The 72,089-nt window shown below is 38.0% G+C and overlaps 1 protein-coding gene across 1 annotated transcript; it reads left to right on the top strand.

The window, feature by feature from the left end:
- The first annotated feature begins 29,552 nt into the window (after positions 1-29,552).
- Positions 29,553-57,873, top strand: LOC145130650 (uncharacterized). The gene is made up of 5 exons (XM_079065421.1): positions 29,553-30,167; positions 44,159-44,336; positions 44,407-44,558; positions 57,008-57,149; positions 57,521-57,873. The coding sequence occupies exons 1-5, from the start codon at positions 29,553-29,555 to the stop codon at positions 57,871-57,873; spliced, it is 1,440 nt and encodes a 479-aa protein (XP_078921547.1).
- The last annotated feature ends 14,216 nt before the right edge of the window (positions 57,874-72,089 follow it).

The raw sequence follows: 72,089 nt of genomic DNA, 5'->3' as shown, positions 1-72,089 counted from the left end.
AGCACCCACTTCTTGACTGTGTTAGCTGTTTGTTGTAGAATATGTTTTTGAGGTGAGTATTCTTACTATACTATGTAGGTTGCTAGACTATGTTTGTGACTCTAGCATGAAAGACCATGAGAGTACCATGCAGTCATACAGAAGACTATAGGAGGACAATAGCATTGAAGACTATGAGAGGTCTACATCAGTGAATGATTGTAAGACTATGGGAGGACCACAACATTCACTTGTTATGTATGTTAAGTATGTGAAACATCCCAAAATACTAGTAAACTTTTCATTTTTCAAAACACCCCAAAGTGATACAACTAGTTGTTTGCAAAACTGACCATTGTAAGAAGTATTCTCAAACATCAAACTGGATCAAATAAAAAGTGAGGTACAATCTTTAGGGATTATTGTGTGATCATGTCAAGCCGTTCCCTTTGGAACCAGAAGTACCTAAAACATTTAAACCACAAAACCATGAGCACAAAGCTTAGTGAGTTCCCTAAAATACCATTGGTACGAACTATATCTACTAGTTTTTAATTTATAAATCAGACAAATATTAACTAACAAAAACACAATAGGCAGTGTACCGAATCGAGCAATAGAATAGTTCAAGTAAGTTGGGTATCAAACATAAGGAACAAGAACGATTAAGAGCTAAAATATCTACTAAATTTAACTAATTTAAACAAAGCAAACATGGGTTTGTTCTGATTTTGCAACTTCAGAAAACTTAAAAGCAATTAACAAAGTAAAGTAAACTTAGGAAAAGCAAAAAATGGTTTTTAAGACAAGATTTAAAGAAGATTTTCATTTATATATGATCCACATATTCTCTATGATTGATTTTATAGATAGTGCAATGGATTTAAGTTTCGTTGCTTATCGATTCCTATTATGACTAGAATTATGTTCAAAGTTCTAATCCTTTGATTTAGTGAGATTATTTATCCAGTGATCAAGTGGACAAATAGTCAAACAAATCAGTATTGAGTTCGACTTAAGCATGACTTAAAATTATGAATGATACTAATTGTAATAAATATTAATTCTATATATAAATGTTCATCATATATTATCAACCACATTAATTTACCAACTTTTCTATTTAACCCTAGGTTTTTTCATCAAAAAACTAGTCCTAAAATTTCATTAGTCACAAAAATCAGAAGATTCAAGCATATTAAGATAGATAGTTCATCTAATCCTAATAAAACTCAGAAACAAACAAAAAAGTAGATTATATTAACACAATAGGTACTTTATCAAACATGCATAATGAATAAGCAACTAACATAAATCCATAATCTTTTAAATCAACACATATCAAATAGGATTGTGACATCCCCAAATTCACAACCAGAAAAGACCGATTTGTTTATGCTTTGTTTTATAAAATCAGAGTAATCCTTTGATTAAAAGAGTTGCGGAATTCCTTCCCAAAACAAAATATGATAAGATTTATCAAAACATTTCTCAAGGAGAGCGTATTTTCATTAAATAATAAAACCTCGGGATGTCATATTTCGATACATACCAAAAGCATAAACAGTACAATTCGACCTTACAGCAGTTATTTACAACTACTGGTCTATTATCCAAAATCTCTCGTCAAGTCCACCAACTTATACTCTTGTGTCATACCTGTAATACAAAGAAAACTGAGTGGGTCAGGCTTGGGAGCCTGGTGAGCATATAGGGTTTTCAACCCACAATAATACAATTATTATAGTTAATCATCAAACAATCAACCAAATTACCCATCCCCATTATCTTCTTTATTTCTTAAGGTTTTACCCTAAGAATCAACTACACTTCATTCATTCATTCCTAAGGGTTGACCTAAGGAATTGGCATAAAGTGCATTGCTACATGAGGCGCGGCTGCCAGGTTTATGACATTCTCTTTTAGGCGCATCTGTCGACGTTATCCTTTAAGCACATCTGCTAGTATTATGACATTCTCTATTTGGCGCATCTGCCGACATTATCCTATAAGTGCATCTGCCAGGATTATCCTATAAGCGTATATGCTAGTATTATGACATTCTATATTTGGCGCTTCTGCCGACCTTATCGTATAAGCGCATCTGCCAGGATTACGACATTCACTATTAGGCGCATCTGCCAACATTATCCTTTAATCATCTTTCATACCTCATCATTTATCTACCCATGTTTTCCCCATCATATTCGTAGATATAAAATACATATACAGTTTAACTTATTTAAAACCTGTACCAAACATTGCACTCAACACCCATCTCAAATAAACAAACAACTTATTAACACATATCATGTATTTTATAGCCAAAGCTTCATATTCAACACCCATCTCAGATAAACAAACAATTTATTAACACATAGTATGTATTTCATAGCAAATACTTCATATTTATGTGTTGGAAGAAAGTAACTACACACTCACTTGATCAGAAGATCATCGGACAGCACTACGGCTCTAAGAGTAGTGTTCTTCGGTGAAACCAGGATGCTTTCTTGAAAACTGGGCTTCTCGCAAGCAGAGCTTCGGCTCGGAAACTCTTTTCTTCTCGGGATCTTCGGGCTTCGGGACTCGCTTCGGGTCTCGGGATGATATCGGGGCTTCGGGGGGTTAATATAGGGCTTAGAGAGAGTACCGGGAGTGAGAGAGAAGGGATAGAGCAACCAAAATCGGCTGCCCCTTGAATTCTATTTATAGGGCCAACATTATGTATTCACCTCGTGAGATTTAAGTGTTCACGTCATGAGCACAGTAGGTCACTGCGTTCGTCATTCGTCCACTTGCTCTGGAGGACGTCGAGTCTGTTCTCACGTCGTGAGCACTGTGCTCACCTCGTGAGTTCTGACACAGCCTCGAATATTGTGTTCCGAACTTCAGAAATTCATATCTTTCGCATACGAGCTCCGTTTTCGATGTTCTTTGTATCCACACGTAGGTGAGATCATGCTCTACAACTCTCGTTTAGACTCCGTTGGCTAATTTTGATTTATTTTTATTATATTATTTTTAGTAGGCCGGGACAGGAAAACTCCGTTATAAATCCATAACTTCTTCATCCGACGTCCGTTTTCGTCTGTCTTTTTACCGTTTCACTACTATTGACGAGATCTTCGATTCTCGTTTAGATTGTTTCGGCTAGAAATCACTCGATCTCAAAATCGAACTTCGGGCTGCATATTGCTAAGCTGAAACTTAGAAAAATCATAACTTCCTCATACGAAGTCAGATTTAGACGTTCTTTTTATGCACGCTCTCGGTTTAACGTATTCTACGACTTTCGTTTAGATCGCTAAATCCAAATATCGCTTTATCATAAATTCACTATTTACGTCGCGCTGTGTCGTGTCGGTTCTGTGGCGAAACTTCGACAAGTTATAACTTCTTCGTTATAACTCGGATTTTGGCGTTCTTTATATGTACAGAATCCTTGTAACATATACTACAACTTAGTTAAGATTAATCCTTCTAAATTATCTTCCATAAAAAAGTCATTTTTGATGCTTATCGTCTCTAAATTGACTAGCCTGGATCTACGGGCGTTACAAGGATCATCTACTCTAAACAAAAGTCTGGGTTTTTAACCCATAATTACTACAAATAAACAGGTAAAAACGATATCTACTTTGAAGGTCATAATGAAAATAAACAACCAAGTGTTTAGAAGTAATTTTGCCTTAGATCTCTTCAAAATCAAGCTTTTAGTCGAAATCTGGTCTCCAAAGCCTCCAAGGGATGTCTCTGCTCTTCAAAAGTCAGAAGTAGGTTGATGCATAAGCTAGGGTAAGAGTATAAACGATCAATATATAGTTGCCTAAAAATGTCCCCCACACCGTAGATAATAGATCTCCACATCGTGGCTTCTACTTCCATTTCGTAGACTCCAAGCCTACTTTCTGATCACGCATAATCACATCTCCACGATGTGTCAACCAAATACCCATGCCATGCGCACTTTAGATTCCATAGCTTTTGACTTTAGTTGACTCGATCCATCCATCCTGCTTCCATCTCCGCATTTTTCTTCCTTTTAATCTTGAGCATGTTTTCGCTACTACAAAATAGAATTTAAAAATTTTAAGTACCTCTTGTCCTAAATTAGACACATATATTGCTAAAAACACTAAGATGTTGTGCAAAATATATGAATAAATATAGCAATATAAACCACAGACCATACATAACATAACAGTTCTATTTCAATACAGGTGAATGGTATGGGCCAAAACAGAGTCTTACAATCACTTCTTGCCATGGGCGAAACCATAGTCTTTACTTATAAAAGTGTTAGTTGCCAGATCCTAGTCTTCCATGCCATTGGCAGGTGTTTTAAATCCTAGTCTTCCATGAAAATGCCAGTGGTCAAACCCTCGTCTTTCAAACAAATGCCAGGGGCCAAACCCTGGTTTTTCATGCAATAGTCACAAAGACCACTATCATCCTACATAGTATAGTGAGAAGACTCACTTTACAAACATGGTCGACAGTTAACCATCTCACACAACTAAAAAATGGGTGCTACACACCTCCTACGGAATCATACAAGGTAAACCCTTAATCTACATTCTAAAACTATCAATTTGACAAAAAGTCAAACCCGGTCAAAAGTTAACGGTCATAGTCATGACCTGGCCATCCTTTGGCCATGTTGTGGCACCTTCTCTGAAAAACAGTCGTGGCCAGTAAAATCGCAACGTCGTGCATGCATGCCACCACATTATGGCAGCTGCACAATGAACAACTTAATGGATTAATCTCTTAATCTGTTAAGCCATAGGCTCATACATTTCAGGAGGCTTCTTGGGACCCTACAGGTCTATAAAAATCCTCGCATTGATAAAATGCGTATCCAATGCATATTATTTTCTCAATTAGGTCAAAAATGGAATAAATAGGGTCAAGATCCATGCATGAGTTTAAAGTCACATAACTTTTCAGATCTAGAACACCTAACCCTCTTGGGACTACAAGGATCAAAAAAGTTGCAAACTTTATTGAATTCAACCACTCAAAACACCAACAAAATGAAGAAACTCCAATAATACTTAGTTCTAAAGATATCTATCCAACATCATCTAAAAAATAGAACTTACAAAGGTCTAGAAGATGATCTTAATGGTGGTGGGGAGTTGCTTGCTTGATTCTTGAATTGGAACCTTCATCTTCTTCTTCTTCCTTCCAAATGCACTAAAACACCAAAATAAGCTTAAAAATGAAGGATATGGGATTAGGGTTTGCTTCAAGGCTTTTGTTGGTGATGGAGGATGAGGTAGAGGAAACTCTAGCTATCACTTCCCTTAAATAGGGTCTTAAGCCCAAAGATTTATGATTTACCCAAAATTAGTCCCCACGTCGTGGCACATACATTCCCATCTCATGGAGGCAAAAAGAAATGGGCATTTCATGCAGCCTTGCCACGTAGTGGTGATTCCTCCACCATGTCGTGGCCAGCTAAAAACTCGTAATTTACTTAAAGATTTGTATCTGAAAATCCGAAAGTTACAATATGGTATGTGGTATTTTGGGGAACTCACTAAGCTTTTTGCTTATTGTTTTATATTTAAATGTTTCAGGTACTTCTGGTTCCAAAGGAAAGGGCCCGATATGATTGCAACCAATCCAAAGGAGATTCCACACTTATGAATTTTTTATTTCTCTAATGTTATTTTGAAACACATTTTGATACTCTAACTGTCTTTAGGAAGTAATAGAAGAATGATTTGGTAGATTTAAAAATGAAAATTTTACCTTGTATTATGGGATGTTACATAAACCTACAAAGTTCTCATAAACCCTTTTGGTCAATATTTGACTAAAAATCAAATCTCTCTAAATTTTGGGTCCCTACAACTTTAGTCTTTGGTTTATCAATATTTATGGTATTTGTTTGTTTTATATCGATTTTGGGGTTTCGTCTCGAGTATGATGATTGTCATTATCATTACTTTAAATGAGTTTACATTGGGTATTTTCAATAGACAATTCCATTAATGGTTAACTTATTTTGACTTGTGCTCTGGTTGAAAACCTATAAGTTGCTTATAAGATAATAAAGATATTTGAAATCTGAATGTGTGATGTTACATTTGAACTTTGTGATGTTAAATCGATTTCAACCACGCTTTAAAAAAAATCTACCTTTTTTTATTTACGACCTAATTCTGCAAAAAAAACATTTTTATGTATTTTTAAACATATTGGGACCTTATTTTCTGCATAAATTGAAACACAAATACTCTATGAATAAAATCAAATGATTTTATAAATATTTTTAAAACTAGCCTTACAAGGGGTGTTTCATATTGCATCCTATAGAAAAACCGAAGAGACATAAAGTTATTTGCAAAATCCATAATATATGTAACATTCACTTTCAGGTATGATTCTTTTGGGTTTAATTTCTTTTAATCCAAGTTTGTGGGATGTTGGATTGGTTACGAAGTGGAGACAAAATGACCACGACGTGGTGGCTACGTTCAAAAAGCATGCATCCGTTAACCACCACGATGTGGTAGGGCCATTTCCATGACGTGGTGGCAACTGGGGTTTAAAACCCTAGATTATGAGATTAGTGCCCTATTTAAAGGTACTCACTCCTAGGGATGCCTCATTTGGTAGCCTCTATCTTCTTAAGTCGACCCCCACCCAAAACCTAGCCTCTTTGTATGTGTTTTGAGTGTGTGAATCCATGCTTGTGAAGATTGAAGGAAGAAGGAGTCCATTTTGTGGTTTGTGAGCTTGGTTCCAGCTTCGATCTAACATCTTTATCACATTCCTGACCTTCTGGAGGTATAAAGTCTCAACCTTGCTTATTAGTTCTTTAGATCCTTTTTAGGTCATTTTATGAGTGTTTTGGTCTCAATCTTCTTTTCCACGGAGTTTGAATGAACTACAATGCATTTTAGTGCATTATTTGGCTTATAGACCATGGTGTTGGTTGGAAAGTGGTCTTGCATGACTTAGTTTGGTGTCCATGCATTTGGTACAACCATTAAGAGCTTATGATTAGAAAGATTGACTTATTGGGATGTCTTAATGGATAAAGTTGGAAACTTTATCCATCAAGACCCTAAGGAGATTAAGATCTGAGCTTGGGATCTCTTGGGTTTGAGGGTTAAGAGCTTAATCAATTAAGTTGTCCCTGAGTAGCTGCCACGACATGGTGACATGCCTACCATGACGTGGTGGCTAGTCTAGTCGTGACTGTTTTTTCGTGAAGCTACCACGATGTGGCCAATGGATGGCCACAATATGGAGGTCAGCTGGTTGACTTTGACTGTTGACTTTTTGACCTGGCTTACTTTTGGTCAAATTGCTAGATTTAGAGTGTAGCACTGGTTTCTCGTTTCTACAAGTTGTGATATATCTATTTCAAGTGTGAGGTGAGTCTTCTCACTATACTATGTAGGTTGGTAAACTGTATTTGTCAATTTAGCATGAAAGACCATGGGAGGACCATGACATTGTATGAAAGACCATGGGAGGACCATGCCACTTGTATGAATACCATGGGAGGACCATTGCACCCTTAAGGAAGACTATGAGAGGATCATATCAACAAAGACTAGAGGAGGAAAACAAGAATGAGTGATTGTATGATTGTCGGAGAACCACAACATTCACATATTTGTATGTCATATATGGTATAAGGTATTTTGGGGAACTCACAAATCTTTGTGCTTACAGTTTTATGTTTAAATGTTTTAGATACTTCTGGTTCGAAAGGGAAGGGCCTGTCTTGATCGCACTGCATTCCCAGAGATTTTCTGCATTATCTTTTTTGACTGATATTTGATGTTTTGAGAATACATTACACTCATATTATCTTCTGGGACGTTATAATATCATTTCATATCAACTCCTAATATCTTTTCATTAATATGAAAGTTTAACCATCTAGACCCGATGATTTAACATTGCCACACAACCAAACAACTTGCTTTACATCTTCCACCATGGATTCATTCTCCAACTTTTCAAGTTAACCAAAGGAAAAGATTTTGAACTTTAGACTTTTGTTCAAAATCCGAACACCATTTATCTTCTAATACTTCTCTTTAAAGAAGTCAAACAACACCTATTCAATCCTACACGGGCCAATCACCCACTCCCTTCCACTTTCACCCCTTGAGTCGACAGTTACCAACACGTTTTATTAATAATTACATGATAAATTTCAGAGTTTGTATCTCCTTCGGTTGCTTATTTAATCTTTACTTTATGAGACATATCACTATTTTCCATCTTTTCAATATTATATAATTGTTTCACGATATTCCTATGTACTAACTCATTCTTATGAGAATTAGCACCCAAATCAATAACCTTCTCCATGTTGGTGATTTTAGTGTCACATGATCATTCTAGTGTAATAGAATTACAAATCACCTATAGAGTTCGAGTCTGGATTTTAGACAAGGTAGTAATTGCAAAGTGTATTCTTGTATAAATCGATTTTGATCTCCATTTGACCAAATGATAAGGATCAAAGGGGATGCACCCCCCTGGTGATGTCCCAGGGGTAGAGCCCCTAACAAGGTCTAAGGGGCAGCGCCCCTAATGAGGTCCAAGGGGCAACGCAACTGGCCAGACTTTAATTAAGGGATAAAATATGCATTTAATTAAGAGATAAAATCAACACTTACTAAGGAATATATTATTTTTGGAATACATTTCCCATAAATATTCTTGAAACTTCTTTTAGTTAATTAAAAGATAAAATCAACATTTAATATTAATTGATCTTATCTTTAGTAATCGGAAGAATTTGAGAGGCTATAAAACCCTAATTTGTGGTCTCATATAGTCATATATGTACCTTTGTTTGAGATTGCTCAGTGAAAGATTATTCCTATAATATGGATTTCGTGTAACCCAGACATATAATCAAAATATCATATTCAGAAAGTGGTCACAGGATCTTTCAAACAAATCCAAACGATTCATCAATTTTAGTGACATTCTCATCATCCAAACCCTAACACTCCACCCCTTCCAACTTCTTTTGTAACTCTCGCTTCGTCCCTGTTTTTTCGTGTTTTTTTTTTTTTGCTGATTTTCAAAACTTATGGGCAAATTCCACAAAAGCCACTTAGTTTTCACAAAAATTCAATTTTGACACTCCATTATTTTTATCAATTTGTTACAATTCCGACCACTTAAATGGTCAAATATGTTTCCAGCCTGCGTGGTCAGAATTACAACAAATTGGTAAATGAAGTGTCAAATTTGAGATAAAAAATAACGCAATGTCAAAATCGAATTTTTATGAAAACTTAGTGACTTCTAAGGAAATTTCTGTATTTTGATTTATTTTGAAGTGTTATACATTATATTTTTGATTGAAAGATAACGAGTTTACATTATTTGATAAAAAACAAACATAATAAAATTCTTTTGCTAGTGCCCATTGATCTCTCTGTTTGGGTAGGTTTATTTCGTATTTGATAATGTCTGAAACAACGTCCATGTGAGTGTTTGTCTTAGATAAATCCCAAGCATTGAGGTTACTAGTTTGATATTGTTGGAAATATGGCTTGCCATTTTGTGAGGGTCTGTATAAATTCATCTTTTATGTTGTCTTTAAGCTATTAGTCAAAGCTAAATTTAGGCATTGAAGCTTATCAATTTAAAAGGGGGTTCTGAGGTTTATCTGTTTCAATAGTAACAATCTACGTTTTATATGACTTTTAATGTCATTTGATAAGAAAGCATTAAAACCCATATCCATATGATTAGAAATCCACACGCCAAAGCTAAGAAACGACAAATTTACTTTTGCCAAATTAGTAAATGAAAGAAGTGAGCAATTTCTTTTCCTAATTTTGTTAAAAATCAACCAAAGTACAAACACAAAGTTATGAAAGGACCATGAAAGAATCGATCTCCTATGACTTCATCTTCTTTGTTTTAAATCATAACCACATAACTTTTTGACGTGAAACATACAAGATGTTTACAAGGATTCTATACCATAAACATTTATATACCTATTCACTTAAAGGTATTGCACACATGTTATTCACATTATACTTTCTTTGCTTATGGGTATAGACTTATAGTCTATTTTGGATTTAAGCTTATAAACCCAATATAACAGTTGGCCTACAAATTAAAGTCTAATATATATGATTAGACAAAACATGCAAAAGTTTCAAAAAAGATATACGTTTTGGTAGCTTCTTTAAAAACAAAAAATATATGCTAATCTTTAATATTATCGGATATACCATACAGATTAGAAAACCCTTAGCTGGATTAGATTAATTGGGAATTTTTTTATATACAATTATAAATTTAAATAAAGTAAAAAATAAAAATAAATATCTAAATTAAAATGATATAAACCCACTTATGATCACAAAAATTGAATACATAAGTCAATGAATGGCACTAGAAAATATTCCGATATAACCTTTTGGCTTAGAAGTGACCAAAGGCAAAGTGTATTCACTGCGATAACATTATCTTTTGATTAATGGGCCACCTAATTTAATATACTTAGTGGGAATTGTATCAAGATGTTCAATGGTGTATGTCAATCGTACGGAAATTCAAAATTTTGATGTGAATGTTGAAATCTTCATTTTAATCTAAAAATCATAATACCTTGAACATGTTGAGATTCAAATGAAAGACGATACCAATTATATTAGGATCATTCTGAAGAAAGATCGGTGTATAGAATATAGATAATAAGATCCCAAATAAAATCGCAAGATTTTGCCCGAAATCGACCTCATCTTTTTAGTTATTCTGTAGTCAACTCTCTTGTCTTATAAACTCTAAAGATGCATCTCTTCTGCCCAGAAACTACATGCAAAACATCAAATTTTCACCTCCTTATAAATTCGGATCTTAAGAAGCCTAACAAAGCCTCCAAATCCACTCATTCATCTTGAATGAAGCATAATATCGAGACATGTAGGTTAGTACGATGATCCTGTTCATTATTCTATTTAAAGACGTTTTCTTCCCGATTGTTGCAATTTGTAAGGAAAAGTCATAATAGTTTACCGAAAAAATCCAAAACTAAAACTTGTTTACGAAAAAGTACCAATTGCCAGTGAAAATGACTATTTGACCTATTTTTCCCGGTTTAATTACTTACCCGGTTTCATTAAAGTCACATTATTTTACCTTAATTTACAAATAAATCCCAAAATAAAATTAAGTAATTATTTTGTCATTTTCTCCATTTAACATACATTTTATCAGGTTCATTTACATCTAGTCATTAAATTAAATTAGCTGATAATATGAATGTAATAATTCATTTCAAAATACATATCTAAAACATATAATCATATTATATTAATATAAAATAATGATTAATTCAAAATTTATGAGTCAATTAGAGGCAAATTTTGAGGCTTAATATCCAAAAAAAAACATCACTTAGATTAGGCAGTAAAATCGAGTAAATGAGAGGTCTTCATCAGTTAAACACTTAGGCATTATAAGTAGCACGAAAAATTGAGTGGAATCCCCACAGAAATTTCGATAATCGATTGAGAATCAAGGGAGAAATAGGGTGTGGAAGTTCTTGAAGGTTTTCGGAAATTTCTCGAAATTAAGGGTGCGTGTAGCGTGACAAGCTTTGGTTAAGAAATAACGTCAATAAGGTGAGTTTCATGTGAATTTTGTGGTTGCTTGCGTGAAAGTTGATTCTAATTTATTTGCAATTACATGTTACCGTTGTTATTACTATGAATATTTAAGTGGATTTTATGAACTATTTCATGTAAAAGTGTGAAAAGGGTGGGTGACATATGTATACGGAACGGGTGTATTAACTACGAGGTCTTATTGTTAGTTGTCGTATAGGGTGTGAGTACACGTGGAAGAGCTTACACTCTAATTAATTAGTCGCAAGCATATTTTTTGTGTTCAGCAGAGGGACTTGTTCCCTGGAAATGATAGTAGTTCCCTAATGTGTCACTAAGGGTGGAAGAAATGAAAAAAATATGTTTGATAAACTGTTGCATTTGTTTTTATTTTATTGACGTCAATATGCATGAAAACCACGAACTCACTAGGCCTTAGGCTTACCCATTAGAATCTTTAAATGCACGCAAGCCAGAAAATAACGTAGCAAGTGGCAGCAGGAAGGGAAAGGATAAAGCTCAGACTTGAAGAACACAAAAAGTTTTGAGGAGGACGTAATGCACCAAGTGCTTATTTAAATTTCTATTTGCTTCCGCTATTATTATTAATAATGTCATTAGTATTTGGATTCCTGGATTTTAGAGGTTTTTGAGACCATGTTAAGATAATATTTGTATTTGAAATTTGGGGCGTTACAAGGTTGTATCAGAGCGATGTTTAAGCAGATTAGTCGTTGCATCAACTCCTAAGCTTAAATGGGAGGAGTGGTAAAACACCTAATCTGGACTCCGTCTCTCATTTGTAGGTACTATGGATCGTGGAAAGGCAATCGCCGATAGTGGGGTGTCAGATGAGGGTACAAGTGGGTTACTTCCTCACGAGAAGTTGGAGGTCGAGTTACAGATCTCAGATTTGGAAGGCAGTATAGAACCAACGACTCCACCCAGCCTCTCTGAGCGAGATGAAGAAGATGAAGATGAGAACTCTAAGGAGAAACCCGATGAAGATCCTGATCAGGAACCCGACGAAGACCTTGATGAGGAACTCGAAGAAAACCCCGAGGGAGATCACGTTGAGTACCATGTGGAACAAAGATATGAAACATTCCATATGCCCTATGTGGAGTATACGCCCAACTAGTCTTGGTTTCTATTTGGAGCCGCTTTATAAAAAAGAAATGCCCCAGACACATCGCGAGATTCACAATTTAAAAAGGAAGACTGAAGAGATAGATGGGCATAGGTCAAGGCTCGTACAAGAGAACCAAATACGGGTTGAGGCTGCTGAAAAAAGTAAGCGCAAGATACGAAGGCTAGAAAAGAAAGTGATGGAGCTAAGGAAACCCACTATCTCTAAGTTGTCGGAAGGATTCGTGGTCCGGGAAAAGCGGGCCAAGGTCGCGGCATACGGGTTCCTAGATAGGGTGGTTGGAAGAGACCCACCTCAGGCCGAGGTGTTGGTCATCCAAAGTGGTCCTGGAGATTGAAAATCCAAGAAGATAAGGAAGTACTTGAATGAGGGAAATTGAATCTTGAAATATGATGAAGTTGTGTTTAAAAGGTAGAAAGAGGGAGTTTGATAAGTTTTTTTTTTAATTTTTCTTGATTGTTGGCTTAAGTTGTTTGATGTGAACAAGACATATGTCTCTTTCTGAAATTTTGATAATTTGGAATAAAATTTATGTTTGTTATACTTATTGTATTATAAACATAAATATGTAGTTAATATGTCTTAACGAAGATCTGGGAGGTTCATTAGGGTCACCTTAGAGGAAGAACGTATCCCAATTGGAGTGTAACATCCCAAAAGTTCAAGGTAAAAATTTTGTTTTAATTATAATCAAAACACTCATTTATCTTTTATATAAACATTTAGAAGCAATTCAAGATAAAACAATTATCATAGTACAATCCCAAAATCACGAGTTCCGAAAAACACGGGTGTATGCACTGCGATCAAGTCGGACCCTTCCCTTTCGAACAAGAAGTACCTGAAAACCATTAACCATAAACTGTAAGCACAAAGCTTAGTGAGTTCACCAAAATACCACATACCATACATATCAACATATACTGGGCCCCGCCCGTCATCGGGCCCGGCTCGGCATCAGACCTCGTTCGGCATTGGGCCCCGTCTGGCATCAAGCCCCGCCCGGCATCGAGCCCTGCTCGGGATACAGATCTATCACTCATTGGGCCCCGCCCAGTATACATATAAAACATATTAACATATATACACATAACACATTCAATAGTTGTTGCATTAGTGTCTAAGCCCATAACTATAATCGGTATGTACTTGACCCGACTTGGCATGGTCCATTTGGGTTGCACTTCACCGGAACAATTTATATGGATAGTCTTTTGAGAATAGTATGTTTATGATTTATATTAATATATTATAAGTTCTAATATATTAATATGGAATCATATTATTCAATTAGTATTGATCAAGAATTAATTTAGAATTAATTTAGTGATAAAAAAGGAACTTACTAAATATGGACTCTTTTATATATATATATGGAATGGGCCAAGTTCATTTAGGTTGGACTAAGCTTTCATGGATAGTCCATGGAGTGTTTAACCCATGGATCCTATGGAAATGAAAGGTCATGGGTATTAGGGTTTACATGAATGTAACCCTAATCCTCCATACTATATAAAGAGGTCTTTGGCACAAGAAATGGCACTAGTGTGTGAGGATACAATAGTGGGTCAATTTCTAGTATGCTTACTATTCTCTCAAGTTTCCAAGGTGTTTTGGTGATTTGTGATTCCACTTGAGGCTTCCACACTATTGGGGCTAAGCTCTTAAAGTTCAAGACTTCAAGCTACATCAAAAGGTATGTCATCTAACTAGGCTTTTGTAGTATAGTTGCTTCATATCATGCTAGTTAGGATGAAACCTTGGAATATTGAATATTTGCATGTATAATAGAGAAAACATAGATCCAAGGTTTATAGGGTTGCATGTACACCATAGGAGTGTTAGAATGCTCAAAACATTTCAGTGGTATTAGAGCCTAGGCTTGTTTTCATTTATACTTGATGCAACTTATTTTTCAAAACCAAGAATCTGCCCAGACTGAAAACTCGATGAGTTTTGGCCAAAAACTCGACGAGTTCACGAGTTAAAGCATGAACTCGACGAGCTCCTTAGAGAACTCGACGAGTTGGTCTTCCAGTTTGCAGATTTTCGATGTTTTTGGCTGAAATTGGACTAGAATCATTACCTTAAATTGTTTTGGTCTTATAAAACCTGTTTTTGATGTGGTAATGATTATGGTAATCCAATTGCAAGGTTATTATCAAAATTTCAAGTTTTTATGTGTGTTTATATAATTCTTGAAGTTGTTGATATGATTGTTCATACACTTATGAGTTATGGTAGATCATAGGAATTATTTGCAAATTGGTTGTTAGTTAATTCTTGATCTAAATGTATTTTAATGGAGTCCATAATTTTTCCTCAAGTTATGGATTACCAAAAGCCATTTCTTTTAAAGTTTCATTAAAATGCAAAGGTTACAAAATTGAAGAGTCTTTTTGTTTTATGAACTCCATAACTTGTCCTCAAGTCATGGATGTTCAAGAGTCTCTTCATTAAAGTTTTTTAAAACTTTAATTAAACTCATAAGTTATGAAAATCCAAAAGTTTTTGAATAGTTCAAAAACTTGCCCTCAAGTTTTTGGAATTTGTAAAGTCTCATACACACTTTACTTCCAAACCCTAGAGTTTTAAAAGTTAAAATTTAACCCTTATGCTTTATAGTATTATAAGTTAATTATATATATATATATATATATATATATATATATATATATATATATATATATGTATGTATAAGAGCAAGTCAGTCTTACCGTTAGCAGGCCTCATTCACGAAGCCGGTCTATAAGAGGGGTATCAGGTTGTTGCCTATAAAATGGCAGCTTAATGGGTGTCCACTCTCACCCACCACTTCGTTGACTGGTGGAGGGTTGTTAGTCGAACGGGTAGGACAAGGACTATAATTTTCATTATAAGTATAATGATAAGTATAAAGTAACTAAACCTTTTATAAATTCCAAATCTTAGTTACTTTAGGAAAATGTGAATTTGGTGCTAACCCATGAAATTACACTTTGCACTTTGCTTAAGTCGTTAGTGGAGCGTGTGTGGTTAACCGGCACACTAACCTGGATTTAACAAGGTAGGAAAAGGGTAACTTAATGTTTATCATAGGATCGGTGGAGCGCGTGTGGTTAATCGGCACATCGATTAAGTGATAAATATTAAGGGTACCAAGTATATTTGCATGGTTATTCACACCTTGTTTTGTGATCCTCGGCATCCCAGTCACAAAACTTGAGAGGGCACAATCAAGATTGAAACATGCCATTGAAAAGTTCAATGAATCTCAAAAGATCTAGGAGTTTCAAAGCCAATTAAAAACCTAATAATTTATTTCGTTTTCCATGGTGGAAATTGGTGAATCGTCATTCACCTACCTTTAAATATTTTGTAGCTTGGATTACGGCATCCCTCTTCCAAGTTATAAAAGTATTGTGTTGGGTCCTAGCCTTAATATTTCATATTGGGTGTTATATTAAGGACTTAAATCAACTAACTTGAATATCTCCCATTGTAGATGTCTGGTTCAGACAACTATGATCCTCCCAAATCCCTAGGAACAAGATTTCCTAATGAAGATGATGTCCCATGGTTGGTTCATGGAAATCATACTTCTCTTCCTTCACCTCCTCCAATTATTCTCCCAAACCCACAAATTCTTGAAAAGTTCAAGATCACTCAAGCCCTATTGGCAAGCAAAGTCTATGTGTGCTCACATCTTGGAGATAAAGTCACATATTGACAAGCCGGGAGAGTTGGGTGTCAAGGTCTAAAGGAACTTGGTTGTTGATTAGGTTCTTCAATCACTTTCTAAGTCACATAGTGAGTTCCTATAGGACTACTATATGACAGGCCATGACATGACCCTTAATGATCTTACCTATTTGCTTGATGTTGCTGAATCAGCAATGATTTGAAGCACTGGTAAATCAAATTTGATTGGAAGATCAACTTCCCAAACTTCTATGGAAATTAACAATGGTGACATTGGAAATCTAGAAAAGCTTTCTCTTCCCAATGAAAAGGGATCGGCCATAGTCAACTCGGTTGACCAAATGGTAAAGAGAAAGGTTGAGTCTGAGATAGTCCCGTGTACCATGACTAAAGATTCCATAAGTTTCTATTTCCAAAAGAAGGGGCATTGGTTGAGAAGCTACCCTATTTACCTGAAAGTTCACTAGGACGGTAAAAGTCAAAGTTTAACTCTACTTCGGGTAAAGTCCACTATCTAACTTTGTTAAGTTCCTATTTGGAGATTCTTATTACATGATGTGACTGGGTCACATGTTGAAGTTTTAAGAATCAAAGAAAATAGATGAAGCTTAAAGAAGAGTAAGCGGATTCTGATCGTGAAGATAGATTTCGATCGCATGGTTCGGTGATCAGAATTTTTGAGCTGCTGCTTAAGAGTTGTGATAGATTGCTTAGGAATAGATAACAACATAGTTTTCATATGCATTTGCATTGTAAGGATAAGTTTTTCCGTAAGTTTTAAATAAAAGAAAAGTTTCATTTTTATTTATTTTAAATATCCTTACAGTGTTGGAAAATGGATTTGATTCTTTCGTTTGTGGTAGTGTCATAATTTACCAAATAAGGAAAGATTCTCATCAACCAAGTTTCAGTTGGATAGAAACTTGGAATTATGCAAGTTGTATTGTATGGTGAATGAGAATTTTCATCTTTGGAAAATTAAGACTAGTTCCTTGTTTACATGTATATGTGAGTCAAGTGAAGGACTAAGGGATCGAGTACACATTCTTGTGCACTGGTCAAGTCCACCACAAAGATCGATAAAATTATTCGTCATGATTTACTGAAGTTCAGTAAATATGGTTATACTTACAAGTTTAAGTATAGTTCTGAAACATTGGAAAAGTTTTAATGTATGGCAGAACGAATGAGTAGAATCAAATTTGGCAGAAAGATAAAAGTTTCTCAAATATGAAAAGATGGGAGAGTACTTTAGTATCATGTTTTATGATCATCTTAATGATTATGAAACCATAGCATAATTGATTCTCTAAGGAAATCTTAGTGCATTTGTTTGACTAAGAAGAGGAAACGTGAATTGTTGAATTGGTTAAATCAAAAGATGAATCATACTTCGTTCCAAAAATTGAGTCTTAGAGTAATACTCCAAGATTGTAAATTGAGTGACATAATCTTAAGAAGTTTTATAACACTTGTCAAATGTAAGAGTAAAATGTGTTCTACTCTTGTACATTTGAAATTAGTAAGTTGTAATGTTTTGGATAAAACAGAGACCAACTAAGGCCAATTATGTGAAGTGTTTGTCTTGATAAGAATCTGCACTAACTCCTGAATATTTGCTTTGTCAAGGAATGGTTCTTGGCAAGAGAGTCTTATATGTCAAGAGGACAGTGGGAGTCTAAAAGATCTTGAAAGAGTCTAATCAAGAATAAAACTTGTAGTTTATCACTAGCACACGACTTGAGGTTTATAACCTTTCGTGCTGACATATTCCTATTTCTGTGCCCATTCTAGTTAAAGTTGGTTTTGCATATGAGTTCTAAGAGTTCTCAATTGATTGCATAACAACTTGGAAGCAATGGCAGGCCCTTGTGCTGCCAGGTGGCAAGACGTTAAGACTGCACAAGTTCAGTCCATATGGATTTGTCACTAACCGTTTCTTGTGATTATGGTTTTGACAAATTCACATGGAAAGGAACACATACACCATAAAATCTAAGTGTCATAAGGTTTCTCTCCGATTCATGAAAATGATGGTGAGAAAACGCTTTCACTAAGAGGTTTTAAGTAGATATCAATTGTGATATTTGCATTCTCAAAGTCGTTAGTGGAGCCTGTATGGTTAACCGGCACACTAACATGGACTTGTGAGAAATGGCAAAGGTCTAAAAAATTGAGACTATGATTACGGCATCCCTTTTCATAGTTCTAAATTTGTTTAGGCACACAAGTGAGCTATCTAAGGAAAGGTGTATGATTTTGATAAATTTTTATCAAAGCATCTCGTATCAGAAATCTAAACTTTGGTAAGAAAGTCAATAAACTATTGATTTCTAGAAGTCCAGCTGATTTCTGAGTACATGTCAAAGCTAGTGGGAGGATAAGTGTTATGCTAATAATCATCATGCAAGTGGGAGTATGATAATTATAATAAGTGTTGCAAGTTAGCAATGTTAATTATAGAAAACAAAAGTTTCAACTGGGAAAAAGTTGTTTTGCTATAATTAAGGGAGAGGAAATTATACTTCATTTCAAATCTAAAAGATTAGATCGTGACATTTTAATCATCTTTAGTCAATGATATATATATATATATATATATATATATATATATATATATATATATATGTATATATATATATATATATGAATTTTATGTTGAAATGGCTCAACTTGAGGAAATTCTATATATATTGCGTTCTCAAAATTTGATTATGATTACGGCATCCCTCTTCATAGTCGAATTTTGAAAACATGGTAAATAAAAAATATTGTAGCAAAAGACTGGTCTAGAATCATGTCTTTATGTGAGACATCATGAATCGTGTCCCATATGCTTTGGGTATAGGATCGATTGCATGTGCTATAATATTTATCCTTTCTAAATTTTCCAAAGTGCCTGGGGGCATTAAGAGGGGAAAAGGTCTAGAATTGGATATGACTAAAATGATTAAGAAATTGTCGAGGACAATTTAAGGTTTACCAAAGATTGGTTGCTTAGGGACAGTTGGAAGTATAGTGTTAATTTTGGAAGGACCATATTGACATATTCTGAAAAGAGGCAACTCTTGTTCAGAAGTGATAGTCAAAATGGGAATGTGGAAATGTTCCCATAGGTGCAAGTTATTAATTAGATATGTGTAAGATTAGGAAACTTAATGCAAAAAGGATGTTCAAAGCATTGTACTTTGAATTTGAGACTTCGTTTCCATGGAATGATCTCCATTGGAGTACTCTGTAATGTCTGTTGACAAGTCTTTGTGACTTTGTGCATAGTCATTACGAGAGGATCAATGCATATAAGTTTAGAATCTAACAGATTTCGGTAAATGGCAGGAATTTGGAATTCTTGCATTTGTGGTAAGGATTTGGGATTGTGAAATGAGAATCATTGGAATTATGTTCAATCGATCTATTTCACAAAGTAAAGATCATAGACAAACTTAGTGTGCATACGTGGTGTATGGCATAACTAATGTTTGGACAAACATAGTGTGCGTACTTGGTGTATGGCATGACTAGTGTTTAGAAAACATAGTGTACATGCTTGGAGCATGGGACAACTATTGTTTTAATTCAAGTACTAAAGTTGATAATTGGAAACAGTATGCAATGAATAATGTGTAATTAATATGGTGATAAATAAAAGGTGTTCTATTTATATTCATAATTCCTAAGACCATATTGGATTCGATTATTCTTGTGTTTCACTTTGCATGTTTTGACTTCCAGAATAACTAGGTCATTCTTCCTGAATGACTAAGTTATTCAACCCATCCACAGTCGATAATACGTTGGAAGTAGGTATTAAGGCAAGACTGTCATGAAGTTGGTTTGTAGATATCTAAGGTATTGGACATAGCAAGAGTTGCTACAACATTCATGAGTGCTCATAAGTTCTGAGTATTGAATTAAACCCACGCTCATTTGACTCATTTCATGGATTTTATCACGAGTGATCATGAGACGATAATATCTTATATTCTTCAAACCTAGAGATATAAGTTGTTGCCTATGAGTTGGTTATACATTGATTGTACGAAAACGCATTAGTAACTCAATGTTATAAAACGTGCCTTTGTGTATGATTCAACAAGTAGTAGGACAAGCATATGAGTCGAAGTTTATCCATTCCTTTTACCCTTGATGGGATAAAAGCGATATTTGTGGGCCCCTCGATGATTTAGTGATGACACCCCTAAGTGCTTGGCCAAGCCTGGACTGATTTGATTTGTTTAATTAGTCGGTAGTCATAAATCGGAAATCAGGAAACAACAAATGGACAGAGATAATGATTACAATCCATGTCTCAGTCCATATGATATCTAGAATGGAGGAATATATGATCTCTTATCTAATGGACAAGTCATTGACTAAGGTCAAAGTTCGACAACGGCTTTAATAGTTTTAGACTTATCCAAGTGGGAGACTGTTGGATTAGTGTCTAATCCCATAACTATAATTGGTATGTACTTGACCCGACTTGGCATGGTCCATTTCGGTTGCACTTCCCCGGAACAATTTATATGGATAGTCTTTTGAGAATAGTATGTTTATGATTTATATTAATATATTATAAGTTCTAATATATTAATATGGAATCATGTTATTTAATTAGTATTGATCAAGAATTAATTTAGAATTAATTTAGTGATCAAAAAGGAACTAATTAAATATGGACTCTTTTATATATATATATATATATATATATATATATATATATATATATATATATATATATATATATATATATATATATATGGAATGGGCCAAGTTCATTTAGGTTGGCCTAAGCTTTCATGGATAGTCCATGGAGTGTTTAACCCATGGATCCTATGGAAATGAAAGGTCATGGGTATTAGGGTTTACATGAATGTAACCCTAATCCTCCATACTATATAAAGAGGTCTTTGGCACAAGAAATGGCACTAGTGTGTGAGGATACAAGAGTGAGTCAATTTCTAGTGTGCTTATTATTCTCTCAAGTTTCCAAGGTGTTTTGGTGATTTGTTATTCCACTTGAGGCTTCCACACTATTGGGGCTAAGCTCTTAAAGTTCAAGACTTCAAGCTACATCAAAAGGTATGTCATCTAACTAGGCTTTTGTAGTATAGTTGCTTCATATCATGCTAGTTAGGATGAAACCTTGGAATATTGAATATTTTCATGTATAATAGAGAAAACATAGATCCAAGGATTATAGGGTTGCATGTACACCACAGGAGTGTTAGAATGCTCAAAACCTTTCATAATCACCAAGATACATAGCATACAGAATGGTCATCGCGCCCCGCCCGGCATCGGGCTCCACCCGATAAACATGCAAACACATAACATATGCGAGAGTCATGAAGACATCTCGCATCCTAAACATAACCAAAAAGGGCCGAAATTTGTGCCTTAGACCCGTTAAACCCAGTGAGGAAACTCACCTCAAATCATGATAACCGAATACTCAAGCCGCTCCTACCGGAATCCGAGCACTGACAACATCAAGTAACATTTCATCAATAATTGGTTCTCAACCCAACCATAATTCTAGTCTAAACCAAACCTTCATGGTAAAAGTCCATTTTTCCCTTTTTCCTTACTTGCCAAGAATCCAAAGACCACAAGCATCATAAGCCCGAACCATGAAATGACACCACAAAGCCCAATAAGGACCAAATATCCAACCTAAAAGGCTCAAAATAACCAATGGTCAACCCTGATCAAACTTATGGTCAACGATCCATGGACAACAAGTCAACAAAACAAGGAAAGTCAAACAGGCCGAGTACGCCCCGCGTACTCAGCTGGTACGCCCAGCGTACACCCTTTGGGGCCAATACGCACAGCGTACCAGATGGGTATGCCCAACGTACTCCCCTGAACCCCATTCTTCTCCATTAAGCACTTAACCACTTAAGTCCTTGCTCAAAATTCCTATATCTGATTCCTATGGATGACTTATCATGTAAAGTTGGCAACTTTACTTGCATGCATGGCTTAATAGGGCTCTAGAGCTTAATGAAGGGTCTTAACACATGCATGAGTCCAAATAAACCATAAGGATCACATTTTTATACCTTTGGGACACCTAAAACGTCTAGATCTACAAGATTAAGTCTCAGAAACAACCTTATCTCACAAGGACCAACCAAAAGAGGCTAAAATGACTATAAACAAACCCAAAAGAAGATCTATACAATGAGTAGACAAGATAGGGACTTTATACCTCCAAAGTCACGAAATGAAGATGCTAACACTAGATCTCTAAGCTCTTCTCCAAGAAATGCATCTTCAACCTTCTTCTTCTCTTACACAAACCACCATAAACACTCTTACAAGCTCCAAAACACACTCAAGGCACTCTAGGGTTTCAATGTATGCTAAAGGGGATGGGGGCTAACCTAAAATGTCCAGAGGAAGGATATAATGTTGCTTATATTGGGGTAAAACCCCAAAATTAGGGTTTGGTGATGAAGGGAGTACGCCCCGCGTACCCCTTAGTACGCCCAGCGTACTCTTGGACCTCCCACGACCAAGTTACTTGGTACTTTCCGCGTACACATCTAGTACGCCCCGCGTACTAAATGATCCTCTAAAACCCTAAAACTGCATTCGACCATAACTCCTTCGTTCTAAGTCTGTTTCCGACGAACTTTATATCCACGAAAAGGTGACGAGAAGCCCTACACTTCTATTAACTCGCCATCACCTTAAAACTTCTCGATCAAAAACCCAAAATTCATAAAGGCCTAAACTCCAAATTATGATTATACCCTTGGGCTCTAAAACACAAACGAACACACTGATCACTTAGACTATAACACCCACATCCAAAAAGGGCCAAATAATTTCTTCCCCAAAGCCCTATGCCTTATGATAACTGATGATCAGGCCATAGCCCCAAATAATGAAGCGATTCGAAACCGAGTGTTATAACTCTCCCCCACTTAAATTTAATTCTGTCCTCAAAATCATTCCTTACCATCCCCAACATGCCTGATAGCCCGAAGGGCATAACCACAACCTTGAGCATATAACGGCCTTCCCAAGGCAACCGAACCCAACCCAAGTAGAACTTTTCAACCTGAAGAAGATGAATCCATAATCCCATGTAGAAAACAAACCCTACTTTACCTAAAATCTGAAATCTTGAATTTGTCTGACTCCCGACAGACCGCCCATACTGTACCACTACCAGGCCCAAACGTCATTGAATTCCAAACTTTAAACAGAACGCTTCCAACCCTTGATTGACTTGATGCTTCTAATGGAACCAAAATCATCGACCATTATTGCTGAAAAAACACTTATACTTGACAGAAGGCTCAGATAATCCTTCGAGTAAAAGACTCGTTCCTGCAACGGTTAGACTCAGACGAGAGCTACGCAATAGCGTCATATCATTTACTTTGAGATTATTCAATCCAAGTTGCAAGTGACTAAGCACATTCTTCGAAAATCATGCGACTCCACACACGAATCCCAAATCACAATACTGCCTTGACTTATCTCGATGCCCCCTAGCTGCTTTCCAAAAGTAGCCGAGACCTCCCTGGTCCCAACTTGCCTGCCAACTAACTGAAACACCGGATTCCCGGCCAATTGCTGATTCGAAAGGCACACACGGGCGCCCCACGCGGCTTAATGAAGGCCTCATCTGGAAATAATTGCCCAAGCTATCTTGCCACTTATGGATCCAATCGATCATAACATTCCGACAAACCTGACGCCACCAAATCCAATGGTAAAAGTGAATGCTACATGACCAACTGTAGTCTTATATCACAACCGGCCTCCAACGACCTACCACTTCCTGATTCCATTCATGTTGTGGCCTTCCCACAGTCTTACAAACTAACCCATCCTGGTCTAACTCATATAAATAAATCCATGACCAATCATGGATTTGCCGCACCCACACCCCTGCACAGGGACCGGTGAATGCTACAGCCACCACCGTAGTCTTACAACACTCATATCTCGCCATGGCCACTACCCATGGTCTTACCACTCATCTGTCAATCCATCCATACTCATCCTGAGTCGAACATGCACCAGAATATGTGCCCAAACCGGGCTTGGGTCATGCTTGGAACCCCAAATACTGGGTCCATCAAAACCTGCTATCCATCACCGAGAAGGTGCAACCAACTGCTAGAAGTTTCCTGAACTCCCAACTCACGCAGTCCTCAATCCAGACGGCCACCTGAGTCGTCTTCCCTCCCAACGGGGAATGTGAAACTCATCCAAGTTTCACGCTCGATTCGGCTTCCAGAAATCTGGACAATTCTCCCCCACTTGAATTCGTCAAAGTTATCCCAGCACACCAAGTTGAAAGATTTCCCAATCCATCTTACCCCTTATGATCGAACCACTGACAACCTGCGCTTACCAATGTTAGTGTTCCATCACTAGCCAACCCAAAGACCGCACAACATTTGACAACCAAGATGAACACTTCTTGTATTCTCAGCAATTCCGACAACCCCAAGTGCTTCCGATGATACAATCCCCAAATCCTGCAATCCTTTATGTTCATGACAAGACCAAAACTCCAGTGATAGATTAAACTTTTGACACTCCCCTGGGCAAACCAAGAACACTCGACTGCTACTACCATCATCTTGCTACCGCTCCTTCCCTAGCAACGGTAATGATTGAATCCCAAAAGTTCTTCCACAGATGATTGCCAACCCCAGCAGATCAAATGCTAAAACCACTAAACCCTGATTTTACTGGAAAACCAACCCGCTGACCTTGTCCATAAACCTTCCAACCGATACCTCCGAACTGATCCCGATAAAGAACCTGAACAACCATCGAACACACTGAGTGGGGGAAATTCGCCATTATATGACCCGACTGATGACAACAATGGCACAATTCTACTTCCAGTGTGCATTCATGGTGGAAGTGGCCCTTCCGTCCGCACCTGCCACACTTAGACCTGTTGCGCACATCCTCCTATGCCACTTTATCCTTCGTGTAACCACCACGGCCCCTTGAGTCTCTAACCCTAGCTATAGAAACATCCAACTTCTCCGATCGCCATGTTGGACTATGAGTCTGCATCCTCTTCCTCAAGTGCCTATCCAAACCAATCTCTTGCTCCTAGGTTAACCCGAGCATCCCATCAACCGCCTGAATAAACTAGGTCTGACTCTCAAACCTTGCGATCAATCTATCAGTGACACACCCAATGATGTCGGGTAACTCCGTGCGTAAGGCTAGCGAAACCTCCGCGGCGATCCAATCATGTGGTCGAATCTCCTAAAGGCACGGTGCATAAGCCACCTTCGATCCCAGATGACAAGAGATAACAATAGGATTTTCATTCCTGAAGGATTATAGGGATCCACAAGCTTTGGGCTCCAGATGAACCCCTAACTGACCCGCTACAATATTGGCCTGAAAGGCACCGAGACGACCATCCAATAGCTCCAAAATCCCTTCCTTGACTACCCAAAGATCACAGGTGTCCATTCTAGAATACCGTAGGTAATCTCCGATAAGATGAACTCCCGCATGCGCTCATCAATCAGGTCAGTACCTGCACCTGATCCGGAACCAGAACCTGAACCCCCTTCCTGAGTGCTCAACGCCATACTGAAAAACAACATGCAAAAGATCAGAACATACCCAAGAATCCTCATCCCATATGCTTCGTAGATTCTCCATGACTCTCCCTGCCTCGAGTGTGGATCTTGTGCTTTCAGTGGTATGAATCCAATACTACCTTCCACACCTACCCATACCTTCCTTAAGAAGCATCTTGAATCCTCCAAGTCACCTTCTCAAACTAATACTCCCCATGATGCCAATTACCCACCTCATGAATACAATCACATGCAACAAAGCTTAGATAATCCTTCGAGTAACAGACTCATCCCTACAACGGTTAGACTCAAACAAGAGCTGTGTAATAGGGTTAAATCCATCACTCTGAGATTATTCAACCTCTGTCACATGTAACTTAACATATTCACTTAGCAGCCAACTCCCATTATCTAAGAGTCCCACAAAGCACAAAGCAAGAAGCATTCGTGTAGTAGCACTCTGATCCATAAAATAACCAAATGACATTCAACCTCACACACCATAACTCATGTAGGAACTTTCATTCTCACTGCCAAATGCCCTACGCATACAGATTATAGCCAAACTAGCATCCCATGCTTCCTAGGCTACAAGGCAACACATATCAGGTCAATCTGTCATTGTCTAATAAAAACTAGCATGCAAGTCTACAAGCTCATACAATAGGCATACAAGGCATCTCTCTTAGCCTTCTATTATGCAAATATTGAGCAGATCCTAACCCTAACTACCATGCGATTCACAAATTCATAACTCAAATCATATCAGATAACATGTATGAGTATTTTGGGAAAACTTACTTAAGCTCGGCCGATTGCACGCATCACATCCCTTTCTTTTATTAGAGACCCCTTTTATAAAACATTTATTTTTATGAAAAATTTCACCAAACCCTGAGTTCGAGTTGAGGCATACCCGAGATTATGCCCGAATCCCTCAAACCAAGGCTCTGATACCAACTTGTAACATCCCAAAATTTCAAGGTAAAAATTTTGTTTTTAATATAATCAAATCATTCATTTATCTTTTATATAAACATTTAGAAGCAATTCAAAATAAAACAATTATCAGAGTACAATTCCAAAATCACGAGTGGTGGAAAACATGGGTGTATGAGCTGCAATCAAGTCGGGCCCTTCCCTTTCGAACCGGAAGTACCTGAAAACAATAAACCACAACCTATAAGCACAAAGCTTAGTGAGTTCGCCAAAATACCACATACCATACATATCAAAATATACTAGGCCCCGCCCAACATCGGACCCCGCCCGGCATCGGGCCCTGCCCGATATCGAGCCCCGTTTGGTATACAGATATGCCAGTCATCGGTCCCCACCGAGTATACATATAAAACATATAAACAAATAAACACATAACACATGCAATAATCACCAAGATACATAACATACAGAATGGTCATCAGGCCCCGCCCGGCATCCGGCTCTTCCCGGTAAACATGCAAACACATAACATATACGAGAGTAACGAAGACATCTAGCATCCTAAATATAACAAATAAGGGCCGTCATTGGTGCCTTAGACCCACTAAACCCAGTGAGGAAACTCACCTCAACCCAAGATAACCGAGAACTCAAGCCGCTGCTATCGGAATTCGAGCACTAACAACATCAAATAACATTTCATCAACAATTGGTTCTCAACCCAACCAGAATTCTAGTCCAAACCAAACCTTTAGGGTAAAAGTCAATTTTACCCTTTTTCCTTACTTGCCAAAAATCCAAAGACCAATCCACAAGCATCATACGCCCAAACCCTGAAATGACACAACAAGGCCAAATAAGGCCCAAATATCCAAATTGGGCTCAAACCCATCATGGGCCTAACCCGAGAAGGCCCAACATCCTAAAAGGCTCAAAATAAACAATGGTCAAACCTGGTCAAACTTTTGGTCAACAATCCATGGACAACAAATCAACAAAACAAGAAAAGTCAAACATACCGAGTACGCCCCGCGTACTCAGCTGGTACACCCAACGTACACCCTTTGGGGCCAGTACGCACAACGTACCATATGGGTACACCCAACGTTATCCCCTGAAACCCATTCTTCTCCATTAAGCACTTAACAACTTAAGTCCTTGCTCCAAACTTCCATATCTGATTCCTATGGATGACTTGTCACGTAAAGTTGGCAACTTTACTTGCATGCATGGCTTAATGGGGCTCTAGAGCTCAAAAGAGCTTAATGAAGGGTCTTAACACATGCATGAGTCTAAATAAACCATAAAGATCGCATTTTTAACCTTTGGGACACCTAAAACGTCCATATCTACAAGATTAAGTCTCAGAAACAACCTTAGCTCGAAAGGACCAACCAAAAGAGGCCAAAATGACCATAAACAAACCCAAAAGAAGATTTATACAATGAGTAGACAAGATAGAGACTTTATACCTCCAAAGTCACAAAATGAAGATGCTAACACTAGATCTCTAATCTCTTCTCCAAGAAATGAGTCTTCAACCTTCTTCTTCTCTTAGACAAACCACCATAAACATTCTTCCAAGCTCCAAAATCACTCAAGGCACTCTAGGGTTTCAATGTACCCTAAAAGGGATGGAGGCTAACCTAAAATGTCCAGAGTAAGGATATAATGTTTCTTATATAGAAATAAAACCCCAAAATTAGGGTTTGGTGTTAAAGGGAGTACGCCTTGCGTACTTCTTAGTACGCCCGACGTACTTTTGGACCACCCGCGACCAAGTTACTCGGTATGCCTCGCGTACTAGATGACCCTCCAAAACCCTAAAACTCTATTCGACCATAGCTCCTTCGTTCTAAGTTCGTTTTCGACGAACTTCATATATGTGGAAAGGTGACGAGAAGCCCTACACTTCTATTAACTCACCATCACCTTAAAAGTTCTCGATCAAAAAACCAAAATTTATAAAGGCCTAAACTGTGAAATTACGATTGTACCCTTGGGATTCAAAACACAAACGAACATGCGGATCACTTATACAATAACACCCACATCCAAAAAGGGCCAAATCTTTGTTCCGCAAGGCACTAAGCCTTATGATAACTGATGATCGGTTCATAGCCCCGAATAATGAAGCGATTCAAAACTAAGTTTTACATGGAGCTTATGTCAGAGCACCAGGGGATGTACCGGAAATCCCACTGATCCCAAATACTAGTCTTCGACGGGGCCAAGGAAGAGAATGAGGCAGGGGTAGAGGAAGAGGCCGAGGAGCTGTTTCAGCACTGATATCGGCACCGTCGAGCCATGGCAACTCCTGATCCCACTGGAGACGAGGTCGATGTCGCGAAAGTGGTCGTGCGGCAAACATGATCACTAGAGAAGAGTTGGCTGATGAGATTGATCGTGTGATTCGAGCCACCTTGCCAGATGTAGTTGCTCAGGCACGATAAGTAATAATGGATGAGTATGAATGTAATTTGGGTGGATGTGAAGAAGACTATGAGTATAGTACACCAAATATATCTCATGACCCAACCCTCAAGGCATCATGACAACCACGGCCGGCGGGGTTGTAGTTACAAGACGTTCATGAATAGTAAGCCATCTATATTTAACGGAGAAATTGATCCCGTTTTGTCATCTACATGGATCATGGAGATTGAGAGAACATTTGATACAAGCAATTCTATGGATGAGGACAAGGTGATTTATGTTGCGACAATGTTAAAAGAGGATGCAATACATTGGTGGGGCATGGTGAAGGAAGTTAGGAGGAGTGAGGCGGCCAAGAAGATGTCATGGGATGAGTTTCTAATAATCTTTAAAGAAAAGTTTTTCCCTCGAACAACGGTTAGACAGTTAGAGAAAGAACACTTCAGGTTGGAACAAGGGAATATGACTGTGAGGGAGTACACCACTAAGTTCATGAAGAAAGCTAGGTTTTCCAAATTTTATGTGTCTACAAAAGAAAGAAGGGTGGAAAGCTATATTTGGGGATTGAGAACAGCTATCCGTGAATTTATGCAAATTCAAAAACCAGGTACTTTCCAGTCTGTTGTAGATACTGTAGAAGTCCGCGAATGTGAGAAGAATCGTCAAGGTGAAGACAATGCTTTAGGGAAAAGAAAATGGGTTGGTACGAACAATGATTCCAATAAAAGCAAGACTTCAGGTCAGGAACGTAAGGTTGATCAAGGGTCTGGAGTAAAGCAATGTCCGAAATGCAACCTTTATCATAAGGGGAGTGTAACATGAATCACAAAGTTTTCTAAAAGTGTGGAAAGCTAGGGCACATAGCCACAAAATGTAAGACAGGAATGGTATAATAAGTGTGTGGTTCCCCCAACCACATCAAGTCGAAATGTCCCTATAACACCCGAGTTGCCAGGTATGTTATTAATATATCTATTGTTAATTTTCAAGTTTCGTGTGAAGGTATGTACGTTGGGCGTACACAGTGTACGCTTGGCGTACTAGGTATCAGGTGAGTACGTTGGGCGTACATGGGTGTACGCACTGCGTGCTCATGCAGGCATGGATCTGGGGAAGTCCTTGCGTAAGCTGGGTGTACCCATGCGTACGTTGGGCATAGACTGGCCAGAGGCAAACCCTAAATTTTAGGGTTTTCACCCTATGTAAACACCTTAAGCCTCTCCAAACCCTCATTCTCTCAGCCTTCGTTGCCCCTAAAGTGTTAGAACCGAACACTAAGCCTCTTGCATGCATTTTGAGCTTACCTTGAGCATTTTTTGTGTTATTTGGTACTTTTGAAGAAGAAGGTGTAAGGATGTGAATAGGGCTTGTAGATCTTGGAGTTTGGCATCATTTCTGACCTATTTGAGGTATAAAGCTTTAAGCTTGACCATTGCATACTTAGATCTAGTTTTCAGGTGTTTTATGTCATATTTTAGTCCCATAGTTGAGGTTCCTTAAGTTATGGAAGTTTCAGTTAATTTGAGTTGTCCTTTTAGGCTCTTGGAGGTGTTTGGAGCCATAAAAATCAGACCTTGATGGTTTAGCCTCAACCATGCAAGTGCTAGATAGCAACTAAATGAGCTTATGGACTTAAATGGTGTCTTAATCCCCATCCATGCATGCAAAAGCATAAAGTTTATAATTTTATGGCTTAGGACGTTTTTAGGGACTTGGATCTATGTTTTGAATGTTAGGACTTAATGGATAAGTCACAAGAAAGTCCTTAGGTTGGTTGGCCAGTACACTGGGCGTACTCCTTGGTACGTTGCACGTATTGGGTTACCAACCAGTATCTAGTCAAGGCCAGCGTATGTTGTGCATAGATGATGAGTACGCCACGCGTACGCATACAGTAGACCAAGGAGTGGTTTTTGGGCTATAGGATATTGGGCCTAGAATTTTTGGGCCTCAACCCCACCTGTGAACTGAGGCTTTTGGTTCTAGGACTAGGATTTATGGTGTTGGGCCTTAAATCTTAATTGTTTGGGCTTGGACATTTTATCTTGGAAATTAGGCCTTAGGAGGAAAAGGCCCAATAGGGAAAGGATTAGGGAACCTTGCCTTATGATATGGACTATGGTTTGGACCTTGGAGTAAGATTTAGATCTAATGGCTAAGGTCCATAGGATGCTCCATGGGAGTTACAAACCCATGGGTCATGGAAATGAAGAGTCATGTTACATTAGGGTTTACATGGTGTAACCCTAATGCAACATACTATATAAGCATGCTTCTAGCAACCAAAATCAGCTACACTAGTGAGACAAGAGGGCAAGCCGAATTAGAAGTGTTCTACATTCTCTCAAAGTTTATTCCAAGGGCATTTGGTGTTGTGTGAAACAATTGAGGCATCACACTTGGGGTGCTAGGCTCTCAAGGTTTTTCAAGGAATCAAATCAACTACAAGGTATGTAATTCTAGCCATCTTTTATGATTAAAGTTCCACATGTATGCTAGATAGGATTATGAACCTTGGAAAACGTATTTTGCATGTATTTTTAGACAAACATAGATCCAAGGTTTTCTAGGGTTGCATGTACACTTAGGAGTGTTAGAATGCTCAAAACCCATCAGTGGTATCAGAGCATAGGCTTGTTTGTTAGATACTTGATGCAAAATTGTGAAAAAAAACTCGTTTTTATGCATTCTGAAGCATGAACTCGCCGAGTCCATTGGGGGACTCGACGAGTCCATGACCAAACTCATCCTACTCGTCGAGTAGGTTCTTGCACTCGATGAGTAGGAGCCCCTGAGTGCAGTTTTTCGAGTTTTGCTGCTGAAAATGGACTAGAAACATTACCCTAAACTGATTTGGTGTTTTAAAACTTGTTTTAGATGGTGTAATGATTGTTCTAATCCATTTACAATGGCTAATATCAAAATTACATGATTATATGTGTTCATATGTTCTTGAAATTTTGATATGATTATTCATGTTCTTATGAGTTCTTGATAGAACATAGGAATTACTTGTTTAATGCTGAATTCATGATCTTCATGTGTTTTAATGGAGTCCATAACTTGTCCTCAAGTTATGGATAACCAAAAGTCACTTTGTATTAAATCCATTAAAAGAACACATAAGTTACAAAAATTAAGAGTCTTCATTTTAATAACTCATAAGTTATGAATTGAAAAGGTTTTGTAAAGTTACAAAACTTTCCCTCAAGTTTTGGAACATGTAAAGTCATCTAATAAACTTTAGTTCCAACCCCTAGAATTTTATAAGTTAAAATTCAACCATTATACTTTATAATATTATAAGTTTAATAATATATATATGTATAAGATCAAGTCGTTTTACCATTAGTAGGCCTCATTCACGAAGCCGGTCTATAAGGGGGGTATAACGTTGTTGCCTATAAAATGGTAGCTTAATGGGTGTCCACTCTCACCCACCGCTTCCTTGACTGGTGGAGGGTCGTTAGCCGAACGGGTAGGACAATGACTTAAAATTCTCATTAAAAGTATAATGATTATTATAAAGTAACTAAATGTTTATAAATTCCCAATCTTAGTTACTTTAGGAAAATGTGAATGAGGTGCTAACCCATGAAATTACACATTGCACTTTGATTAAGTCGTTAGTGGAACGTGTGTGGTTAACCGGCACACTAACTTGGACTTAACAAGTTAGGAAAAGGGTGACTTAAGGTTTTTCATTGGTTGGTGGAGCGCGTGTGGTTAACCGGCACATCGATTAAGTGAAAAACATTAAGGGTACCAAGTAATTTGCATGGTTACTTCACACTTTGTTTTGTGATCCTCGGTATCCCAGTCACAAAACATGAAGGGCACACTCGAGATTGTAACATGCCATTCAAAAGTTCAATGAATCTCAAAAGAATCTAGGAGTTTCTAAAAACCAAATAAAACGTACTAATTTATATATTTCGTTTTCATGGTAGAAATTGGTGAATCGTCATTCACCTACCTTTCAAATATGTTTTAGCTTAGATTTCGGCATCCTTCTTCTTAGTTATAATATATTGTGATTGGATCCTAGCCTTAATATTACATTTGGGTGTTTTATTAAGGACTATCTTTATATCTAAACTAAACTTGTCTTTTCTTCTTTTCAGATGTCTTCCAACAATGATGCTTCTGTCTCAAACCCTACCGGATCCTTCTCTCTCATGAACCTTTGTGGGAGAGTCATCTTTGATGGATCCAACTTTACAGATTAGATCAGGAACATCATGATGGTCACTCGGTATGAGAACAAAGAATATGTTCTCGACAAGGAGCTTAAGGTACCCGAGCCGACTGTTACTCCTGGGGAGTTTGCTGAATATGAGGCACATGAAAGAGATGCTACCAAAGTGGCATGCATCATGATGGCCACTATGACAGCCGAGCTCCAAAAGTCTTATGAGGACTACTATCCTTTTGAGATGCACTAGGATTTGATGGACCGCTACCATCAGAGTGCTCGTCAAGAGCGATATGAAATCATCTCCTCCATGATACAAACCGAAATGAAAGATGGTGAACCCATCACGGGCCACATGCAGAAAATGCAAAGGTATGTTGACCGTTTGATGAAGCTGAATGTGAACTTCCCAGAGGAGTTAGCAATAGATATCATTTTCCATTCCTAACCATCGTGTTAAGAACAATTCCGCATGACATACCACATGAACAAGGAAGAAGTCACCCTCAGCAAACTTCAAGGACTCTTGAAGACCGCCGAAAGTGGTCTTAAAGGTAAGTCGATTGTTACCACTCCTACTCCTACTCCAAACTCCGCACCTGTCCTGGCAATCGGGAAAGGTAGAGGGAAAAAGAGGAAGAACCCTTCGAAGGGTACCAAGGGTAAGACCCTTGATGGCTCCTCTTCAAGTGGAACCAAGAAAGGCTTCGTCACTCCTTCTTCTGATCCAAAAGAGGCTGAATGCTTCTATTGCCATGAAAAGGCGCACTGGCAGCGGAACTGCCTAAAGTACCAGCAAGATTTGAAGGATGGGAAAGTGAAACCCAACCATGCAGGTATTTACACTATATTATCTAATAACTCACCCTATTCTAACTCTTGGGTCCTTGATACCGGCTGTGGTATTCATATCTGTTCTGATTTGCAGGGACTAAGAAGAAGTGATAATGTGGAGCATGGAAAGATAAACTTGATCATGAGGAATAGGAAAGTTTCACCTGTCACCAAGATTAGAGTTTATACTTTGTTGCTAAGTAGTGGGTTTACTTTAGATTTGAATAAATGTTGTTATTCGCCTGAAATGGCAAGAAATGTTATTTCCTTTCATGCTTTGTACAAACAAGGGTTTACCTTTTATTTTGATAATGAAGTTGGTGGAATAAATGCTTTCTTTAATAATGTGTTTTATTTTAAAGCATTACCTTGTGATGGTGTGTATGAAGCTGTGTCTGTTGTAGATAATTTAGGAAATAATGTGTTGTGTATTGATTCTACTAATGATAATAACTTGGATAAAGCATCATTATGGCATTGTCGTCTTGGACATGTAAGCAAGAAACGCATAGGCCAACTCCAAAAGGATGGAGTCTTGGAGTCATTTGACCTAAATTCAGATGATAGTTGTGAATCATGCTTACTTGGAAAAATGACAAAGTCACCCTTCACAGGTTCTTGTGCTAGGGGTGAGGGTTTGTTGGATCTAGTACACACAGATGTCTGTGGACCCTTCAAAACTACCACAAGGGATGCTAATCGTTATTATGTGACTTTTATAGATGATTATAGTAGATATGGATATGTATACTTAATCAAGCATAAGTCAGAGACTTTCGATAGGTTTAAAGAGTTTAAAAAGGAAGTAGAGAATCAATTGGGCAGGAACATTAAGATGCTTCGATCCGATCGAGGTGGTGGGTATCTTAGTACAGAGTTCCTCGACTATCTTAGGGAATGTGGGCTTATCTCACAATTGACACCTCCCAGGATACCAGAGTTGAATGGTGTAGCTGAGAGGCGTAATCGAACCTTGTTGGACATGGTTCGTTCCATGATGAGTCGAGCTTCGCTACCAATCTCATTCTGGGGGTATGCCTTAGAGACTGCCGCCCATATCCTTAATCTGGTCCCTACAAAGAAGGTTGCCAAAACACCTCACGAGATGTGGACTGGAAAAGTTCCTAATCTAGCCCACATCAAGATTTGGGGTTGTGAAGCTTTCATGAGACGTGACACTCACGATAAGCTCGAACCTCGAAGTGAGAGGTGTATTTTCATCGGCTACCCACAGAAATCCTTTGGTTACCTCTTCTACAGACCTAGTGAGAATGTAGTCTTTGTAGCAAGGAGGGGTGTCTTTCGAGAGAGAGAATTCATAAGCCAAGGAAACAGTGGGAGGCAAATTGACCTTGAAGAAATTCAAGAGTCAAGCGGTGAAGGAACCTCAAAACCTAGCAATCAACTTGAGGAGGAAACTCCTGTTGATCCAATTGACGAGTCTGTACCTCTGAGGCGTTCCAAAAGGGTTAGGAATGCACCTGAGCACTACTATGGTTTCTATATTACTGCGGAAGGTGAGACACTTATCAGTGATGAGACACTGGTAAGTCTGGATGAACCTAACAGCTATGTGGAAGCCATGGCAGCCCCGAGTCTGCCAAATGGAAAGAGGCAATGGATAGCGAGATACAGTCCATGTATGACAATCAAGTTTGGAACTTGGTTGACAATGTACCAGGTCGTAAGACAGTTGGGTGCAAATGGATCTTCAAGAAGAAGACCGACATGGATGGTAATGTACACACTTATAAGGCGCGACTGGTTGCAAAGGGCTTTTCTCAAACTCCAGGAGTTGATTATGATGAGACCTTTTCACCAGTAGCCAAGATTAAGTCTATTAGGGTATTGTTAGCCATAGCTGCATTTCATGACTATGAAATATGGCAAATGGATGTCAAAACCGCTTTCCTTAATGGAAAGTTGGCTGAGGATGTTTACATGAATCAGCCAGAGGGTTTTGTCAGCACAGAGTACCCTAATAAAGTGTGTAAGCTTGAGAAATCCATCTATGGATTGAAACAAGCACCTCGCAGATGGAATCTTTGCTTCGATGAGAAAGTCAAAGAGTTTGGCTTTTCGAAGAGTGAAGATGAATCTTGTGTATATGTCAAGGCTAGTGGGAGTATAGTCAGCTTTTTGGTACTGTATGTGGATGACATACTACTCATAGGAAATGACATCCCAACCTTGCAGGAAGTGAAGTCCTGGCTTGGGAAGTGTTTTGCTATGAAGGACCTTGGAGAAGCTGCCTATATCGTAGGGATAAGGATTCTGAGAAACCGGAGTAAAAGACTAATTGGACTTAGTCAGAGTACATACTTGGATAAAGTGCTGAAGAGGTTCAGCATGCAAGATTCCAAGAAAGGAGAGTTACCCATCCAGAGTAACGCTAGATTGAGTAACACTCAGAGCCCGAGTACTGAGGTTGAGATAGCAAAAATGAGTCAAGTACCTTATGCTTCAGCTGTAGGCTCGATCATGTATGCTATGACATGTACTCATCCTGATGTAGCCTTTGCTTTGAGCATGGTTAGTAGGTATCAGGGGAACCCTGGTAAGGCTCACTGGACTGCGGTAAAGAAAATTCTCAAGTACCTGCGGAGGACTAAGGACTGGGTCCTTACCCTTGGTGGGAGTGATGACTTGAGAGTTCTAGGGTATAGTGATGCTAGCTTCCAGACTGATTGGGATAATTTCCGCTCTCAGTCGGGCTGGGTCTTTACCTTAAATGGAGGAGCAATTTCTTGGAAAAAATCCAAGCAGGAGACAATGGCTAATTCAACTTGTGAATCGAAGTATATAGCGGCAAGCGAGGCAGCAAATGAGGCGATATGGCTAAAGAACTTCATTGGAGACCTTGGAGTTGTACCAGCTATAAAGGAGCCTATAGAGATTTTCTGTGATAGTGAAAGTGCAGTTGCCTTAGCGAAGGAACCAAGGGATCACGGGAGATCCAGACACATTGACAGGAAATACCATTTCATCAGACATCGAATAGAAGAAGGACTCCTCATGGAAAAGAGGGTATCATCGGATGAGAACCCAGCAGATCCCCTCACGAAGGGACTGGGTAGGGTTAAGCAGCTCCAGCATGCAAGGAGCATAGGGCTGAAGGATGATATTAATTTTAGTAGTTAGATAATTTTGAAATTTGTAAAGTGTAAATTGACATTTGATGATGAATAAAAGGTGTGTTTTATTTATGAGTAAAGTGTTGCTATCTTGGGTCGATCGTTTACTATTATTTCTTTTGCATGTTTTGACTTCCAGAATATTTATGTTATGTTTTACATATTATTCAAATTATCCACAGTTGGTCATATGTTGGAAGTAGATATGTTAAGACTGTCATGAGTTGGTTGTAGAGGTCTAAGATGTTGGACATGGCATCAACACTCATGAGTGCTCATAAGTTCTGAGTATTGGATTCAACCCACGCTCGCTGGTATCACTTCATGGAATTTATCTCGAGTGATTGTGAGACGGTAATATCATATAATTCTTCAAACCTAGAGATATGACTTGTTGCCTATGAGTTGGTTATACATTGATTGTACGAAAACGCATTGGTAACTCGATGTTATAAAATGTGCCTTTGTGTGTGATTTAACAAGTAGTAGAATAAGCATATGAGTCGAAGTTTATCTGTTCCTTCTTGGATTAGAAGCGATATCTGGGACCCTCGATGATTTTGTTTTGACCGGAAGTATTTCAGTTATTGATAGTGAGAACTAAGTTGATGTGTTCAATTAAGTTCTATGTCAAACAAATCGGAAATCGGGAAACAAACTGCTGGACAAAAAGCAAGACATTGATCCATGTATTTGTCCGGCTGATATCTAGAACAGAGGATTATATGATCACTTATCTTAAATGGCGTATCATCTCTTCTCAGTTCCGAGAGACCTTGAAAAGAGCTACGATTGCTGATCGGTTCCTGAAGTCATACTTGCAGTTATAGTTATTAGACTTATCCAAATGGGAGACTGTTGGATAAGGTGTCTAAGTCCATAACTATTTCTGGTATGTACTTGATCCGACCCGGCATGGTCCATTTGGGTTGCATGGCATCATGCAATTGGATAGACTAAAATGAGAGAAATAACACTTATGGTTTATTAATATATTATAAGTTCTAATGTATTAATAATATTATTTATTTAGTATTGATCAAGAATTAATCTAGAATTAATTAAGTGATCAAAAAGGAGACTAATTAAATATATGGGTTGATTGTGTAAATCATCCATACTTGTATAGTGGGCTAGATGCTCCATGGATTATCTAGTTGGGCTAAGGTCCATAGGATGCTCCATGGATGCTCCATGGGAGTTACAAACCCATGGGTCATGGAAATGAAGAGCCATGTTACATTAGGGTTTACATGGTGTAACCCTAGTGCAACATACTATATAAGCACGCTTCTAGCAACCAAAATAGGCTACACTAGTGAGACAAGAGGGCAAGCCGAATTAGAAGTGTTCTACATTCTCTCAAAGTTTATTCCAAGGGCATTTAGTGTTGTGTGAAACATTTGAGGCATCATACTTGGGGTGCTAGGCTCTCAAGGTTTTTCAAGGAATCAAATCAACTACAACGTATGTAATTCTAGCCATATTTTATGATTAAAGTTCCCCATGTATGCTAGATAGGATTATTAACCTTGGAAAAAGTATTTTGCATGTATTTTTAGACAAACATAGATCCAAGGGTTTCTAGGGTTGCATGTACACTTAGAAGTGTTAGAATGCTCAAAACCCATCAACTATGTGGTAGTGGTAGGGGTGAAATAGACCCCATAACCGGTTGAAATAGACTGGAGGTTAGGTCGGGCACCCATATATGCTTGACAAGGTAGGTCGGGCACCCAGATATGCCTGGCAGGATAGGTCGGGCACCCAATATATGCATGACAGGGTAGGTCGAGTACCGAGATATGCTCGGCAGGGTAGGTCGGGTACCCATATATGCCTGGCAAGTATGTGGTATGGTGGGGGAACTAACTAAGCTTATTGCTTACAGTTTTAGTTTGCATTTCAGGTACTTCATGCTCGAAGGGAAAAGGGTCGTCATGATCGCATCGCATCACGCCATGATTTTCCGCATTAGATATTTTGGGACTTATAATGTGATATGACTTTTCTATGTTGTGCTTTGAATATTGATGTGTCTACCTTGTAACTAAATTGGTTTTAGAAATGATTGATGTTATGAAATATGGCTTTCCTACATTTTTAAAATGAAATTTTTGGGGTCATATTTTGCGATGTTACAAGTTGGTATCAGATCCTTGGTTTGAGGGATTCGGACACACTCTCGGGTGTTTTTGAACTCAAGTCGAGGGTTTGATAGATTTTCATAAGAAAACATTTTTTTTTAAACTAAGGATTTTAATAAAAGACAAGATGTGTGATATGTGCAATCGCCGAGCTCAAGTAAGTTTCCCCAAGATACCCATGCATGTTATCTTTTATAAATTGATTATAAATCTTTGAATCGCATGCTAGTTAGGGTTAGGGATCTACTCAGTTTTTGCACGATAGAATGCTTGAAGAGATGCCCTTGTATACCTATTGTATGAGTTCATTAACTTGCATGCTAGTACTTAAAAGTCACTGTTAGGATGGCTTGATAGGATTATGTTTGTTTCCTGTTACCCGGAGCCCGAACGCTGCTTGCTTTGTGCTTTCTATGAGTTCTAACCAACTTCAGTTAACTAGTGAGCGAACATACTAAGTTACATATTGCGAGGACGAAATAATTTTAGAAGGTTAAGTTTGGCTCTATTGCGCAACTCTTGTTTGAGTCCAACCGTTGTAGTGAAAAAAAACCTTTCGTTCGAAGAATTATCTGGTCTTAGTGATATGTAATTGCACTCGTGAACTAGTTAAAGGGGGTTAGTGGGAGTTCCTTCGGCAGCTAATGGTCGTGTGTCATAACTGGAAAAATTCTAGATTTATTAAGGTCTAAACTTTACCTATGTACTTGTAAATTCATAATGTAATAGTCTAGGTCAACTATTGTAACTTATTTTGAAGTAATAAAAATATAAAATAATTAAGGTGAAAATAAGCGTCAAAAATAAATTGTTCAATAATTTCGATTGGGATGAATAAAGTCGTAGAGATCGTAACAAGGATTCCGAAAATATAAAGAAAACCAAAAATCCGAGTTATAACGAAGAAGTTTTGACCTATCGATAATCCGCGACAAAACCGGCAAAACGCTGTTTAACGTAAAAAGTGAGTTTTCAATAAAATACTTTTTAGCCTTAGGTATCTAAATGAAAGTTGTAGTATACGTTAAATTGAGAGTGTCCATAAAAAGACGTCCAAATCTGACTTCGTATGAAGAAATTATGATTTTTTTAAGATTCGACATAGCAGTATACCGCCCGAAATTCGAAATAAAGATCGAACGATTTTTAGCCGACACAACCTAAACAAGAATCGAAGGTCTCATCAATAGTAGTACAACAGTCAAAAGACAGACGAAAACGGACGTCGGATGAAGAAGTTATGAATTTTTAACGGATTTTCCTGTCCCGGTCTGTTAAAAATAATAATATTAAAAATAAAGTCAAAATTAGCCGACAGAGTCTAAACGAAAGTGTAGAGTATAATCTCACCTACGCGTGGATATAAAGAACGTCGAAAACAAAGATCGTATCCGAAAGTTATGAAATTTTGAAGTTCGGGACACAAAAACCGAGAAATCTCGCATATACTAGGCCCGGGTTCGGCCATGTCACCCCATTCCTCGCGAGCATGCCCCCTATCCGACCTGATGACTCATCCGAAGCGAGGTCCAACCCGGTTCCGATGTGTGTCGCATCCGTGGCGCGTCCGAAGATCCGACGCGTGCCCTCCCTTCGCATGCGAGTCCGACGTGTGTCACACCTTCCCCTCTCCGGTCCGAGGCCCTATATAAGGGTGCGAGATCTCCCGGTTCATTTACCATTTTCACACTATTTTTCACACTTTTTCACATATTTCACCCCCTTAAACCTCCTTACAACCCCCCGAAGTCCCGGAAACATATCTAACACCCGAAGAACATCCCGAAGCACCTGAAGTCCACAAGAAAAGAGTCTTTCGGTTTCTAACCTAACCCTCGTAAAGCCCGGTTTTTAGCAATAAAGTCTTTTCTAGCAACGAAGTGTTGTCCAAATCACCGCTACTATCAAGTGAGTTTATACCCCTATATTTTTACTATCTTTTTATATTTTAGGGGGGAAATACAAGTAAAATACAAGGAAATCTTGTATAAATAACAAAATTATTCAAATAGTTTACGATTGTTATTTTTACTAAAATAAACATACTATTTTACTAGTTCGGGATTTCATACAAAAACAAGCATATAAACTATAATAGGTATAGTTTATGAGTCATGCATAGTTATCAATACAATTTATGGAACTTACCTATTTCATTACATATTCAGAATAACTTACGAAAATAACCATATAAAATATATTAGATATAATTTATGAGATATTTACAATTTATCTATTACAAAGATATTTTTCATTATTCTACACGTAACCATCAATATAGCATTTGTGAGACACGCTTCAAATACTTATTTAAGTATGAACCAAGTCTTGAAAATTATAACCAGAGTCTCCTGGAGGGAGAGCGTGACACTTGTGTATAGATCTATACGGGACTGACAATCCCACACCTCGACTGTTCGCTACAGTTAAGCCGGCAGGCTTGAGGTGACAAATGTCGTACCAAATTTCGACGCCTGAAGAACATCGTGTTCAGGCGAGTCTTTAGGTCATCAAGCATGGTTATGATAACTCACAATTTGGAATTGAATAATACGATTAGTGTAAGAATAAGTAAACAACTTCACATAGTTTTAAATAATAAAACTATAATACAATATTTTACAAATACAATTGGTGAATCCAGATATTTACAATTTCACAAGTTTTCATACAAGTACAAATACAGAATACTAATCTAGTACAGAGAAAACATACTTTTCATAGTTTTTATGTGAATTAAAACTATATCATACTATTTCAGAACACAGATACATATACAACAGAAAATATAGGATTTCCTGGGTGATCATACTTACATTTTCAGGGAACAAATGACATATTTATTTTACAAAAATACTTATGAACTCACCAACTTAATTGTTGACACTCTTTTCAAAACTACTTGTATTTTCAGAAAATCGATAAACACGTACCCACAAGTATTGAGGAAGACAGAGTTTCATATAATTATGTCTTTTAATTATACTTTTTGGTGTCAAATATACAATTATTTGAACACGAATGTAAAGTTATATTTTATCAATGTAATGGATGTTGTACTTTGATTACTATTGTGCATTGTTGTGATACTACACATGAAGTCATCCACCTCCGAACGTTTCCGATATTCCGGTTTGGGGGTGTGACACCGTGAGAAATGAGGAATTTGCCCTAGGATGTGCCTAGGAAGAGATTAGTGCCAGAAGCCTTATCCATTGAGAATTGCACATATGGATAGGAGGTAACCTTGAGGATACAAGACGATTCTTGAGGAAAGTACGGATAGATGTGGAAGGTAGTATGGGCCCGTACTACTAAAAGAGAGGATCCGTACTTGATTCAAGAAGAGCCGCGAGGACACTAGGGGACTTTTAGGATGTGAGATTCCACAACATTATATTCAAGATCCTGATAGTTGTATGATTTATTTTAGAATGGTGATGACATGTCATGGAGCAGGGCGTTCGGATCTGGATCTGGTTCGGGTATGAGTTCCGAGCCAATTGACGAGGGTTTGCGACCGTTCATTGAATCTGAGATTACTAGAGGCATCCTTGATGCGACCCCAGTGATTTTCGGGTCGATCAAGGAGGGTATTATTGAACTGATGGAGGATTGCCTTAGGGCCTTCAGAAGTGATATGGCAGCTAGCCAGACTGGGACTCGACCACTCCCCTTCAAGTATTTCAGGGGATGTAGAGCACCAGACTTCTTCGGGGTAAAGGACCCCATCATAGCTAGACAGTGGATATCAGACATTGAGTGTGCTCAGATGACCAGCTTATGTCGTGATGGGTTTAAGGTTCGGTTTGTTGCAGGATGTTTGAGGGACCGAGCTAAGGATTGGTGGGAGGAGGTTGGTTATGCTTGCGGAGGTCCGACCATTGAGGCCATGACCTGGCCAGATTTTGTGGCCAGTTTCTAAGCAGAGTTCGCACTAGCGATAGAGATACAGCAGCTGGCCCGGGAGTTTCTAGACATGAGGCAGACGATGGAGACTGTGGCGGAGATCACCGCCAAATTCAGGGAGAGGGCCTTGTTGGTTCCCCAGTATGCAGCTAATGAGGAGATGATGAAAACTCAGTATCACGACATGTTGAGAGCAGACATCAAGGAGATCATTAGCTATTCGGCATGCCCGACTCTGGATGATATGATATCCAGGGCACGAGAGTGGGAGATTTATATGGAGCACATTGGGAAGAGGAAGGCAGAGCCTGGTCATATGGTTAGGTTCTTAGTCAAGAGACCTAAGGGATTCGAATCGATGTTGAAGGTCCAACAGGGTCGGAGTCGCTGTGGTAAATACGACAAGCTACATGAGGGAGCTTGTAGATCTGGGGGCTTAGGCTGCTACAAGTGCCGCAAGACAGCGCACTTTAGCAGGGATTGTACTGTTGCTTCTCCCACCATTCAGACATCAAACCTGATTTGCTTTCATTGCAATTATAGGGGCTACAAGAAGGCCATTGCCCAAGCCTGGAATCAGGAGCACCAGTGGTGGCACCAGCTCCAGTGACCCTGCGGATCACAGACGACCGTCAGGGCAAGGCGAACGTTCCAGTGGTGCAGAGTCGGGCCTTTCAGTTGACCGTCGAGGAGGCGCGAACCACACCAGATGTGGTGACAGGTATGTTTCTTCTCATTAACTCTTATTTTATGTTTATTTTGATGCTTATATTTCATATGTCTTGTTTTAGGATCGTTCCATGTGAACGATATCCCTGTTTTGTTGTTCTTTGACTCGGGGGCCACCCGATCTTTCGTATCTCTTGCACTCAGCAAGAAGTTTGTTGGATCTCCAAGCGTACTAGACTACCCGTTAGAGGTCGAGATTGCTGATGATCGATCTGTATGAGCATCGAGGGTTCATCGAGATTGTGTTTTGCAGATGTGCGTCGAGCGCTATCCTATCGACTTGGTTCCCATTCCTCTGCGCGGGAACAAAGTCATAGTAGGGATGGATTGGTTGAGCCCCAATAGGGCAGTGATTGATTGTGAGCACCAGTCAGTACGAATGAGGACCCCGACTGGGTGAGAGTTGGTGGTCCAGGGGGAGGGAGCTCAGCGCGACGCAGTTCTCTGTTCAGCCACTAGGGTCAGGCGTTATCTCCATCAGGGTTGCTCTGGGTTTGTTGCCTACGTTATGGATACTCGGGAGCGGGATAGGGCGACATTTGATGAGGTGCCAGTTATTCGAGAGTACCTAAACGTGTTTCTTGAGGATTTTCCCGGAGTGCCTCCAGAGAGGCAGTTGGAGTTTCGGATCAATCTGATTCCTAGTGCGGCTCCAATAGCCAAGGCACCATATCGATTAGCTCTACCAGAGATGCAGGAGTTGTCTACATAGCTGCAGGATCTCTTAGACAAGAGATTTATCCAGCCGAGTAGCTCTCCTTGGGGTGCACCGATCCTGTTTGTGAAGAAGAAGGATGGGTCGCACTGAATGTGTATTGACTACCGGGAGTTGAACAAGCTAACGGTGAAGAACCGTTATCCACTCCCGAGGATCGATGATTTCTTTGACCAGCTACAGGGGGCGTCTTGGTTTTCCAAGATTGATCTGTGCTCGGGATACCACCAGATGAGGTTCAGGGAGGATGATGTACAGAAGACGACCTTTCAGACCCGTTACGACCACTATGAGTTTGTGGTGATGCCTCTTAGGCTCACCAATGCCCTAGCCGTGTCCATGGACCTCATGAATTGCGTGTGCAGACCGATGCTAGATCGATTTATGATAGTGTTTATTGACGATATCTTGGTCTACTCCAAGACCCGGGAACAGCACGAGGAACACTTGCGAGAGGTGTTAAATACTCTAAGGAGGGATAGGCTATATGCAAAGTTCTCCAAGTGTGACTTCTGGTTGCGCGAGGTGCAGTTTCTAGGGCACCTTGTCAACCAGAACGGTATTCTAGTTGATCGGGCCAAGGTGGAGGTTGTGATGAGATGGGAGGTTCCGAGATCTCCATCTGAGATTCGGAGTTTCCTTGGGTTAGCTGGGTATTATCGGATATTTATTTAGGATTTCTCCAAGATAGCAGTGCCCGTAACCCGATTGACAAAGAAGACTTTCGTTTTCCGTTGGGGGCCTGAGCAGCAGACAACATTTGAGACTTTGAGGCAGAAGTTGTGCGAGGCACCGATTTTGATCCTGCATGAGGGTGTCGAGGACTTTGTAGTTTATTGTGATGCGTCCATTTCGGGATTGGGCGCAGTGTTGATGTAGAGAGGACATGTCATTGCTTACGCCTCGAGGCAGTTGAACCCTCACGAGGCGAACTACCCGGCACACAATCTAGAGCTGGGGGCAGTGGTTTTTTCCCTCAAGATTTGGCAACATTACCTCTATGGGGTCCGCTGTACTATTTACACGGACCACAAAAGCCTGAGGTGCTTGATGGATCAGCCGAATCTGAACATGAGGCAGCGTCGGTGGTTAGACGTGGTGAAGGATTATGATTGCGAGATCCTTTACCACCCGGGTAAGGCCAATGTAGTGGCCGATGCTCTTAGCCACAAGGAAGTTGCGGCCTCGATCAGTGACATCTTTCTGAGGATGACAGTGGTTACTCCGCTTCTGGAGCGGATTCGAGAGGCACAATTGGAAGCTATGAAGGAGGAGAATCGGAAAAGTGAGCGCATCGTGGGCCAGAGCGCCTCCTTCGGCTATGATAGCCGAGGGTTATTTACCCTACATTGGAGAGTGTGGGTGCCATACCTAGGCGGTGTGCATCAGATCTTGATGAAGGAGGCACACAAGTCCAGATTTTCCATCCATCCCGGGGCGACGAAGATGTAGAGAGGTGCTTGACCTACAAGAAGGTCAAGGCCGAGCACCAGAGACCCCAAGGTAAAATTCAACCGTTAGACATCCCCGTGTGGAAATGGGAGGAGATTACCATGGACTTCATTACTAATATGCCACAGATGGCGCGAGGGGTCGATGCGATATGGGTCATCGTCGATCGATTTATCAAGAGCGCCCATATCATACCAATCCAGGAGAGTATTTATGCCGAGAAGTTGGCATATATCTACATCAGGGAGGTCGTGGATTGGCATGCGGTGCCAGTTTCTGTGATTTCTAACAAAGACGTACAGTTCACTTCCAGATTCTGGAAGAAATTTCATGACGAGTTGGGTACTCGTCTGCACTTTAGCAAGACCTTTCACCTACATACGGATGGTCAGATTGAGCGGACCATTCAGACATTGGTTCTCGTTTAGGTTCTCGTTTAGGAAATCCGTTAAAAATTCATAACTTCTTCATCCGACGTCCGTTTTCGTCAGACTTTTTACCGTTGTGCTACTATTTACGAGACCTTCGATTCTCGTTTAGGTTGTGTCGGCTAAAAATCACTCGATCTAAATTTCTAGTTTTTAGCTGTCTACTGCTAAGCTGAAACTTCGAAAAATCATAACTTCCTCATACGAAGTCAGATTCGGGCGTTCTTTTTATCGAACTTCTCGGTTTAACCAACACTACAAGTTTCGTTTAGATTACTAAGGCTAAAAAGTAGTTTATCGAAAACACACTTTTTACGACATTCAGCACCGAGCCGGTTTTGTCGTGAAACTTCGACAGGTCATAACTTCTTCGTTATAACTCGGATTTCGGCATTCTTTACATATCCGTAATCCTTGTCACAACCGCTACAACTTTCTTAATAGATATCGGCTTTATCTAATATTTAATTTTGACGCTTATTTTTATTCTTAATTAATTAACTCCTAGTAATTAAGCATAAAACACATAAAACACATAGAATTCACATAATTCCTTTTTCATTTCTTCAAAATGAGTCACAAAGGTTAACCTAGACTATCACCTTAATATTAATGCCTAGGCTAGAAACACGAGTGTTCCAATTCTCTCCCCCTTAGGATGATTCCGTCCCCGGAATCACACAACGACAAACAACTACGGGTAGCGACTCACCATGTCACTCTCCGTTTCCAAGGTGGGATTTGGCCCATTTATATGTTTCCAACGCACAAGCACTAAATCGACTATCTTACGTTACAACTTCTTAGTCTTACGGTCAACTATTGCCTCAGGTTCTCCAATTAACCTCTTGCTCTCCTCCAATCTTAATTCAGAAATGGGAATTATGTCGGGCACACCTCCCGTGAACTTTCTCAAATAACACATATGACAGGTGTTATGAATACCTTCTAGTTCTTCCGGTAATTCTAGCTTGTAAGCTTGATTCCCGATCCTCTGAAGAACTTTTAAATGGTCCAATAAACCTTGGACTCAAATTTCCCCTTCTACCAAACCTTATAAGTCCCTTCCACGACGAGACCTTAAGTAAAACCGAATCTCCAACTTTGAATGATATCGGTTGTCTTTTCTTGTCAGCATAGCTCTTTTGAGCAGCTAACATCCTTTCCCTAATCACTTTCAACTTTTCAGCAGTCTGATGGACTATTTCAAGTCCCATAAATTGCTTTTCCCCAGCTTCCAGCCAACATGACAGCATTCGACACTTTTCCCCATACAAAGCGTGATAAGGTGCCATCTAGATGTTCGAGTGGAAACTATCATTATAGGAAAATTCTACTAGAGCTAAGTGTTTACCCCCAGTTACCTTGGAATTCCAGGGTACATGCTCTCAGCATATCCTCCAATGTTTGAATCGTTCGTTCGCTCTGACCATCGGTTTGCGGATGGTAAGCCGTATTCAAACACAACTTGGTACCCAATTCCTCTTACAGACTCCTCCAACACCTTGAGGTAAAATGGCTGTTACGATCGGATACAATCGTTAACGGAACACCGTGTAGCCTCACAATTTCCTTCACGTAAGAATTCGCAAGTTTATCCATAGTCCATTTCTTGTTAGCGGCTATGAAATGCGCACTCTTAGTGAAGCGATCAACGACCACCTAAATCATGTCGTGACCATTCCTTGTTCTGGGCAGTTTAGTCACAAAATCCATAGTGATATCTTCCCATTTACCCATGGGTATAGGTAAAGGTTCTAAACTCCCATACGGTTTCTGATGTTGTGCCTTAACCCTAGCACAAGTTACACACTCGGCCACATACTTAGCAACATCGAGCTTCATCGTCGGCCACTAGTAATAGGGTTTTAGATCCCTATACATTTTCGTACTGCCGGGCTAAATCGAGTACATGGTTTTGTGAGCTTCTTCCATCAGAAGACCTCTTACTCCTCCCGCCTTAGGTACCCAAATCCTATCTTTGAAAACCTTCAATCCTTGACCGTTTGCATCAAACACCAACGTTTTGCCCAAACGTTCCTCCTTTCGGTCATTTCTTTCTAAAGCTTCCTCTTGAGCTTTCACAATTGTCAAGACAACTTCAATTCTCAACGCTCTTGGCCTTTTCTTTTCAAGATTTACCTTCCGACTGAGAGCATTAGCAACAACATTTGCTTTACCAGGGTGGTAAAGTATCTCACAGTCGTAGTCCTTGAGTAACTCTAGCCAGCGTCGTTGCCTCATGTTCAATTCCTTCTCCATACCTTTAAGGCGAATACTACCGCTGCCAACTCCAGACAATGAGTAGGGTAGTTCCTTTCATGCTCCTTCAGTTGCCTCGATGCATTCGCTATCACTTTATCCCTTTGGGTCAGAACACAACCTAACCCAACTCCAGAGGCATCATTATAAATTGTGAAGTCATCAACTCCTTCAGGTAACGAATGAATCGGTGCTTCACACAACGTCTTCTTTAACTTCTCAAAGCTTCCTATGCTTCTCATTCCGAGTATAGACAACTCCTTTATGGGTCAAAACTGTCAATGGAGTCGTGATCGAAGAAAAGCCTTGGATAAATCAGCGATAATATCCAGCTAATCCTAAAAAGCTTCAAATCTCCATAGGACTTTCAATCGTAACCTTCGAGTTACAAAATAAATCCTTATTGAGGACTCCTTCTTCTTCTTAGAATAAGTATTTTCCTTCGTTTATTGTAAAAGACTGATGGGTCATGTTATAATGATCTCTCATTGTATACTGCACTACTTAGACTCAGATCTCCTAGGGACAATTTCGGAACAAACTATACCTTCCTTCATGTTCTAATGTGATACAATCATAGTTCAACATGCACCATTTCTAACTACCAACTTCTTTAACAATGAGTGCGACACTTCTATTGATCGCTTTGATCATCCTTCACTTCAATCTTCTGGCTTAAGTCAACTACTACATCGAACTTGGTTCTCTGAATCACATAATAAACTCATCTTAGTCGGACTCGATTCGATATGACCTCTAAGGTCGGAATAACAATCATCTTCTTAGTCATTACCGAAACGATGGTAACGACAAACTAGAACAAGACGGAATCAAATAATAGCTCCTCGGTAACCTTGTGACTTTTCCTGATCCAAGTGTGAGTCCTGTGCTTCCAGTAGTATAGATCTCTACTACTATTCACACCTACTCATACTCGTCCCAAGTACGGTCTCACAGTCTCCAAGTCCTAAAATCACAAAACAATTTAACACATACGAATGTGTCCAATTAATCATAAAATTTTCCTAGACTCCACTAGGACTTCTTCCATGCGTATCTTTAATCATCAATTCTGCTTCAACTTGGTTGGTGATGGAAATTCCAGACGATTGGGACAACTTCAAAAATTACACCAACCATTCCATTCATCAGATGACAAAACCAGGGTTTATATTATTTCCTTGAAACGATTACACAAAGGTTCAAGTTTACCCTATACTATGCCTCTAATAGGCTAAACCACTTGTTACTATTCACATTACTACTTCGTAACTTGATCTTCGGGTATCAAGTCTTTACTTCTACTTCCTAGCGTTATTAATCGCTTCGTCAAGGATATCCTGAAATTCCTTTGGCGTTAATGGTGCACTTGGCCTTGTTACTTTATTGTTCTTCGGACAGTTCTTAGAAATATGGCCTTCTTCTTTACATACATAACACACCTCCTTGGGAATCGTACACTTATTGGCGTAATGCCCTATTTCTCCACACCTAAAGCACTTCACCTTCCTGTCACAATCCCCAGAGTGTTTATTTTTGCACTTCCCGCACCAATTTCCTTTACCTCCTCTTTTGCCAGATTTTGAGGATATGTTGCTCTTATTAGGCCTTGAAGACCCCTCAAATTTCCTCTTCTTGCCAACTTCAACCTTGTTGGCGGTCCTGTCATTGATCATTTCTTCAATAGACTTAGCAACCCTAATAGTTGCCTCAAGAACAGATGCCTGACGTACTGGCATAGTAAGTTCATCCTTACTTTGTTGAAGTAACCGTTTTGTTTCTTCCATCTGTTGATCCAACATCGTACGCACCATTGCCTGCACCCCAGCCATCGTGATTGGCTCAGGCTGTGGATTATCCTTTTCGAATCCACTTTGAGTACTCGCCATTTCGATCTATACACCATTCGTAGGTGAATTTAGATCTTTATTTTCGATAGGCGTTAAATCTTCGTTATTACTCCGAAACGTTTATATGTTAGTTCTAATATCGTAGTCATACGTTTAGAATCCTACACACATAAGGTTTCCAGATCCGGTCGGCAACAGACCATAGATCCGAACAAATAATGGCAAATTTGGCAAACATATAGCATTTAGCACATAAAAGCATTTTAGGCATCTTTCCTAAAATAAACTAGTGCTCGTGTCAATTTAGGTGTACTACCTAAAATATAATAGACACACTCAACTCACAATCATCGCTTAGCATTCTAAGTTTAAGTCTAGAAATCCTACAAATTTCCTAGTTCGCTTAAACTAATGCTTTGATACCAACTGTGACATCCCCTAATTTCTCGGCCAAAAAAGACCGATTTAATTTATGCTTTTTAAAATAAAATCAGAGAATCTTTTTAAAAGATGTTGCGGAATTGGTCCCCAAAACAACATATGATAAAATTTTATCAAAACCTTTCTTTAAGAAATATATAATTTCCTTTTTATATTAAAACCTCGGGATGTCATGTTCTGATACAGATCAAAAGCATAAACAAGACATTATAAGCCTTACAACAGTTATTTATAACTACTGGCCTATAATCCATAAATCATTCATCATCATCATCCGACTATGCTCGGGGTCCACTACCTGTAATTATAAAAAGCTGAGTGGGTCAGGCTTGGAAGCCTGGTGAGCATATAGGGTTTTCAACCCACAATAAATAAATTTATTGTACTTAAACATCAATCAATCAACCAAATTACCCCAACCCCATTATCTTATTAATTTCTTAAGGGTTTACCCTAAGATTCAACTATCACTCCTTCCTAAGGATTCATCCTAAGGAATAGGCACAAGGTCACACCATCACCAGGGTTTATACAACAGGCACTAAGTCCATAGCTGCCAAGGTTTATTCAACATATGCTAAGTTCATAACTCTCATTTATCGACAGTATTATTTACAGGTATTCCCCCCCTGCAATACATGTCAATGGGTTTTTAGAGTACATCAAATGAACATATAGTTCATTACACCTACAGGTTGCGGGCCTGCTAGTGTTCCACAGACTGTCTAGAATAGTCCATGGTTGTCATCCATACTCTGCTGAATGACGGGGGTCAACATTTTGGGGAAGTGATTCTCTCAAATTTCACCACTCACCCTCAACTAATGATCAATATTACTGATCATCTCCTTTATCCAACTCACCTTTCATCACACCCACTATTTCATCTACCCATGTTTTACCCAACATTTTTCATAGATAAAAATACATATACAGTTTAAATTATTTAAAAACCTGTATAAATCATTCCTTCAACACCCATCTCAAATAAACAAACAATATATATATTCACATAACACGTATTTTATGTAAAATACTTCATATCTATGTGTAAGGTGAAAATAACTACACACTCACATGATTTGATGATAATCGGGCAGCAATTCGTTTCCTAAAACGTTCGTTTCTAATAAAACCGGGAGTTTTATTAAGAAACCGGGCTCTGCAAAAGTCGGGCTTCGAAACCGAAAAGATAAATTTTCCGGGTTTCACGGGCACTTCGTGGCGTATTCTGGGGCTTATAATTGATACCGGGGCTTCGGGGGGAGATAATATGAAAGAAATATGAGTTTAGGGGCTAAAATTGACAATTTTCAAAAGTACCCCCGGGAGGTCTCGCACCCTTGTATTTATCGGGCCGAGCCTCCTGATCCAATGGCTGAGAAGTGGCCACGCTCCGCGGATCCGACGGCTCGCAGAGGAGGCTCGCACGAGCGCTGCACGTGGGTCGCACCTGCGAAGGCTCGCTGACAGTCTCCTATTGGACCGAGGTCTACTGGTCTGAAGCCTAGGCACCGTGGCAGTCAGCGAGGGTTCGGTCTCGTGCTAAGAGGGTACGTGTCGCATGGCTACTGGACCGCTTCGGATAAGGCCATGTGCTCGGATGACTCAGCAGCTTCGCCACGTGGCTTCGCATGAGTCACAGATTTCGGACACGTGTCATATTCTAAGCGAGGGTGACGTGGCAACTCGTGACTATGCGAATTTTCTCGGTTTTTGTGCAAAAACTTCTAAAATCCATAACTTTCGCATACGAGCTCCGTTTTTTACGTTCTTTATATGCACGCGTAGGTAAAATTACGCTCTACAACTTCCGTTTAGACTTCGTCGGCTAATTTGGAATTTAATTTTTATATAATTTTTTTTAACAGACCGGGACAGGAAATCCGTTAAAAATTCATAACTTCTTCATCCGACGTCCGTTTTCGTCAGACTTTTTACCGTTGTGCTACTATTTACGAGACCTTCGATTCTCGTTTAGGTTGTGTCGGCTAAAAATCACTCGATCTAAATTTCGAGTTTTTAGCTGTCTACAGCTAAGCTGAAACTTCGAAAAATCATAACTTCCTCATACGAAGTCAGATTCGGGCGTTCTTTTTATCGAACTTCTCGGTTTAACCAACACTACAAGTTTCGTTTAGATTACTAAGGCTAAAAAGTAGTTTATCGAAAACTCACTTTTTACGACATTCAGCACCGAGCCGGTTTTGTCGTGAAACTTCGACAGGTCATAACTTCTTCGTTATAACTCGGATTTCGGCATTCTTTATATATCCGTAATCCTTGTCACGACCGCTACAACTTTCTTAATAGATATCGGCTTTATCTAAAATTTAATTTTGACGCTTATTTTTATTCTTAATTAATTAACTCCTAGTAATTAAGCATAAAACACATAAAACACATAGAATTCACATAATTCCTTTTTCATTTCTTCAAAATGAGTCACAAAGGTTAACCTAGACTATCACCTTAATATTAATGCCTAGGCTAGAAACACGAGTGTTACATAATCTATCTATTGTTAATTTTCAAGTTTTGTGTGAAGGTATGTACGTTGGGCGTACACTGTGTACGCTTGGCATACTAGGTATCAGGTGAGTACGTTGGGCGTACATGGGTGTGCGCACGACGCACTCATGCAAGCACGGATCGGGGGAAGTACTCGCGTACACTAGGCATACCCATGCATACGATAGGCGTACTGGCTAGAGGCCAACCCTAAATATTAGGGTTTTCATCCTATTTAAACACCTTAAGCCCCTCCAAACCCTCATTCTCTCAGCCTTCATTGCCCCTAAAGTGTTAGAACCGAACCCTAAGCCTCTTGCATGCATTTTGAGCTTACCTTGAGCAATTTTGGTGTTATTTGGTGATTTTGAAGAAGAATGAGTTTGAAGAAGGAGTAAGGACGTGAAGAGGGCTTGTAGATCCAGGATTTTGGCATCATTTCTGATCCATTTGAGATATAAAGCTTTAAGCTTGACCATTTCATGCTTAGAGGTGTTTGTAGCCATAAAAATTAGTCCATTTAGATAGCAACTAAGTGAACCTATGGACTTAAATGGTGTCTTAGGCTCTTTAGGCTCTTGGAGGTGTTTGGAGCCATAAAAATCAGACCTTGATGGTTTAGCCTCAACCATGCAAGTTTTAGATAGCAACTAAGTGAGCCTATGGACTTAAATGGTGTCTTAATCCCCATCCACGCATTCAAAAGCATAAAGTTTATAACTTTATGGCTTAGGACGTTTTTAGGGACCTGGATCTATGTTTTGGACGTTAGTACTTAATGGATTATGTCACAAGAAAGTCCTTAGGTTGCCTGGCCAGTACACTGGGTGTACTGCTTGGTCAACCACCAGTATCTAGTCAAGGCCAGCGTACACTGGTCGTACATGCAAGGTTGTAGAACTCGCTACTCGGTACTAGCTCGGCCGACTAGGGAGTAGCGAGTACTCGGGAGTACTCGGGGAGTACTCGGATTTGGTAATTCATGTAGAAATATTTTTAGGAAAATTATATATGTCAAAATCATAAGTTAAAATCATAATTTGATTGAAATATATAACAAAATTAGATACATGTGAATACATAAAAACTGAAATACACACAAATGTCTCACTTCATAAATAATTACTGAACATTTAAGATATATATGTAGTAATAATCACATGTGTGTGTTAAATAATAAATCATTAAGTGTATTATACATATTAATCTTGAAATTCTTGATTTTTTTCTCTTTTTATGACAATTTTGACCATTTGACCGAGTTTGATCGATTTTGACCGAGTTGGCCGAGTTTGACCGAGTAGGCCAGAGTAAGACCGAGTAATACCGAGTAGGCCCGAGTTAGAGAGATGTTGACCGATTTTGACCGAGTTTGACTTAATCCGAGTTTTTTTGCCGAGTTCACATTACTCACATCGGTGGAGGGCCGATTCCGAGTAATCGGTCGAGTACTCGGCCGAGTAGGCCGAGTTTTGCAACACTGCGTACATGTTGAGTACGCTGCGCGTACGCATGCAGTGGACCAATGAGTGGTTTTTGGGCTATAGGATATTGGGCCATGAATTGTTGGGCCTCAATCCCACCTGTAGACTAAGGCTATTGGGTCTAGGCCTAGGATTTATGGTGTTGGTCCTTATTAGGCCTTAATGATTAATTGTTTGGGTTTGGGCATTTTATATCTTGGAAATTGGGCCTTAGGAGGAAGAGGCCCAATAGGGCTAGGATTAGGGAACCTTGCCTTATGATATGGATTAGGGTTCGAACCTTGGAGTCAGATTTAGATCTAATGGCTAATTAGGAATTTTGTTGTGCTATAGGGAGAGGAGTCCCGAGTCATCCACAGAGTACGATTTGACATTCAAAGTTGAGGTGAGTCTCCCTTTGTGAAAGTTACGGGTCGAAGGCACCAAGGCCGGCCCTCTATTTATGATATAGCATGATGGTTGTCTATGTGATAATTATCATTGTCCACGTTTTGCTTGATGATCATGTGATTTATGTATGTTACTGTGTGGTAGTGGTAGGGGTGAAATAGGCCCCGTAACTGGTTGAAATAGACCGGAGGGTAGGTCGGGCACCCAGATATGCTTGACAGGGTAGGTCGGGCACCCAGATATGCCTGGCAGGGTAGGTCGAGCACCCAGATATGCTCGACAGGGTGGGTCTGGCACCTAGATATACCTGAAAAGTATGTTTGTGTTGTATGTGGTAATGTGGGGGAACTCACTAAGCTTATTACTTACAGTTTCAGTTTGCATTTCAGGTACTTGATGCTCGAAGTGAAAGGGGTCGGAATGATTGCATCACATCACACCATGATTTTCCGCATTAGAGATTTTGGGACTTATACTCTGATATGACTTTTCTATGTTATGCTTTGAATATTGATGTTTCTACCTTGTGAATAGCATGATGGTTGTCTGTGTGATAATTATCAATGTCCACATTTTGCTTGATGATCATGTGATTTATGTATGTTACTATGTGGTAGTGGTAGGGGTGAAATAGACCCCGTAACCGGTTGAAATAGACTGGAGGTTAGGTCGGGCACCCATATATGCTTGACAAGGTAGGTCGGGCACCCAGATATGCTTGGCAGGATAGGTCGGGCACCCAATATATGCCTGACAAGGTAGGTCGAGTACCGAGATATGCTCGGCAGGGTAGGTCGGGCACCAATATATGCCTGACAAGTATGTTTGTGTTGTATGTGGTATGGTGGGGGAACTCACTAAGCTTATTGCTTACAGTGTTAGTTTGCATTTCAGGTACTTCATGCTCGAAGGGAAAGGGGTCGGCATGATCGCATCGCATCATGCCATGATTTTCCGCATTAGAGATTTTGGGACTTATACTGTGATATGACTTTTCTATGTTGTGCTTTGAATATTGATCTGTCTACCTTGTAACTTAATTGGTTTTAGAAATGATTGATGTTATGAAATATGGCTTTCCTACATTTTTAAAATGAAATTTTTGGGGTCATATTTTTGAGATGTTACAGTCCCAGATTAAAGGTAGCAACAAACAAGGCAGAATAACAGACAATCGGTCGGCAGATAAAAAGGCTGACATTAGAAGACCAAAAGCTAGTGCTTTTCGCATAACGGCTCAGGAGGCTCAGGAGACCCCGGATGTAGTGAGATGTACTTTCCTAGTAAACTCAGTACATGCTAGGGTGTTATTTGATTCTTGTGCAAATAGATCTTTTGTGTCTACTACTTTTTGCAAATGCCAGGATAGAACATGCCTTAGAAATTGAAACCACTGACGATCATTGGGTAGTAGTAAGGGAGGAATATGATGATTGCTTTATCAAAATAGAGCTTTCATAGTACCTTTAAAATTGTTACCTATAGCCCTAGGTGATTTGATGTTGTTATAGGGATGGATTGGTTGTCGGCAAACCAAGCGATCATAGATTGTGATAAAAGGATTGTTCAAGTTTGGGTGCTAGGAAAAGGAATAGTAAAGATTTATGGTGACTAGGGATTTAAGGATTCTGTTTTGATATCAGTGGCTAAGGAAACTCGTTATCTGAAGAAAGGGTGTCAAAGTTATTGGGCATATGTTCTCGATACTAAGAAAGAAAAGCCTGAAATAACACATATATCGGTTCTATGTGAGTTCCAAGATGTATTCCCTGATGACCTAACTAGCTTGCCACCAGATAGGCAAGTAGAGTTTCAAATCGATCTTACCCCAGGAGTAGAACCAATATCTCGTGTGCCATATCGGTTAGAACCAACAGGAATGAAGGAGTTGATGTATCAGTTGCAAGATCTGCTCAACAAGGGTTTCATTCGACCCAATACCTCACCGTCGAGCGTGCCGATACTGTTCGTTAAAAAGAAGGATGGGACGATGTGAATGTGTATTGACTACATGGAGTTAAACAAGGTGACTATAAAGAACCGATATCCGTTACCAAGAATTGATGATCAATTCGATCAACTTCAAGGGGCGAGTTGCTTCTCAAAGATCGATTTGCGGTCTGGGTATCTCCAACTAAAATTCAGGAAAGAGAATGTGTCAAAGACAGCCTTTCGGACTAGGTATGGTCATTACGAGTTCCTAGTAATGTCATTTGGTTTAACCAATGCACCAGCTGCATTCATGGATTTGATGAACCAGGTGTGCAAGCCATACTTAGATAAGTTTGTAATTGTATTCATCGATAACATCTTAATATACCCTAAAAGTAAAGCGGATCTTGAGCAACATCTACGGCTAACACTTAGCTTATTAAGGAAAGAAAAATTATTTGCCAAATTTTCGAAGTGCAAGTTTTGGCTTTGGGAGGTCCAGTTTTTGGCACATGTTGTAAACGAACATGGTATCAAGGTAGACCCATTAAAGATTGAGGCGATTGAAAAATGGGAGCCACCAAGAACCCCATCAGAAGTTCAAAGTTTTCTTGGGTTGGCAGGATACTATCGAAGGTTTATAGAAGACTTCTCACGTATAGTTGCACCACTAACTACCCTGACAAGGAAAAATGTAAAGTTCGAATGGAAGATAGAGCAAGATAATGCCTTTAATGTCTTAAAGGAAAAGCTTAGCAGTGCACCAGTATTATCATTACCAGAGAGCAATGACGGTTTTGTTGTTTATAGTGATGCATCCAAGTTAGGCTTGGGTGTCTTTTGATGCAAAACGGTAAGGTGACTGCTTATGCCTCACGTCAGTTGAAGATTCACGAGCATAAATACCGGACACATGATATGGAGTTAGCCGGCGTAGTGTTCGCTTTAAAGACTTGGAGACATTATTTTTATTTGACAATGTGTCATATCTTCACTGATCATAAGAGTTTGAAATACTTGTGTGATCAGAAAGATTTGAACATGAGACAACAACGGTGGATGGAGCTATTAAAAGATTACGATTGTGAGATATTGTACCATGCGGGGAAGGAAAATGTTGTAGCTGATACACGAAGTCTCAAGGAAAGAGGGGAACCACCTAAGACTTGGATGATGAAGATTAATGTAACCACCAGCTTACTAGATGATTTGAGAAAGATTCAGGAGGAGGCCTCAAAGGAAGAGAAGTGGAAAAGTGAAAGAGTGGTGGGAGTAATACAATCATTGGAAAAGGATAGTCGTGGCTTGAAGTGCTCCTAGGGAAGGGTTTGGGTAGCACGAGTGGGTGATGTGCGTAAATTACTTCTCAAGGAGGCGCATATGTCGAAGTACTCTATCCATCCAGGAAAAAACAAGATGTATCAAGACTTACGAAAATTTTATTGGTGGTCGGGGGTGAAAAAGGATATAGCCTATTTTGTTGAAAGGTGTTTGACGTGCTTGAAGGTGAAGGCTGAGCAAAAAAGGCCTTTCGGTCAGTTAGAGTCAATGGAGATTCCAATGTGGAAATGGATCACATCATAATGGGCTTTGTGACTAATTTACCAAGGACACCGAAAGGTTATGACGTGATTTGGGTTTGCCTACAACAATAGCTATCACGCAAGTATATTAGTCAAACCATATGAGGCTTTATATGGTAGGAAGTGTAGAACTCCATTATGTTGAAATGACGTGGGGGAGAAACATTTGGCTGGACTTGAACTTGTGCAACAAACTACTGACAAAATCCAGGTGATTAAGGATAACATTAAGGTTGCTCAGGATCGGCAGAAAAGTAATGCAAATAAGCGAAGAAAGCCAACAATCTTTCAGGTTGGTGATAAAGTTATGTTAAAATTGTTCCCATGGAAGGGTGTTATGTGTTTGGTAAGCGAGGGAAGTTAAGTCCCTGCTATGTTGGACCCATCATAATTAAGGAACGGGTTGGAGAGGTGGCCTATCGATTGGAGCTACCAAGGGAAATGCATGGAATTCATAGCACATTCCACATCTCTAATTTAAAGAAATGTCTAGTAGACTACGCCATGGAAGTGCCACTTCAAGAAATTAAGGTTGATGAGATGCTACGGTATACGGTAGATACAGATGCAGTTATAGATCGAAAGGTCAAAAAGTTAAGGAATGTGGAGATACCACTAGTGAAAGTTCAGTGGAAGTATCATAAAGGTTCAGATGCGACATGGGAAACCGAGCGAGATATGAAGACTAAATACCCTCATTCATTTGCTTAATTCAAATTCTGAGGACGAAATTTTTCTAAGGGGGAAAGTTTGTAATCATTCATGTCAAAATACATATCTAAAACATATAATCAAATTATATTAACATAAAATAATTATTAATTCAAAATTTATGAGTCAATTAGAGGCAAATTATGAGTCTTAATATCCAAAAAAAACGTCACTTTGATTAGGCAGTAAAGTTGAGAAAATGAGAGGTCTTCATCAGTTAAACACGTAGGCATTATAAGTAGCACGAAAAATTGAGTGGAATCCCCACATAAATTTTGATAATCGACTGAGAATCAAGGGAGAAATAGGGTGTGGAAGTTCTTGAAGATTTTCGGAGTTTTCTCAAAATTAAGGGTGCGTGTAGCGTGACAAGCTTTGGATAAGACCTAACGCCAACAAGGTGAGTTTCGTGTGAATTTTGTGGTTGCTTGCGTGAAAGTTGATTCTAATTTATTTGCAATTACATGTTACCGTTGTTATTGCTATGAATATTTATGTGGACTTTATGAACTATTTCATGTAAAGGGGTGAAAAGGGTGGGTGCCATATGTATAGGGAACGGGTGTATTAACTACACAATCTTATTATTAGTCGTCGTACAGGGTATCAGTACGCGGTGGAGAGCTTACGCTCTGATTAATTAGCCATAAGCATATTTGTTCTGCCCGACAGAGGGACTTGTTCCATGGAAATGACAGTAGTTCCCTAATGTGTCACCAATGGTGGAAAGAAATGAAAATAATTATATTTCATAAACTGTTGCATTTGTTTTTATTTTATTGACGTCAATATGCATGAAAACCATGAACTCACTAGGCCATAGGCTTATCCATTAGAATCTTTAAATGCACGCAACCCATGAAATAATGTAGCAAGTGGCAGCGGGAAGGGAAAGGATAAAGCTCAGACTTGAAGAAGACGGCAAGTTTTGAGGAGGATGTAATGCACCAAGTGTTTTTTTAAATTTATATTTGTTTCCGCTATTATTATTAATAATGTCATTAGTATTTGGATTCACAGATTTTAGAGGTTTTTGAGACCATGTTAAGATAATATTTGTATTTGAAATTTGGGGCGTTACAATGAATATAATGGGTTATATAATGTCACGTTTACTGTAAAATTTAATATACATCTCATCGACTCATTTATGATTATATATCCAGGTCAGCAATGAAACCAGTAAAATGTATGTTTTTGGGAAAAATGGCGGGAAATAAGCTGATGTGATATATATATATATATATATATATATATATATATATATATATATATATATATATATATATATATATATATATATATATATATATATATATATATATATATATATATATACTGGGTTATACAAGATTAGATATACAATTTGAAATTTCATATAAACTTAAAAATGACGAATTTGTTGGTAGTTTATATAATTATTGCAGTTTTCGTTCGACACATTTAAAATTTGCATTTAAAATTTCAAAAAAATATACAGTAGATCATGATATTATTTTTTATGGTAAACATAACATTATATAACTCAACATATTCATATCATTAGCACATTTAATGATTATGCGTCCAACTCAGTAATAATACCGGTAATATGTATGTTACAGGGAGAAAATGACTAAATCATCACTTAATTTTAGTTTGTGATTTATTCATAAATTATGGTAAAATAATATGACTTTAATAAAACCGGGTTAGTAATGAAACCTGTAAACCTGGAAAAAATGATCAAATCGTCATTTTTACCGGTAAATGGACTTTTTCATAAACAAATTTTAATTCGGGACTTTTTCGTAAATTATTGTGAAATATTAGGACTTTTCCGGAGATTTTCCATTTATATACGTAAGAAATATGGTTAACCCTTAAGAAATAAAATTGATTCAATTATTTGTACATTAATCATGAATCAACATCAAGTTATAACCAATACCATACAATCAATGTCATACATGCAAGTTTGCAGATTAGATTATTTTGGTAGGATTTTTTTAATCTCGATCTGATTTTGCGATTACGATTTTGAAAAGTGAAAAACGATCATAGGTAAGATTCTAATTTGTTTGTTTTTGTTTATTTATTTATTTATTCATAAATGTATAATTTCTTATATGACTTGGTGCAACTAATTGCTAAAAGTAGAATATATAACCATTACTAGTTGTTTTACTCTTTGAAGGATTACATTTACTTTGTTTTACGTTAGAATACCTATTCATGTGATTCTTAGGAGTTAGTGATGACGATAAAATAAAAAGTATTATTTGGTAGAAATTAAACCGGAACATTTTTAAAATGTGTAGTTTTAGATTTAGGTTTGGCGTCTTGACAAAGAGTCTTTTCCCAATTCCATCGCAAAACGTAACTTCGGAATCGGATTGGATGTTTAACTGCTATATTATATCCCAATCTCGTACATAAATAGATATCCTAATTTTCATCGTCATAATACTATATTTATATATCAAGTGTTTACTCGATTATGATTTTATTTATAACTGCGTCTCGTCAATTCATGTGTTCACATGTGGACAGCACTTATGAAGTCGCATACATACATAATGGATAGTGCTCTTTTTCCATCAAGGAGCTACTGTAGTCGTTTGGCAATTTGGCGTAAGGTGGCTATTGAGGTTGTGGCAATTTGGGTCAAGTGGATATTCTAGACTTCTTTTAGATAAGTGGTTAGTTAAATAGGTTCAGACTAGAGATTTGTTTGACTTACACTAGTAATGGAACGCTAGCAATCATTATGCACAAAACTTCTTTATTTATTTATTTATTTTACTTACTATTGAAGAGAAATAATTATCATATGATATGGTATCTTAGTTGAGTTGTGGAACCTCAATTTCCTATATATATATATATATATATATATATATATATATATATATATATATATATATATATATATATATATATATATATATATATATATGAGTGACCTTATGTTGGCAATAGGGAGAGAGAGAGAGAGATAGGTTCAGGTGTTTTAAGTAAGTATTGTGTTATTGTATGCATAAATGTGGGTCAATCAAAATTTAAAATATAAATAAATAATTAAATAAATAAATAAGGGTAAATAGGTAATTTGATAATTAGTTTCCACAAATAATATCCTATAATTATGGTAACCATTGACTTCAGCTACTAGGCTTTTTAAAACCACCGTAACCCTAATCAAACCATCTCCAGCCGTCACCTCCATCCTTATGCCTCCCACCACCGGCCGCCACCCTACCCTCTTGCTCCTCCGACCACCGTATCCACCGCCCTTCTGTCCCAACCAGATGGCGAGATTGGAGAGAGCCAACAACACATCCCCTTTTACCGACTTTCAATAAACGTTTTGGAGAAGCTCTCTCTCTCTCTCTCGTCATCTTTATTGTTCGCTGGAAAAACCAAAGAAGAAACTGAAGGCTGCTGCCTCCGATCAAGCCTCATCGGCCCTCCTATCTTGACAAAAAAGCAAGCCTAAGAAGCCCCTGCACCATGTCGATCTCGGCTACAGGAGCGAAAAAGAAGAGATTAAAAGAGTTTTTTTTTCTGGTATTGCTCCAATTATAGGTTCCATATATCCCTTGTGAACACTACTAATCACTTCATCGACCATCTCCATCTTCTTTGTTCAAATTAGGGTTCTTGATTTCAGTTTTTCATTTGTTGTTTTTTTGTTTAAGTTTCCATGTGAGTTTCAAATTAGGGTTCTTTATTTCATTCTTATTACATTGGTATGCCTGAGTGTAAGCTTGGACTAAATGATAGAGTAATATTGGAGGCACAAGGACGAACTACAAAGGGAAAAGCCATTGACTTGGATGACATTAAGTTCCACCAATAATTTTTCATTTTCTTTTAAATCTTATATCACATATATTATATATATAGATAGTTTTTCATTTTCATTGACTTGGATGACATTAAGTTCCACCAGAACAATATCATTTGTGCATCCTGATGAAGCATTTGACATGATGACATATCGACTTAGCACTCAGGTGAAGCATTTGATATGGGTGGAAGCTTAAATTGAAAGGCATTCAAGAAGCCGAATGGAAATTATGGTAAAAGCTAGGAGTCAATTCAAGGAGCGTAAGTTCTTGTTGCAAAGGTTTGATCATCTCCATAGCTTGTCTTTTTTCTGATTCTTTTGACAGGAAATGATTAATTTGCTTTTCATTTGAATTTTTTTTTCCTGATTTAACACTTCATTTATATGGACAGTGCAGGATCTTGACAAGGTTGAATTCTGAAAAGGTATCAAGTATGTTTATGTAGATGATTCAATGGATGATATTGGTGAGATTCCAATTCTATTGGAATGGAATCACGAATTCCAATTCTGTTGGAATGGAATGATGAATTCCAATTCTGTTGGAATCACAGAAGTTGATGCTTGAAGAACAGACCACAAAATTGAAACGGACCACATTATTCTTTTAGAATGTATTAGTCGTTGTTAGATTTTAATGTTTTCTTTCCCGTTTTGATTGTTTTTTAGTTTTTTTCTTTAACAATAAATGTAATTTTTAACAATTGTTACCCGTATTCTATAAGAAATAATGTATTTTTTGTTTTTATTCTTCAATTGATTGTTCAAGAATTTGTTATTCTACAAGAAGTTTTTAAATTCATGATCAAGAAATAGGTTCAAGAATATTTTTATTATTTATGGTTCAAGAATATTTTTATTTTTGAATATACTCATAAACATATTCTGTCAGAATGTCCGAATTAAAAGAATTATAATTCGTAAAATCGGATTTTTAAAATTAATAGAATCTATGATCCCTTAAAAAATGCAATTTTCCTTTATTAAATCTATATTAATTGACTAAATTACCCTTGTAATTAATTAAGATGATATTTTCAATTATATTTAATTCAATAATATATATTAATCACTTTCTTAAAATAAGTAAATTTGATTGGCCCACATTTATGCATACAATAACACAATAATTACTTTGAATAGAATAACCTAAGCCTATATATATATATATATATATATATATATATATATATATATATATATATATATATATATATATATATATATATATATATAATTTAGGATCTTTCTTAAATATTTGAGAGTGATTATCTTAATGTTTTTGACAAAAACATATACATAAAAATCAAGATTTGTATTTTATATTTAATAACCTAAATTATCAAATGTCCAATTTACTTAAGATACAATCCAATAAAGGATAACTCAATACGAGTTAAAATTAAATAAAAGAAAAAAAAATAAAAATAAACACAACATGTCGGTTCGTTCTTCTAGATTCATGTATGCATGCATTGGGAAAAAATTGATGATTGGTTAAGCGTCGATCACCAGTTTATGACATGTTGAAATTGGCGACCGCCGATAGCCTCCCCTACGCCACCGCTCATGGCAGCTCCAGCATTCGACAAACGACATACCTTAATTAATGAACCACATGGTTTTGTGCTCTAGACTCGCCAGCGTGCGGTGCCCGAGCCAATATCTATGTTATTCGGCACCACAATTGTGATGCTCAATTCGTTGCATTCGCGATGCAGGACTCATGTGTCATATCAGTCGATGACGTCAAGGGCTTATTGCCCCAACCCACAAGCAATTTAGGTCAAACGTTTATTACAATTATACTTTTTTTCTTATTAAGGAAAAGCGATATCTTTGAGCCCCTCGGCGATTTGATGTTGACATTATAGTGTTGGGCCTAACCATGATTAAATTGATTTGCTCAGTTAGTAGTCTGATGATGTCATCACAAATTGGGAAATCGAAAAACAAAATCTTTCACCGTGAGACTGATTTTAATGGATGTCTCGTGTTCAAACGATCGAGAAGAACGAAGGGATAATTGATCACTTATCTTAGGGCTGACATCTAACATAATCTACATTGGCAATCGCTTGGAATGCACTCTTTACTAGTTATTTAGAAAGCTATACTTGAAATTGTAGTTGACGGGTTATCCATGTGGGAAACTGTTGGATTAGGGTGTCTAAGGTCTTAAATAAATTGGTATAATTGGTTGAACAATAATAAAGTCCTTTTTAGGTTGGCCTCATAACTAGAAAATGGCCTAGATTGATATTAGGAAAGAGATAAATAATTTATTAATATATTAGAGGATTAATATATTAATTAGAAATGGAAATAATAAATTATGAATTAATCAGAGTTAATGCTAGTGTTCAAGAGTTGAACAATGAAGCATTCTACAACCTACCTTGGAGGGGAGATTTCTGGAGCCCTATTCTAGGGCTTCTGCAAGCGTCCTTGGTTGATAAGGAGAAAATTTTGAATTGAAATGTAATATTATTGTCTTGAATTCAAGTTCGGGTTTCCTACAATTAAAAATAGGGACCTCCATAAGACTCAAGAATCCGGCACAACACAAGGAAATTTCATAATCTCTCCTATTCTCTCTTCTTGCAATCCTAAGGTTTTCCTAGGGTTTGGATGTGATTCATTAGAGGCTTCCAAACTATTGGGGCTAGCATTCCAAGAAAGGTTCTCCAAAGTACAGTGCTATTTACGAAAATAGCAATAAGGAACGTTTATTAAACCTTTACGATTTTTTATTTTATCTAGGTTATTTAGAAAGTTTCAACGTATATTACTATTATGAGAAAAGCCATAGAGTTTCTTGGTTGCATGTGCCCATAATCATTTATGTAAATTTCCACTATGTAAATCATGTCTGATTAATTTTATTTTGTAACCTAGAAAACCCATCACATAGCACCACCAATGGACAACCAGTAGGTTGTTGTGTTGTGGAGAGTTGAATTCCAACCTAGTACCCACGTTAGGTGCTGAATGGGTTAAGTGGAAAACTTAACCCATATAATGAAGTTATGATTTTATCTAAAAGGTCATAGTTTTCAAGCGTAATTTGGACAATCCATAAATCTATAAATTCATCGTAAGTTACACATCTTAATAGCATGTTATGTGAAATCTTAATCTACAAAAATCATGAAGTTAAAGGTTAATCATTGAGAACTTAATGTAAGGGTAAAAGTGACTTAACAAGTATAATGCTTAAAAATCATTGAATCTGACCAGAAGTTCTGAAATTTATTGAAGGCTCCTTAGGAATTGTTTGAAGGTGTGGCCTATATCATTGGAAAGGTATAAATGTATACTACCTTTCATCTTTAAAACTTGTAGGCTAATTATGAACATAGGTATGTCATTTATCCCATTTTGTACAACATTTTCATGAGATTGTTCAGCACGTTGTTGCAGTCTATCTTCATCTTCCAAAAAATCCATAACATCATCGAAGTTTTTGAATTATGTGAGGTCTAGTTTTCTGAAAATAGCACGTGTGTCTAGTTTCCACGAACTTTTGACTATTTGAACTAATTCACAGAAAGAATGAGTATAAGGGAGGTAAATCAAACCCTAAATAGAAAGTTATAATGAAGTTAAAGTAAAATGGAAGTATAATTAAATATTATTAGTAATGATTTAGAATAAAATAAAAGTAGGAGTTATTGATATGGTACGTAGGTGCTTATCTAAGTGGAAGTTCATCCAGTTCAATCACTAGTGTGCTCAATCTACTTTATGGTTTGAGCTGAGTTTCTCACTACATAGTATTGATATCATACACCCTTTTCTTTGGCTTGTGTGTTCCTGTAGGACGTATGTTGATAGTACTAGTTTGTTTTGTTTTTTTAGTTTGTGCATTATCGGCTCAACACACTGAGCAATATAGGAAGGCTCGACGTAGTGAGCATGGAGGGATAGAGATTAGCTGATGTGACTCGTGATAGTGTATGCTTGCTTAGGATGTGCTCTTGGACTTGTGTGTTTAGTGATGCATTGGTTGTCTCCTTTTTGTTAGAGGTCGAATATGTTTGATTGATATTTTGTGTATATGTTGAAATTCGCTAAGCTTCGTGTTTACTCTTTCCCTTAAAACAATTGTTACAAGATCACCAGATACAAAGGATGGCAAGGCGTCATGATACACATTGGCTTAGCTTTGTTGTATAGGCGATTTCCATTTTACATTACTTATATTTATGTTTCTGCTGAACTTTGAGTTTTAGAATATGATTTGGTTTAATGTTGTTTAAATTGTGGGTCTTGTTTTATGAACAAAAGGTTTTAAAATAAATGGTGTTTTTAATTAATAAATATTTTTTTTTAAAATAAAATTTATCTATAGCAGCTAGTTTCCATGACGTTTCTAATTTCAAGACAACGAGTCCTAATTTGATCGAATAAAGTTATTGGGTTTCAAAGGAATAGAGTTTAGACCCTATCCGATGTTGATAATGTGTGTTAGGTGATTAAAGCCTTCAAATTATGCTTTGAAACAAAGGGTTAAATGGGAAAGGTAATATTTCAAGCTTCTTGCACGAATTAAATATTTTTGTTTGGTATATTTTTAGTCAAAAGAATTAAGATAGAATTGTGGGCTTGTCGATAACTCTATGTGCATATAAAGATCGCCAGAAATGGAGTTAAAACGAAGAAGTTATGATTGTTTGAAACTGAAATAGATTTGGGTGAAACCCCATCTCCACGGGGTGGAGAGCACGTCTCCACGATGTGGTAATTACCACGGAACAAAGAACTATTTTCCACGAAGCGGAAGTTGGGCAGGCCCACGACCATGATTTTTAGTGTTTTCGATGTATTTAAAGGTAATGATTCATGTTTTAGGGCATTTTCTCAGCCTCCGTCACATCTAAAACTCCTGTAGAGAAACCCTAGCCTTCCTCTTCATGATTTGATCCCGTCCTGTCTCCTTGAACCTCTTTTGGTGCACACTTTGGGTGTTTTAGTGAAGGAAGCAAGAAAGGTTGTGCTTAGAAGCTTGAAGCTTATGGATTCCTACCTTCATCTATCTTTTGGACCTTTGTAAGTCACAAAGTTCCTTGTTTATTGGTATCTTGTCTTTGGATTTTAAAGTATTATGAGTTTTAGTCCATGTTGAAGAGTTTTAATTGAGAGTTGGGAACAAATTTTGCAACTTTATTATTCTCAAAGGTCCCAAGAACATTATATGTTCCAGATCTAGACTTACAAGTTGTTTAGATGTCATGCATGAAATTTTGACTTCATTTGTTACAATTTTGACCTATTTTTGGGTGAGACATGCATTGGACAAGCATATCCATAAATTCATGATTTTTATGGTCCTTTGTTATGTAAAGAAACTTTCTGGAAAGTATTAAGGATTGTCTTATTAGATTAAGCTCTTAAGGAAGAAATGGATTCCTGACCAAAAACCACGGAGTGGCCAAACAAGTCTCATGAAGTGGGGGTGCAATGCAATGCGTCTGTTTTGACCGGACGTGCCCACGATGTTGCATGATGTTCTCCATAGCATGGCAGCAGGTTTCTTCGTGACTGTTTTGTCGGATGGCTAGCACAGCTCGGTCAACGGTTGACTACAACGTGGTGACTGACCATTGACCATTGAGTTTTGACCAGTTTGACTTTTGGTCAAAGTTGAGTAGGATTGATTTTTTTATCAAAGGAATGGCCTTGGTTTGGAATTAGGTAGCATGTGTTAGCTATTCTGTAGCTGAGGTAGTTATTGAACTTCTGTTGAGTAGTTCAGGTGAGTCTTCTCACTATACCATGTAGGACACAAGGTGTCAGATATACTTGTTATCTTTGTGTCTCTTGTTGTTATGTTTGCATAAACGTCAAAGGGGAAGGCCATAGCAATCTAAGAGTGTTGTAAGACTAAGAATTATGCATGTAGAATTCTATTGGGATGAAATAGGTCTGATGGCTGAAATAGGCCGTTGCAGGAATCATTGTAAGTCTATGGTATGACCCATACCATTTCACTCAAGATGAAATAGGCCGATGGCTGAAATAGGTTGTGTTGCATGTTTATGGTTATGTATGGTATGTGGTATTTGAAGGGTTTTATAGGTTATAACAAAACATGTGTAGCGGAAAATCTTAACTCTTAAGTGCACATGCAACATATAAAGGATCTATGTTTTCTCTAATTGATAGCAATAAACTATGAACATCAAGAACCCTAATGGAGACCTACTATAATCGAAATATACATAGGATTGTGATTACATTCCTTTTTATTATTGTAGCAAATAATCACACCAATATCCTTCTTGAAAAAACTTGGAAAGCAAGCACCAAAAGCTTAGTGCCTCTAATGGTTTATAACAAACCCCAACAATTAGAAGACAAGAAGCGAGAGGAGACGTGAAAGCAAAACTTTGGATCTTCATTTTTGTATGGAGTGGAAGAAAATAAGGAGCCCTAAGGGTCCTATTTATAGCTGATACAAGGAACCCTAGAAACCCTAATTTGAATATAATATTAATATTTCAAATTGGGTAATTATCGAATCCCTTAGTTATCTATAAGGAATATTCTAGATCCTTTTAGGATCCCTCCTAGAACTGTCCAAGCCCTGGAAGGTCCTAAAATTCCCTCTTGTTCAACTATTGAACAATTACAACTTAAGTCGTTGCACTATTAATTAATCTAATTTATCCGAAAATTAATTCCAAATAATTTTTGATTAATTCTTTATTAATTATTAATATTTCTAATTAATATATTAATCACAAAATATATTAACAAGTCAATTATTACATTTTATTAATCACATAATAAATCAATAAATCAACCTCTCTCTCCAAATGTCATTCTACACAATTACTATTTATAAGGGCAGCCCAAAAAGGACTTTGATTTCAATTCAAATATATACCAATTTAGTTATGATCTTAGATACTTTAATCCAATAGTACTTTCAGAAAATAACTAAGCTTTGATTTCAATTCAAATATATACCAATTTAGTTATGATCTTAGATACTTTGATCGCAGTACATCTACTGGAGTTTTATTTCGCACTATGTATTTATGATTTTACTCTGATGTTTGAGAACACATTATACTCTGATTGACTTTGAACAAATGAATGATTGGTTTTTGTGGTTGAAAAATGAAAATTTTACTTGGTATTTGTGGGATGTTACAAGTTTGTATCAGAGCCTTGGTTTGAGGGATTCAAGCACACCTTTCGGTGTGTCTGAACTCAAACTGAGGAGTTAATAAAACCTTTTAAAAATAAAACATTTTTTAAAGGAAGGGTTGTGATGCATGCAATCAGTCGAGCTCAAGAAAGTGATTCCAAAATACCTATACATGTTGATAAGTTATATGTGTTATAGTGTGTTATGCATGTTAGAAGAAAGAATAAGGATCTGATCAAGGTTGTATGCTGGAAAACCTGCTTAGGAGAGATGCCTTATATGACTATTATGTGGATTGTTAGATATGCATGATAGTGGGTAGGCTAATGATCTTTTGAATTTATTTGTTAGGATTGCCTTATCTTTATGATGTCTTATTGCCTGTTGGTTTTGTTGCTTGAATGTTTCTTGCTTTTTGATATGTGAAACCTATATTGATATTAATTAACTATTAAGAGAATATGTTAGGTCACATGCCAGAAATATTATATAGTTTGAGAATGCTTGATTTGAATCTATTTTGCAACTCTTGTTTGCGTCCAACCATTGTAGTGCAAGATATTTCAGTTGAAAGATTGTTTAATTTTTGTTGCATGTTATTGTGTTCTTAATATAGTTAGTTGAAAATGGTAGAAGTTTCTTCCGCAGCTGATAGCAGGGGGCTGTGATAATTCCTAGTGACCTAGGAAAAATATTAAAATTTGATAGTAGGGGCACTTGCATAAGAGAGATCCTAAAAGGTAAATCTAAGAAGATAAGTGGTATGTACTTGTCCGGGTGCGAGTATATGTGATTAGAATGGTTAGTAGTGGTCGTAAGTAGTGACTCGGGAACCTTGAGAAAATTTGTGGGATGAATATGGATATGTATGGAAGGTAGTATGTATTACTGAAAGCACAGGAATCGTACAAGGACTGGGAAGAGTCAAAAAGATTCCTAAGGAGCTGGTTGGGGGTAGATAGCATGGTTTGTCACCATGATTCGTTGCAGTGTGT

Source organism: Lactuca virosa, chromosome 8 (assembly GCF_052849685.1).
Source record: "Lactuca virosa cultivar CGN04683 chromosome 8, Lactuca_virosa_CGN04683_v6, whole genome shotgun sequence".
NCBI classification, from domain to species: domain Eukaryota; kingdom Viridiplantae; phylum Streptophyta; class Magnoliopsida; order Asterales; family Asteraceae; genus Lactuca; species Lactuca virosa.
Note: the sequence above shows the minus strand (reverse complement) of the source record. Positions and strands in the feature narration are given on the sequence as shown.

Coding starts and splice junctions, on each gene's coding strand:
- LOC145130650 (XM_079065421.1), top strand. CDS start 29,553: ATGAATAGTAAGCCATCTATATTTAACGGAGAAATTGATCCCGTTTTG. Junction 44,337..44,406: donor CACACCAGATGTGGTGACAG/GTATGTTTCTTC, acceptor GTCTTGTTTTAG/GATCGTTCCATGTGAACGAT. Junction 44,559..57,007: donor AGATTGCTGATGATCGATCT/GTATGAGCATCG, acceptor GAGATGTTACAG/TCCCAGATTAAAGGTAGCAA.